Source organism: Aethalodelphis obliquidens, unplaced genomic scaffold, assembly GCF_003676395.1.
Source record: "Aethalodelphis obliquidens isolate GAN/ISIS:26980383/991018 unplaced genomic scaffold, ASM367639v1 scaffold44, whole genome shotgun sequence".
In the NCBI taxonomy this organism is placed as follows: domain Eukaryota; kingdom Metazoa; phylum Chordata; class Mammalia; order Artiodactyla; family Delphinidae; genus Aethalodelphis; species Aethalodelphis obliquidens.
The window spans coordinates 6,367,760-6,432,949 of NW_020837988.1; the positions used below are offsets into that span (position 1 = coordinate 6,367,760).

At 53.2% G+C, this 65,190-nt stretch overlaps 2 protein-coding genes and 2 long non-coding RNA genes across 12 annotated transcripts; 2 read left to right on the top strand and 2 right to left on the bottom strand.

The window, feature by feature from the left end:
* Positions 1-266: 266 nt before the first annotated feature.
* On the bottom strand, positions 267-8,872 carry LOC113606405 (uncharacterized). The gene is made up of 3 exons (XR_003427527.1): positions 8,760-8,872; positions 4,345-4,452; positions 267-2,171 (listed from the first exon to the last, which is right to left on the bottom strand). It is a non-coding gene; the product is annotated as an uncharacterized LOC113606405 (long non-coding RNA).
* GPRC5C (G protein-coupled receptor class C group 5 member C) lies at positions 7,447-24,193 on the top strand. Of its 6 annotated transcripts, none has more exons than XM_027080557.1 (5): positions 7,447-8,692; positions 15,112-16,197; positions 18,950-19,044; positions 21,004-21,153; positions 22,778-24,193. In XM_027080557.1, the coding sequence occupies exons 2-5, from the start codon at positions 15,144-15,146 to the stop codon at positions 22,808-22,810; spliced, it is 1,332 nt and encodes a 443-aa protein (XP_026936358.1). In that variant the 5' UTR covers positions 7,447-8,692; positions 15,112-15,143; the 3' UTR covers positions 22,811-24,193. The 6 variants fall into 6 exon arrangements, 5 of the variants coding, with proteins under 5 accessions (XP_026936358.1, XP_026936359.1, XP_026936356.1 ...); XR_003427526.1 differs by lacking the exons at positions 7,447-8,692; positions 22,778-24,193 and adding exons at positions 8,972-9,078; positions 19,833-20,089 and having other exon boundaries at positions 21,004-21,113; XM_027080555.1 differs by lacking the exon at positions 7,447-8,692 and adding an exon at positions 8,972-9,078.
* A 12,247-nt stretch (positions 24,194-36,440) lies between these two features.
* LOC113606406 (uncharacterized) lies at positions 36,441-38,787 on the bottom strand. 3 transcript variants are annotated; one of them, XR_003427530.1, is made up of 4 exons: positions 38,428-38,785; positions 38,045-38,336; positions 37,068-37,918; positions 36,441-36,661 (listed from the first exon to the last, which is right to left on the bottom strand). It is a non-coding gene; the product is annotated as an uncharacterized LOC113606406 (long non-coding RNA). The 3 variants fall into 3 exon arrangements; XR_003427529.1 differs by having other exon boundaries at positions 37,068-38,336; positions 38,428-38,787; XR_003427528.1 differs by lacking the exon at positions 38,045-38,336 and having other exon boundaries at positions 37,068-37,230; positions 38,428-38,763.
* A 1,964-nt stretch (positions 38,788-40,751) lies between these two features.
* LOC113606407 (CMRF35-like molecule 8) lies at positions 40,752-55,875 on the top strand. 2 transcript variants are annotated; one of them, XM_027080562.1, is made up of 7 exons: positions 40,752-40,910; positions 45,952-46,281; positions 46,962-47,103; positions 49,401-49,495; positions 53,359-53,396; positions 53,844-53,951; positions 54,784-55,875. In XM_027080562.1, the coding sequence occupies exons 1-7, from the start codon at positions 40,850-40,852 to the stop codon at positions 54,916-54,918; spliced, it is 909 nt and encodes a 302-aa protein (XP_026936363.1). In that variant the 5' UTR covers positions 40,752-40,849; the 3' UTR covers positions 54,919-55,875. The 2 variants fall into 2 exon arrangements, with proteins under 2 accessions (XP_026936363.1, XP_026936362.1); XM_027080561.1 differs by lacking the exon at positions 40,752-40,910 and having other exon boundaries at positions 45,517-46,281.
* The last annotated feature ends 9,315 nt before the right edge of the window (positions 55,876-65,190 follow it).

Below are 65,190 nucleotides of genomic sequence, written 5' to 3' on the forward strand. Positions count from 1 at the left end.
GCACCACCAGGGAAGCCCAAAGCAAGAGACTTTAATGGGAAAGGGCGCCCGGATGGAGAGCCAGCGGGGTAAGGGAACCCGGGAGAACTGCTCTGCCACGTGGCTCGCAGTCTCAGGTTTTATGGTGATGGGGTTAGTCTCCCGGTTGGCTGTGGCCAATCACTCTGACGCAGGGTCCTTCCTGGTGGCTCGCGCATGGCTCAGCCAAGATGGATTCCAGCGAGAAGGATTCTGGGAGGTTGGTAGGACATATGCGCTGGCGTCTGCTCTCTCCTTTTGACCTTTCCCAAATCCTTCCAGTTGGTGGTAGCTTGTTAGTTCCATGTTCCTTACCAGGATCTCCTGTTACAAGATAACTCATGCAAGTGATTACTATCTTGCCTGGTCAGGGCAGGTGGCTTCGGCCAGTGGTTCCCCCAACACGCTTATCCTCCAATGGCCCTCATTCCCCAAAAAGCAGGGAAGCTGCCCACCTGGCTGTGACGACACAGAATCCTTCACGGGCCATCCGCGCCAGTTGTGTTTTTCCACCTTCCTCTCCTCATAGGTGACTTGAACAATTCTTGGTTTGACCTTGGTTCTCAAGGGCAGTGTGCATCATTAATAATATTTGGCAGTGGAGAGAGGGGATTTTTACAGACAGCCACTTAGGCTTCTTCTTGGCTAGAGACTCAAATTCCATAGCCCAGAATGGAACCGAGAAATCTGCTTTTTAAACAAACACAACAACGGACCCTGAAGCTGTGCGCTGACGTTTGGAAAAGCCTAAGGACGAGCTTGTTTCCATTTTTGTGAGTTGCTTTCTCCCTACACAGACTGGCAGCGGAGGAAGACGAGCCTGGGACCGGAAGGTCCCAAATCACTGGTCCCTCCAGCCAAGGGTTCTCAGATCCGTGGTTTCATGTAATCTCTGCAGCAATCAACAGGGGAAGAGGGGCAGGGATTATCACCTCATTTTACAGATGAGCAAGTTCTGTGCTCTTTGGACAACTCTGTTGCCCTTTCCAGCTCTAAAAGTCTATGATTTCATGGCAGGAGATCAAAACACCGGGCCTAAGCTTTACGTCCATCACTTGTGACCTTAGGCAGGCTCTCTTCCCAACTTGGCCTCCAGTTCCCACATGAGGATAATAAAACCAGGCATCATCTCAGGGGGCTTCTCTGAGGGCTCTCCCAAAACAGGTTAATCACAGGGGCTTAACTTTGTTGTAAATTGGGTTTGATTATGACCCTAGCCTTTTGTCACCCAAACTCAGTCTTCATACTTGATTGTTTGTACTGCAGAATCAGATCTTCCCATCTCAATTTAAGAAGGAAGGAAGGAAGGGAGGGAGGAAGGGAGGGAGGGAGGGAGGGAGGGAGGGAGAAGGCTCTCAGAGGAAATCCATCATTGGATTTAAATTTCAGGGACTGCACCAGAATGCCAGTGGATGGGTTAATGTGGCAGAGTGGGTATGAGGACAAACTATAAAACTAAAGGAAAATGACTACAGGTTGTGTGGTGTGAGTGACAGCAAGAATGAAGGCTGTTGTAGCCAAGGGCTGAAGTATAGATTGTTTATGGCCAGTCCCCACTTTAGCAAAACCACAACTGCTATTAAGACACTCAGATGCACCATCAGTGGTTCTGAACTTTGTATGATGATTTGAACTCTGCCTTATCATCGGAGGGAAAGCAAACAGCACGTCTACCAAAGGGGCTGAAATTTCAGCTGCTGCCAGGCGTCCCGGAGCTCCATCACAGTCCCAGAATAGCGCAGCTCGGTTCCCAGCAGCCTCGGGCTGCACCGCAGCAGCTGGGCTTCCGGCAACGGAGCTGGAGTCGAGCCTCAAGCAGCGGCCGGAACAGCTGGGACCGAACTCCACCCAGATGCCAGCTGGCTGGCACTGCCCTGCTGGAGGTGCCATGTCTGGTGAGTGCAGGCAATTCTGGCTCTCCTGTGGCACCCTGACTCTCCCCCTGTCCCCTTGGGGTCCTGGCTGAGTTTGAGAGGACCCTCAGGGTGCCCCCAAATCCCAGGCGAAGGGGTGGGGGCAGAGACCGTGTCTTTTGAAGGCTTTGGGTCATCTAGGCTGGTGGCTGGCGAGGCTGATGAAGGGCAGAGCCGTCCTGAAGGTGGGCACAGAGAGGACGTGATCACAGCGGGCTGGCGGCCACCAGGAGAACAGGGCTGAAGAAGGGAGAAAGGGCAGAGAGGGAGACACACAGCCCAGCCACAGGCCAGGCAGCTGCCCAGTGCAGCGCTGTCGTGAGGCTGGCTTCTGAAGGCGATGGGATTGTTGGGAGAAGGGAGAGGGGCTGAGAAGGAAGGCTGCAGACTAGACAGCTGGTCAACTCTGTTTCCAATGTCCTTCTCCTGTACTGGCCCATGCAGAGCCTTCATCTATTTACTCCCTCGCAAATTTTTTTTTTTTTTTTTTTGGCTGCACTGCACGCCATGCGAGATCTTCCCCGACCGGGGATAGAAAGTGTGACCCCTGCATGGAAGTGCGGACCGCCAGGGAAGTCCCCCTGGCAAACACTGATCGAGGCCCTGTCACGGGCAAGGATGGACCAGGTACACATCTTTCCCTCAAAGAGCTTACACCCTGGTTGAAGACATGAGACATGTACATAAACAAACATTCGTAGAGCAGAAAATGAGCTACATAAGAGATACGAAAGCGCTTTGGGACATAGAACAGCGAAGTTAAAACCAGTCCAGCAGAGTTAAAACCAGTGGGTTCTAATCCAGGGCTAGTCCCTTAGCCTTTATGAACCTCAGTTTTTTGGGTTTTTGGGATTTTTTTTGCGGTATGCGGGCCTCTCACCGTTGTGGCCTCTCCCACTGCGGAGCACAGCCTCCGGACGCGCAGGCTTAGCGGCCATGGCTCACGGGCCCAGCCGCTCTGCGGCATGTGGGATCTTCCCGGACCGGGACACGAACCCACGTCCCCTGCATTGGCAGGCGGACTCTCAACCACTGTGCCACCAGGGAAGCCCGAACCTCAGTTTGAAATTGAACTCCTAGGGTTGTCAAGATCAAATATATATAAAAGACACGGAAAGTTGTACAGTGCTACACAGAGGTATAAACTATTATGGGTGTTGTTGCATTATTAGATGAGCCAGTGTTTGTGTGTCTCTGAGCTTCTTGGCCTGGGATTCTGGGAGGCGGGGATCTGAGTGTGGAGCTCAGGACAGCAGCCAGGCCAAGCCTAGACCCGGAGCCCACCCCTTCCCCCTAGAAAAGGCTGACGGCATCCCTCAGGTCCTGGCCCATCATTCCACCCATTTTATTATAGGTACAGAGCAGTATCCTGGGGGCTGCAGGGAAGGCTAGGCATGAAATCTGCTCCTCACTGAGCCTATCATGGAATTACAGAGGCCAGATATCTATGTATAAAATATAATTAACTGTGCAAAGCAGCACAAGATTGGCAAATTCATGCTAGTGGGGAAGCTTTGGGAGGGCAGAGGGAGGAGTTGTATGGGGCGGGGTCACCAGCAAAGGCTTCTGGGAGAAGCAGAGGCTTTAAAGGGGGAACGGTTTAGAGAGGCCGGGAAGGGGCACCCTGGATTGAGAGTGGGGGACATTGTGAGTGAAGCCACAGGAAGGTCAGTCCGGTGGCCAGACCCAGAGCTGACCTCTCAGGCTGCAGTGGCCGTTTCCTGTGGGGAAGAGGAGGGAGAGGAGGTGGCCAGTCCAGGTTGAATGCAGGCTGCAGGGGCCTTAAATGCTGGGCAAGGGAGTTAGATCTTTTACTCAGAGGGAGTGGAAACCAGTGACGATCTTAGGAGCCGAGAATGCCAGGGGGAAGTCAGTGAATGTCCTGCAGCAGAGGGGGTTTGCAGGTGACTGGAGGTGTCAGGGAACGGAAGGAAGACTGCAGGCAGGGTGATTAGGTTGTGTGTGTGTAACCCCAGTGGGAGGGTGCGCCTGCCCTGAAATGTTCTCACAAGGGGGGCGTGGGGGGGTGTGAGGGGAGACTCTTCCTCAAGGAAGGGAAGGGGGACTAAACACTGCTGTGTACACATTTCTTTTCTGTTTTTGGAAGGGGCGGGTTGAGGGGCCTGAATCCCTGGACCCTGGTTCCTAGATTCACTCAGTCTATTGACGGAGGTTCTCCAGACCTGGGCAGCTCAGAAAATGCAGCTCTCTCCTTCTAACAGGGAGCTGGTTAGTGGCCACTGAGCCATGGGCAGGGAAGGGGGGAGAGGGAGAGGCAGGTTTTGTGGTCACCATGGACGGGCTCAGCGTCAGGTGACATTCCAGCAGGTTCTGCCCTAGGCCCGCTTCCGGGTACCCTCCCAGAGGGGCCATCCATGGGCAGCGGGTTGTGGCGAATGGGTGTTTATCTCACCTGCTCCCTGGCCCCTGGCTTCCTGCTTCTTAAGGGGCCACCTTGGTACCTGGGTCCTCTCAAAATGCCAGGTGGTATCAGGCTGCTCCAAGCCGGCAGTCCTAGGAGCTGAAGAGAAGAGGAAACTTAGCCAGACACCGCAGCCTGGGCAGGAACCAGTTAATGCGGAGCCTGGGAGCAAGGAGAGGTCAAACGCAAAATCTGTTTACCAGCTGGTTGGGGGACACCCAGCTGCCGAGTGCAAGATTCCAGGCACCTACCTGTCAGGGGGCCAAGAGCCTCGCCCTCAGCTCAGCGAGGGACTACGTCTGCTCCACGGGGGCCAGCGGGCCAGGCGGCAAGACCAGGGGCACTCAACCCTCTAGGGAGGGAGAGCCGGCCTCCCAGTCCCCGGAGGAGGAAATGCCTCCTGAAAGAGATTCTGCACACTGAACCGGCAATCCAGGACCCCTGCTGCCCAGGCAATAGGGAAGCCCCTCTAGGGCGCAGAACTGACCTCGAGCACCCCCGGGGCCAGCTCACCTGCTCCTCCAGTGCCCCAAGTTGGGTTGCCAAGGCCCCTACCCTGCATTCTAATGCAGGGCGTTGCCGGCCCAGGGGAGGTGGTGTCTGCAGCAGGTACTGGGCTTGCCTGCTTCCCAGGAAGGCCTGTGGCCAGTGGGCAAGGCAGGCACGGCCCTGTTTGCACGGTGTTTGCAGTGGTCCACCCCAGGGTGATGGGGAAGGTCAGCAGGGGGCTGCCCTCCAGGGGCCATGTCTCAACTCTTGCTGCTAGGGTTCAAACCATAGAATAAATGGATCTACCGAGTGTCAGGTTCGGTGCCAGATACCGGGAACACCAAAACGAGTGAGACGTGTCCCTGCTATTGAGAGGACAAGAACTGAGAAGGCTAAGATACACCGAGATAAATGATAAACAAATGCATACTAGGCTGTGGGTAAACAGGGCAGCTCGCCACGGTTCATTCTGGGGAAGGTGAGGAAAGCATGGCAGAGAAAGGGACATTGGAGCTGAGCTTTGAGGCAGAGCAGGTTTTAAAAACCTTTGGTCAGACAGGGAAAGGGGGTTGGGGGAGGAAAGGAATAGCACAGGAGAAGCCCAGAGCATGGCACGGCGAGGCTACTACAAGAGTTTGGATTAAACACTGCTAGAACTTTTTTTTTTTTTTTTTCTGGCCACGATGCATGGCTGCGGGACCTTAGTTCCCTGACCAGGAATTGAACCCGCGCCCCTGGCAGTGGAAGTGTGGAGTCCTAACCTCTGGACCACCAGGGAATTCCCACTGCTAGGCCTTTTTAACTGTAAGGGGACTAAGCCTCAGAAGGGATGGACCAGGAAAGGAGAGGTTGATCACTGAGCATCTGAGTGTCAAGCTTGTGCGAGGCCCACTATAGACATGGCTTCGTTGCAAGGATTGGGGGTGGTGCTATCCTGACCTCTTTATAGTAGAGGAAAGTGGGGCTCAGAGCAGTGAAGTGACTTGTCCAGGCCATACAACCGGCAAGTGGCAAAGTTGCACCCCACCCTGGGCCTTGTCACTAGCTTAGACTCACGCGGCTCAAAAAGGAATTGTTCCAATGAATAAAGGTAGTTTCGATCAGCCGGCGGCCAACAGGAACTCACACACCGTGCTGGGAAGGAGGGGTACAGACGCCATCCACACAATCCATTGATCCAAGATCTATCTGAACAGTGGGAAGGCAGTGTCCCTATGGGACCGCTTCTCAAAGTGTTACCTTTTGGGGAAGATGGGAGTTCATAAAGGCTTACGTGCCGATGTATTATTACATTGGGCGAAGGGTACCTGGGGGCGCAGATGAGTCTGCGGTTGGAGTCTTTGACGCAATGGCGCCTCCCACCAAACTTCTCTCCCGGCCACTGGCCGTGTCCATCGGGACCCACAGCCGTCCAGCTCCCAGGGCTGGGGGTGAGGCTCTCAGGATCTCCACCCTCCAGTGTTCCTGCTATTGACAGGCCCTGGGGGATTAAAGCCAAGGGCACCAGGGATCCTGGAGCCTCAGAAGCCCCAGGTCGTCTGCCCCGAGGGCCTTCCTTTGTCTTGAAGGCGTATCCTGTTCCAGAGTGAGATGTTCCAGAGTGAGATGGGGCGGAAAGGGGGAGAGCAAACCGTTCTCAGAAAACGGCCCTACATTTCCACTGCCCTCAGGGCACAGGGCTGGCTGGGGGCAGAGCTCATTCACTGAGGTGTCCAGGCCTGTTTCCAGACCACCGCCAGTGGGTGGCCAGGCACCGGATACCCCAACCTGGCCCCTGCCTGGGCCCGGAGGGAGGGGTGAGACTTGCTTCATGGGAGAAGTCTCTGGAGGGTGAAGGGGTTCTCCACGATCGAGACAGATCCCGAATTCACCTGTGTCTCCCTGAGGTCACTTGTATCCTGGTCTCCCCACCACTTTCCCCACCCCTTTCCCAGGCTCCTAGATCTGGCTTTAAACATATGCTAATGAGGGACCCCTCCCAGCAAACTTGTTTCAGCGTTGGTTGCCCAGCTGATGAAAACTAGTCAGAGGTTAGAGTGACTGATCTGTTTCGGGAAGGTCTGACCTGCTGCTCCCCCTTTCAGGGTGGGCCCCCCACTGCCTGGCCCTTACACAGGTCTGCACGTGCTCACGTCCGGTGTGTGTGTGCGCGCGGGGTCGTCCCTGAGATGAAGGAGGTGGAGTTATTAGGGGAAGGAGACCAAAGGCACAGCAATGCGCTCTTCCTCTCAACATTGAAAAGAATTGAAACAATTCACTCCTCACGTTTTCCAGGCCAGCCAGAGAGGGCCAGGCGCAGGAAGAGATATAGGGTTCTAGAAAAGCAGGGCCTCACCGCCAGCCCAGGCTGCTAAGCAAACATTCCCTCCAGGAGTCCGAAAACTGGTGTGCGAGGGGAGGAGCCAGCGTGGGGTTTATCGCTCCGGCAGCTCCGGGTGATTCAGGGAGTTTGACTTCTGGTTGTCATAGATAGAAGCACGCAAACAAACAGCCCGGGAGGTCCCCTCCCCTCTGCCTGCGCCCTCCCCCACCTTGCTACCCCCGGCCCAAGACCAGCCGCCTCCCCCCACGATTCCCGCCCTCCTCCCGGGCGCTCCGGGCAGAACCAACACGCCCAGCCGCCCGCCCGGCCACCGGCTGACTCCGACCGCGCGCCGCTGGCGATCCCCCAGGCAACTCGGCGTCACGAGAACCAGCACCCCGGAGACCCGGCGCCCGGCCCTGCCTCCGCGTCCCCTGGGCCCCGGCCAGGCGCAACAAGCACTCCCTTCTCTGTGCGCCGCGGCCCCTCCGGGCCTCCGGCGCTTGCCAACTAGGCCCCGCTGCGTAGCCCACCTCCCGCGGAGCCCGCAGCCCTGGGGGAAGGCAGCGGGAAAATCTCTTGTTTACTGAGCCGGGGTGATCCTAGGTTGGATTCGCTTCCCCATTTCTGCAGTTCCCCTTCTGCTGATTCCTGGGACCGGGGAGGAAAGGGGGACAACCCGCTGACGCACCCCGGGATAGGGAGTGAGGTTGGGGTACGGGGAGGGGGGAACTCGAACTCGTGCAAAAGTCCCCGGGCGGCGGCAGGGGCAGGACTCGGTGGCCAGGCCGATGTGTCACGGAGCTCAGAGACCGCGGGGGCCGGGTTAAACACTGTACTTCGGGGAACTGAACCGTGAAGGCTAATTAGGACAGGTCCGAACAGGGAACGGGGACACGGGGAGGGGAGCGCGCGCTAAGGTGGACCGTGTCCCGGCGATCGCAGGAAACCCAAGCGCCGGGTAGTCGGACCCAGGGCGACTTCTGCCCACGGTCCCGAGTGGTTCTGGGCTCGGCCCACGGCGTTAGGGGCGCGCGCGGTGGCGTTCCCACGCACACTTGGTGAGCCGGGTGCCGGGGAAGGATCGCGCGTGCAAGAGGTGGACGCTCGGTGTGTGGTGTGTCCACGTGTGCAAGCTCGGGGAGGGCAGAAGGCGCGACAAAGACAGACTTTGTATCTGAGTGTGCGCCTCGCTCTAGTCCGGAGCGGCGAACAGTGCCCCGCGTGTGTCTCACGGGAGAGCCAGGACGAAGGTGACAAAGACTAGGTGTCCGCCCCGGAGAGACGCACCAAGGTGGCCCCCGCGCGTGTTTGTGTGCGCGCGCGCTGGGACTCGCGGAGAGGGAGAGCCCGCCCGCGAATTGTGTTGGGCTGCACCCCAAACCGCTTTCCGGAGAGAAAACCGAGTCCCGAAAGTAAGTGCGCGTGAGTGTGCGCGCGCCCGCGTGCGGGGGCGTGGCAGTAAACAGCAGCAGCCCACAAGCCGGCCCGGCCAGAAACTCCGATCTCCCTCCCCTGCCGGAAAGTGCGTCTAGTCGCAGCCTGGAGGTGAGTCGGGGATGGGTGGGGGGAGGGCCGGCCGGGCTTTGTTACTGTGTAAGCGGATTGCACGTACCTGGAGCGCCGCGGGCGCCCGATAAGCTCCTCAATGGAGGTGATGTCACGGTGATGCAGGCGCCGGCCCACCCTCGCTGCGAGAAAGGAGCCGAGCGCGGGCAGAGGCCAGCGCGAGGGCGAGAGACGGAGCGCAGCCAGCTCCGAGTCCCGGGGAGAGGCAGGCCCTGCGCCCCGATCCCCCGCCTGAGCCCCGCCACCTCAGACCAGGGTTGGGCCTGGCCCCGCTCTCTGCGCCGAGTCCCTCCCACCCCCGCTCGCGCCCCGCCTGGACTTGGCCCCAGACGCCGCGCCGGAGCTGGGCCGGCGACGCGTCCCAGGTAAGGGCTGCAGCCTGCTCGCTCCGCCCTCCCCTCGGCCGCCGGGAAGAGTGGGGTTGGGCTGGTGGGGAGTGGGCGAGGGTTGAGGCCCAGTGGTGGCGAACCGGGGGGCGGAGGACACCGCTCCTACTTCGCTCGCTCGCAGAAACTTTCCAAAGCGGAGCAGGCTGGGGACTGGGGGTGTGGGAAGCCCGGCGCTGCGGCTCGGAGTTGGCGGCGAGGGAGAACTCCACGATCGGGGTCTCCAAGGACTACCCCCTGCTCCCTCGCAGCCTCTCTGCGTGACTCCGCGGCCAGTAGTGACTGGGGGGCCGGCCTCCTCTCCGCGGCCCGCTACCGTGGATGGGGAGGGCAGGTTTCTGGGACCTGAGGAAATGGGAGAGAGGTTGGCCCCCTGCTCTTTCTGTTCCGCCATCCAGGGGAGCGTGGGTGTGGACCCCGGTCCCGGCGAGAGGTATAGGGAGGGGAGGGCTCAATCTTCCTGCGGGAAGTTCGGAACTTCGGTCAGTCGTAGGCCCTCTACCTTTGGCGGCGTGGCTTCTAGATCCCTTCTCTTTCCCCGCTCCTCCCTCACGCCCCACGGGGTTTCCTGCGCCCTTCCCAGCCGCGGAGGTGCAGTTGCGCCTCTCCAGCCCCAGACCCACAGTTTCAAATCCAGCAAAACGCAGTCATTGAAAAAAACCCACGCTCTTGATCCTAGAGCTCAGGGACCCGAATATGTTGAAATAGGGTTTTGTGCTCTTGGAGGTTCCCTGCCTGGGCCTTTATCTGTGGCTGGGGAAGGGCGTGCCGCTGGGGGGTGGGGCGCATTCCGGAGTGGCTTTCTAGAGCGGACCCTTGGGTTGAGGACTCACGTGTTTCAGAATGTTCAGGGAACTGGGAGCCGAATATCCACCCTCGGTGTGAAGGTCTAAGCCTGGGGTTCCTGGAAGCCCTCTACCCCACCCCCTAACTTGGGCTCTGAAGCAGCCCCGTACAGGTACAGGCATCTCCGACCCCTCTTCTTATTGGTTGGTTTAAACACCAGAGCCCCCTGAACAGAGGAGTAAGACGGCAGGACCTAACCAGGGGCGGAGAGGAAGGAGGAGATGGATGGGAGAAGGGGAGGATATGGGAAGGCTGCCAGTGGGTCCATCCGTCTCTCTTCATGGGCTGCTGAGTGGCGGCAGACCCGGCAGGAAGGAGGCTCCTCTGTGGCTCTGCTTAGGCGCCTCGGAGAGGGGTCTCTACATGGTCATGGCACCCTTGAAGGTACCTGGCTGTGGGTCTATATCTTACTCTGTCCCTTGGAGCCCAGGAGACAGACCAAGGCCGCAGTGTGAAGCTCGTGTTGCCCTTTTCAGGATGGTTCTCAGGCTTTCGTGTAGATGGTCGGGGAGTGAGGAAAGGTGAGAAGGCCTGGCTGCCTCATCCTTGCTGGGTGAAGCCCATTCAGGGCTGGCTGGGCCTCTGAGCCACCACTCTGCTGAGGTCTCTCTGCCTCCCCTGGGAGAGGGAAAGAGGGAGGAAGGGGATTCTGGAACTGGATTGGGCTGACTCAGACCTGAGCTGGGGACTGAGTGGCTGAGCCTAGGGAAAGGCCGATTTCAGAGGTGATTAAAAATACTTGTATAACTGATTCCAGGGAGGTGAAGCAAAAGGGCCCCTTTGTCCAGAAAATAATCTGCAGCTCGGCTGGGCTGCAGCCATGGCGTGGGGGGAACTCATGGGACTGAAGGAGGTCCCCCTCCTTGGTCCTACTGAGAACCTTTTTTTAAAAAAAATATTTATTTGGCTGTGCCAGGTCTTAGTTGAGGCACGCGGGATCTTTAGTTGCAGCACGCGGACTCTTAGTTGTGGCATGTGGGATCTAGTTCCCTGACCCGGGATCGAACCTGGGCCCCCTGCATTGGGAGCTCGGAGTCTTAACCACTAGACCACCAGGGAAGTCTCCCCTACTGAGAACCTTAAAGCAGGAGACGTGACTCTAAAATGAAGAGGGCGGACTGGGATGGGGAGAAATGGGCACCAAATCCGTTCAGTGAATGCTTTTCAAATGCCTACTGTGTTCAGTGCAAGACTAGATGTTGCAGGGGATGCTAAGAAAAACAAGTCTTGTTCACTCCCCTCAGACCTTACAGCCAGGTAGGGGAGACGCCTACGCACACAATTCTAACGATCGAGGCTCAGAAGACAGCCTGGAAGTGCAGGCTCTAGGGACCCGCAGGAGGGAGAGTCTCAAGGCAGAGCTGGTCTGTTTCATCCAAGTCCTTTCCCCCTTGGCCGCCATCTTCAAACACAGCATCCCTTGGCTGGCTGAATCTGCATTCCTGGATGGGCTGAGCTTTCTTTAAGTCTCCTGCTGGCCTCCAAGGGTCGCTGTCCCAGGCAGTGGACAAGAACCAGGCCCAATGGGTCCGATTTCCCCACTCGAGTTGGTGTCTGCCTGTCCCTCCACTCCCCCACTTTGAAGTTCCCATGTTGGTGGGACCGACAGGCTTGAAGGGTAAGGTCCAGGGCCAACAGCAAAGTGAGAAGGAAATTGGGGTGAGGGCTGTGAAGCTTCTCTGGCCCTGGCCCAAGTTCTTAGGAGGTGTTGGATTCTCGCAAGGTACAGGCAGGTATGGCTCTAAGAGCAAGACAGACCAAGAAGAGGGATTGACGTAGCGGTCGGAGGCTAAGTGGGAGCAGGCTAAGTGGGAGCGGCCTTGGTGCTTTGTAATGACGTGGCTGTTACAAGATTTGAACTTGTAGCGTGGACTTAGCATCCTTTCCCCCACATCCAGCCAGGCCTTAGACTTTATCTGGGAAAAGATCTCCATTAGGCCTTACCTTTGGCCTTGGTCTTTAGCGGGGGATGAATGTGTCCTCAACAAATGGATTGCCTATGCTTTTTTCGCCAGACTTAAATCTTAAAGCACAACGCTGGTTATGCCCTCATCATTTAAAAAACAGCCTTCGGTGGCTCCCCACTGCCTTTATTTATTTATTTTTTAACATCTTTATTGGAGTATAATTGCTTTACAATGATGTGTTAGTTTCTGCTTTATAACAAAGGGAATCAGTTATACATATACATACATATGTTCCCATATCTCCTCTCTCTTGTCTCCCTCCCTCCCACCCTCCCTACCCACTGCCTTTAGAATCAAGCCCTAAACTCCTTCCCTGTAGTGTCTCTAATCTGTAGCCAGCCAGCTGCAACCTCCCTTTACAGACTCAGTTCATATTTGGTGAATTTGATTAGAAACTGAATAAAATGCTGTTGGGAGGTGTTCTTCACTCTGTCCTTTCTGACCCCCTCAGCTGGGAAGAACTTCCTCCTCTGTGTTCCTGTAGCACTTTTCTCTCCCCAGAGGTAAATTCTTTTGTGTGACACTTACCTTATTCTTCTTTGGGTAGTTTTCTTGTAGACCTACCTTTTGCACTGTGTTTGTTCATCTTTGTATTTTCCACTGTGCGTCTAGGGGAACTACTGGGCCCGGTCCCCCTAGACGCACAGTAAATATTTGCTGATTTGGAATATTTGTCTGTTCTGACCTGGGGACCCGGCGTAGGGAGATGGGATGAGCAGCTCTTGAAGATGTGCAGATTGCCGGAGGCTAAGTCTGAGTGACCATTCTCAGGGTTCATACCACATCTCCAGCTTCACCCCAAGGTCTAGCTGTTTTGCTGTGAGCCAGAAATACTCATGAGGGAGTTGAGTGCCTAGGACCCCATAGCACGTTATCCATTAATTATCTCCCGGAGTGGTTCAATATTCCTTATCCATTAGCCCTCTCCGATTCCTCTTTTCTCTTCCCAGCCCTTGTAAATACAGTACAGTTTGTGCTTTATTGATTTACTGTTACACAAAGTCCCCTGCAAGAGCTTATTTAAATCGTGATGTAGGGGAAACATGCTTTTGCATTGGAAGTCGAGAGAAACTAGCTGCGTTACAGTACCATTGATGTAGGAAAACAGTAATAAGTTCACACAGGAGTGTGAATTTATTAAAAGTTAATGGTAAGGCTTCCCTGGTGGCGCAGTGGTTGAGAGTCCGCCTGCCGATGCAGGGGACACGGGTTCGTGCCCCGGTCCAGGAAGATCCCACATGCCGCGGAGCCTGCACATCTGGAGCCTGTGCTCCGCAGTGGGAGAGGCCACAGCAGTGAGAGGCCCGCGTACCGCAAAAAAAAAAAAAAAAAAAAAGTTAATGGTATGTGTTGTTTGGGGAAAAGCAAGCTTAATTGGCAGACGAGGTTGTAGTTGGGAAGGCTGAGACCTAAAATGCTTTCAAGGAGCATATGTAGAGGATATCTTACAGGACTTTGAAAGTTGTTGATCTTTGTTCTGTCAGTTTCACTTAATTTTGAGTTTTATTTCCTCTGACTTAGTAGCAGCGTCCTTCCCTTTCTCAATCATGGAGAGACAGTTCTGTTTGCCTGTTATATATTAACTAACCAGGAATGGTGAAAACATTAAGGGCTTAGCGGTGTGCAAATCTACACTCCACCTCCTAAAGGGAAGAAAGAGAGGTGGTGGTGAAGTTGGATCATGCCATTCCCCTCCCAGCCACTAGTGGTCACTATCAGCCCAGGAAAGCTTGGTTGCTGTCTTTCTGGAAAGTTCCTGGGTCCAAGAGGTGAGAGAGGAAGAGGCAGGGTTACACCTAGTTACTTGAACATAATAAGGGGTGATTTAAATGTGGAGTCCCTGCATTTCATAGAATTTTGGAATTTATGACTTGCTTTTTAGAGCATTTAAATTTTCTGTCCTCCAGATAAATTTAAAGTCTTTGAGTAGAAAACTCACTGATTTGGTCTTTAATTTCTCTTAACCTGCCACACTCTTTACCTCCACTTCACACAGGGAAAATCCAGCTGGTACTGAAAGCAGGGGTTTGGTTTTCTTTGGTGCCAGTCTACAGCATTTAGTAAGGCTGCTGTCCGGGACCGGTCCAGTGAGTCGTTGCAGTAGTAAGTTACCTTCCTGGTGTGAATAAAAGACATCTTTCTTGCCTTCTAGCTACAGTGCCTCAACTGTAGATGTGCCTCTACACATTATAGATTAATTTCTTCCATTATAGATTAATTTCTTTGGGTTTTGCTTTGCCCTTGCCTGGTTCTTGCTTTTAAAATGTTAATGCCTCATAGGAAGATTTTTGCATTAAGTCATTAACTCCCTAGCTGGGAAATTGGTTGATTTTTTTTTTTAATATTTATTTATTTACTTGGTTGCTCTGAGTCTTAGTTGTGGCAGGCGGGCTCCTGAGTTGAGGCACGCGAACTCTCAGTTGCGGCATGCGTGTGGGATCTAGTTTCCTGACCAGGGATTGAACCCAGGCCCCCTGCATTGGGAGCACGGAGTCTTACCCACTGTGCCACCAGGAAAGTCCCAGAAATTCGTTGATTTTATTCTTGAGACTCTAGCAACTGAGCTTCCAAAGAACTTTGGATTCTGAGGAGAAGCGTTGGCACTAAAAGCCGTAAAATGAAGGGCAGTGGTAGGGAGGCGTCAGGGGAAAAGTGTTGATACATACAACTTTTCCATCATCTCTTCACTTTCTCTGGTTGCAGTTTGCACCTGTTACGGGTGCTTGTGAAATACTCACTGAATGAATGAATGAGTGGCTGATTTGCCGTAGACTCAGGCGTCACAGGGACAGAGTGGAGGGGCGTGGTGTCTGGCCATTTGAACTCTGGAAGTCCCGGGACAGAGAGGAACTGAGAGCTGAGTGAACTTGCTCACAAACCTCAGCCCCCAGCCCACCTGCAAGAGCTCAGGGAGTATCTGGGCCCAGGTTATGATTTGGGGGAGGGGGAGGGGCCTGAAAATTCAGCAGAGTTTCCTCCTTTTCCATGACCGGGAACAGGGATCACGCTTGGGTTTCATCTCATTTACCTCTCTGGTCACTTGGTACAAGGCCCAGGAGTTCTGTGTTAAGAACGATTCTGAAGCCCAGAGGCACAGACAAGGTCAGTGTGCCGTGGTTCAGGATGGGGGCGACGGCACCTCGTGTGTCAGAGTCTGCCCTGGAGGACTGATTGTGCCTTTTCTCCCCTCCGTCTCTAGGGACCCAGCTGGGGCCTGGCCTGGGAGCCAGGATGGCCATCCAGGAAGCGGTGCTGATATGCCTGGGACTGCCTCTCTTCCTCCTCCCAGGGGCCCGGGCCCAGAACCACGCCCCAGCTGGCTGCAGCCCGGACCTCAACCCCCTCTATTACAACCTGTGTGACCGCTCTGGGGCTTGGGGCATCATCTTGGAGGCAGTGGCGGGGGCAGGCATCGTCACCACTTTTGTCCTCACCATCTTCCTCGTGGCCAGCCTCCCCTTCGTGCAGGACACCAAGAAGCGGAGCCTGCTGGGGACCCAGGTGTTCTTCCTGCTGGGGACCCTGGGCCTCTTCTGCCTCGTCTTCGCCTGCGTGGTGAAGCCTGACTTCTCCACCTGCGCCTCTCGGCGCTTCCTCTTTGGGGTCCTGTTCGCCATCTGCTTCTCCTGCCTGGTGGCCCACATGTTGGCCCTCAACTTCCTGGTCCGGAAGAACCACGGGCCCCGGGGCTGGGTGGTCTTCATCGTGGCCCTGCTGCTGAGCCTCGTGGAGGTGATCATCAACACGGAGTGGCTGGTCATCACGCTGGTGCGGGCAGGTGGCGGCGAGGGTGGCCCTCCGGCCAACGGCAGTGCCAGCTGGGCCACCGCCTCCCCCTGTGCCATCGCCAACGTGGACTTCGTCATGGCGCTGATCTATGTCATGCTGCTGCTGCTCTGCGCCTTTACGGGGGCCTGGCCCACCCTGTGCGGCCGCTTCAAGCGCTGGCGGAAGCACGGGGTCTTCGTGCTGCTCACCACGGCCACCTCCATCGCCATCTGGGTGGTTTGGATTGTCATGTACACCTACGGCAACCGGCAGCGCAACAGCCCCACGTGGGATGACCCCACGTTGGCCATCACCCTCGCCGCCAATGCCTGGGCCTTCGTGCTCTTCTACGTCATCCCTGAGGTCTCCCAGGTGACCAAGCCCAGCCCGGAGCAGAGCTACCAGGGGGACCTGTACCCCACCCGGGGCGTGGGCTACGAGACCATCCTGAAAGAGCAGAAGGGCCAGAGCATGTTTGTGGAAAACAAGGCGTTTTCCATGGACGAGCCAGCCTCAGGTGGGTCATGGGACATCCTCCCCAGGTGCCCTTTTATTTTATTTTTTTAGTTTTTAAAAATTGTTGGCCACACCCTGCAGCCTGTGGGACCTCAGTTCCCCAGCCAGGGATTGAACCTGGGCCGCCGCAGTGAAGGTGCCTAGTCCTAACCACTGGACCACCAGGGAACTCCCCCCAGGTCCCCTCTTATTCCAGGTGGTTTACTGCAGGACAGGGGGCTGGTCTCCGGAGCAAAATGGGAGGTTCCTGAGATTATCCAGAGTTTTCTGCCTTAAAGTCACTAAATTCCATATTTAAAAAAAAATTCTTTATTTCTTTTTGGCTGCGTTGGGTCTCTGCTGCTGCGCGCGGGCTTTCTCTGGTTCCAGCGAGCGGGGGCTACTCTTCATTGCAGTGCGCGGGCTTCTCACTGCGGTGGCTTCTCTTGTTACGGAGCACGGGCTCTAGGCACACAGGCTTCAGTAGTTGCAGCACGTGGGCTCGGTAGTTGCAGCACGCAGGCTCTAGTAGTTGTGACGCATAGGCTCAGTAGTTGTGGCTCTAGAGTGTGGGCTCAGTAGTTGTGGTGCACAGGCTTAGTTGCTCCGAGGCATGTGGGATCTTCCCGGACCAGGGACTGAACCCATGTCCCCTGCGTTGGCAGGTGGATTCTTAACCACTGCGCCACCAGGGAAGTCCCCTAAATTCCATTTTTTTAAGGATTTTTTTCCTATACTCGCACAATTCATGAATACATTTTCATTGTAAAATTTTACACATTACAGGTAAAATTTCCCTCCACTGTCAGTTCTACCCCATTCCCTCCTGTTCTGTCCCCAGAACTGATCACTGTTGGCTGATAGTTTCCTGCCTCAGTTTCCTCATCTGTAAAATGGGGATAATAATGGTTCCTGTTTCATAGGATTCTTTTGAGGATTCAATTAATGCATCTTCTGGCGCTTGGAAGATACTCTAGAAGTATTAGCTATTAGCTCTGTCAATATTATTATCCTTCCAGAGCTTGTTTTTCCATTATGTACATATCCATAGTCTTAGTTTCCTCTTACAGTCTTTTCAGTTCAAACTTTTTTCTTTTTAATAAAATCGCGTGTGCCACATGCTGATCTAAGCAGCACCCGGTATCCAATAGCCAGCTTGTCCCCGAGCTCCTGCCCCGGCTCTGTTAATGGGATGGGGCTCTCCTGAGGTGCTAGGCAGCCCCAGAGCCTTGGTGGTTGGAGCCGAGGGCACCTCGGAGGTGGAAGCAGCAAGAAGGCAAGAGAAGCCCCTGCAGCCTGGGCCGAGCCCCCGTCGGAAAAAGCTTGGGAGGCAGGAGGGGGTGGCCATTCTCCAGGAGACTTGGTCAGACGTGCTCCCAGCTCCCTAAGGAAGGAGCCTCTTTCTGGCATTTGTTCATTGTAAGGACCACTAGCGTTTATTGAGCACACACTGAGTGCCAGGCATTGAGCCTTTCCGGATGTGCCCTGTGGCATGCGTCTCACGTGCTTTCTTAGCCGGCTGGATACAGCCCCTTCGTCTGCTGTGACCCGGAAAGCCTGGACGCTGACCCCCTACTCTGCTGATCGAGGTGTTGGGGGCTTAAGACTTGACCTGCCTGATTGTTGAGCACTACCTCTGGGACCTCTGCCAGGGGTCAGAGGCAGAGGCAGAGAGGCAGGGGAGGTTTCAGAATCGGAACTCTCTGCCTTTTTTTTTCTCTACAAGCTGCGATCCCTGTAATCTCCGCCTTGGGGAAAGGGGTGATCCTCACCCTGCCAGGCACTGACCTTTGACCTGCCCAGTGGCGTGGCCCCTGGCATCCGCACAGCCTGGTGCCAAGTGAGGGGGGGAAGGTGCAGTTGGTGAGGCTTGGGGACGAATGTTGGGAGGAGCCTCGGCGGCCCCCACCTTTGCTGTCACCCGCTGGCCAGAGAGCCTTTGTCCTCAAGGCAAACACTTCTGGGGCTGTAAGGGGTTTTTTTCCTTTTATTTTATTTTTTCTAAATGGAAAAATCAATTGAGTGAGCCCAGCACTTAGGAAGCCCTATAGAGCTGTGGTCCCTTTAGAACCGCAGGGCTATCAGCCGGCAGGAGACGGGCATCCGCTGCCCCGGCCCTCGCGGCTCAGCCCTCTCCCCGGCCCCCAGAATTGGTCAGCAGCTTTCCTCCGACCCAGCGCCCAGCAGCGTAGGACAGATCGGGAAATCGACACCCCGGAAGGCACAGGGAAGTGTTCCCAGAGCTGAAAATAGTTCTGGAAACTTGCCAGGGGGCCACAGGACCGGATGTGCCTGCAGTCCCCCCGGTGGCGCTCTGGGTCCTGGGCAAACAGCACCCAGCCCTGCCCCATGCAGACTCTTGGGCAGTGGGGTCTCTGCTTATTTATTTACCCTGGCGCCTGGCAGCTGGCCCACAGCAGGAGAGGCCAGAGCTGGAGGCTGGCCATCTTGGAAGGCGGCCGAAGGTCCATGTGCCCCTCTTGGCCTCTGGCCCCAGAGGGCGGAAGGGGATGTGAAGGTTGCTGACGGGACGTTTTTTCGGTGGGAGGGGGTCTCATGCTGCAGGGAAAGCCCCAGGGGAAGGCGAGCATTGTGCTCTCTGTGCATCTAAACAAAGTGATGCTGGGCTCCACGGGGTGGGGTACACCCGCAGCCTCACCCCCAGGGCTGGCCTAGCCCCCTTTTCCCTCTCCCTGCCTCCTGGGGAGCCTTGCCTGAGAGCAGGAAAGGGAGCTTAAAGCCCAGCCCGGAACAGCTGCTATGTTTCCTTGCAGCTAAGAGACCAGTGTCACCGTACAGCGGGTACAACGGGCAGCTGCTGACCAGTGTGTACCAGCCCACTGAGATGACCCTGATACACAAAGCCCCGGTGAGTGGGGTGCCCGGGTGTGCAGGGTGGGTGGCAGCGGGAGGGAGAAGGCAGGCTCTGCATCCGATGCGTCAGCCTTCGGGAGCCCGGGACCCCAGCTCCCGAAGCCTTCCTCCTGGGGTTGATGCTCCTACTGCCTTTCGCGACACTGTGGCGGGACCTGTCTGCCCCATGTCATCGGGGTGTCAAACACCCACTGAGGACAGCTGCTCAGAACAGTCTCTCTCTGAGCTGGTGGGAGCTGCCAGCTTTCCCCTAAGCAGCTTAGGGAGGGACAAGGGGAGGCCTCAGCCAGGTAGGTACCATTCGTGGTGGACCGAGGACCACAGGGCAGGTCTGGGTAGGTATTAGCTGCTCCACCACAGCTGTCCCAAGAGGCTCTCCTGCTCCCTTCCCCCCACCAGCAGGCAGCAGCTCTCGACCTTACACCTCCCCTGGGCTCTGGAAACCAGATGCTCCATTAGCCAAGGGAGGGCGGGTGGGAACAGGAAGCCAGTGGGTTAGAGTCTCACTCCTATACGTGCCTCCTCCCCGCTGGCTGACAGTTGCTCTTGGGGAGACCCCTCGCTCTCTGGAGCCTGAACCTGCAGCTAGGTCCCAGGAGAGGGAGGCTGCGGCCAGGAGCCAGGATAGGCCGAGGAATGAATCTCTGAAGGGCACAAGCACAGTTTGCCGGCCCCCAGACCCCCAGGGTGCCCCACCTGGCCACCCCTCACCTGTGTGCATGGAGTCGTGCTTCTTCAGGAAGGAGCTGAACTAATCGATATTTTCTCTCACGATGGCTCCAGAAACATGGTCCCTCGACCCCCAGCGTTACCATCCCCCGGGAGCTTGCTAAAAAGGCACAAGGGCCAGCGGTGTGGTGGAGCGAACAGTTAGCATCTCTTCAGTGATGTCGCCTCGATAACTTGGCGTTATCCAAGCCATGATGGGAAGAACCGCCCACAGAGATCTGCCAACATTACAGATCAGGGTCGTGAAACATTCACCAGCTCACCGCGGGGTGGGGCCCCCTAGGCATGGCTGTGGCTTCATAAACAGTCAGGTGATTCTGACGCACAGCCAGGTTGGAGAACCCGTCCTCGATCTAGATGTTCCAGGAGCTACATGGGGAGGGGGAATTGGAGATGGTAAATGGGTTGGGAGGACCACCCGGGTCTGAGTGGGTTCAGAAGGCAGCTTGGGGCCCTGGAGCTGCGGGGGTTTGGTGGCAGCTGTGTGCCTAGGGATGAGGCAGGTGAGGCCTGGAGCTCACCTTCCCTCCAGGGTGGGACCTGGGACCCATGCCCCAGCCTCACCCACACAGGAACAGAACCAACCCAGCTCCGACCAGGATCCAGGCAGAGAGTTTGGATTTTAAGTCTCCAAAACTTAAAACTCTCAAACCCCAAACCATTCGGGGTTTAAGTCTCTAAATCAGACTGCTGGAAGAGAAACGTGTGACATGCCTGGGGCCTGACAGAAGGGTGTTCTGGGCCCGGCACACCAGCCAGTGATGCCGTTGGGGGGGTGTAATGCCACCGGGGGTACTCAGCTAAGAGTCTTGGAGGAAGGGGGCCTGGGAGCGTAGCCGGGCGGGTCACAGAAGCCCTGTGTGTTTCACTCTCTGTTGGGCCCCAAGGTTTAGGGAGTGGGACAGGGCTTGAGAGGAAGATCCTTTTGGAAAGAGCCGTCCACTGTGTGAAGCCCCAGGACCATCGGAGGTGACTGGGAGCCTCATTTCCATGCCCAGAGGGTGGCCCTCTGCAGGGTGAGATAAGGGGCTGGAGGGCAGAGGTCAGCTCCTCCATTTCCAGACTCGGAGTCATCCATCCCAGGCCCGGCTGGAAGGGGGCGGAGGGGGAGGGCAGGGAGGGAAGGGGGAGCTGGCAGGCGCAGCCCTGCAGGAAGCGGAGTGGGAGTGTGTGTGCATCCGCCCGGGCAGAACCCAGCTGTGACACCGCCTGTTCTTCCTTCCAGTCGGAAGGAGCTTACGACGTCATCCTCCCGCGGGCCACTGCTAACAGCCAGGTGATGGGCAGTGCCAACTCCACCCTGCGGGCCGAAGACATCTACGCAGCCCAGAGCCACCAGGAGGCCACCCTGCCGAAGGAAGGCAAGAACTCCCAGGTCTTTAGAAACCCCTACGTGTGGGACTGAGGCGGCACCAGGAGGAGGCGGGAAGATCTGGGGACCTGACCCGGGCGAGGGTCTTCCTGGGAGCCCGTGCTCTCCCCTCCCCCTCCCCCTCGCTGGCTCAGGACAGGTCAGGGCCTCAGCCGGGAGGCCCTCCCCATCTGCCAGTGTTCGGCTGGGCGTCCCTGGGCCCCTCACCCACTCCTCAGTGTCTGTGGAGTCCAGGAGCCAACTCCGGCTTCGTGTCAGGGTCACCTGGCTTCGTGTCAAGGTCACCTGCGGCGGCCACGCTCCAGCCAAATCGTGTTCTTCCTGGGGTGGCGGCCAGTCAGCACCTACGTTCTCTGGAGTCTTCAGAGAGATTCCTGCAACCTTGAGAGATGTCTCAGGCGCTTCTGTCCCGGGTCTTGCTCCTCTGTGAGGGGCAAGGGTGCCTAATAAACACGTTTCTGCTTTATTAACCCTTCTTCTGGGACTGTCGTGTCTGAGCTGGGCTCTGGTGTCTGATCCGCCCCTCCACCCTGGCCTGTGGGTGTTTCCTCTTTCTCCTCCCCCACTCTGAATCCAGCTCCCAGGAAGCCGCTGCTGGGTTTTCCTTCTGTGCAACGAAGCAGCTGACACCTCTCCCCAGGGAAGGGTTCTTCAGCTAAGCCTGGGTCCGTGTCCTGTGCGATCAGCATGGACCTCTGGGCCCGGCTCTTGTCTCGGGTCTCGTGCAGCATCTGGGCTTATGTGAAACGAGGCAGCTTTCCTCTGGGATCCCCTCCACTGGGGTCAGGGCCGGGGGAGTTCTGTGGAGGGTATTTGAAGGGAAGATGGGCTGGCTTCAGCCCCTTTAGTGGGAAGGGTAGTGCAGATCCGGCAGTGGATGGGGTGCAGGGCCACTGCTCCGTCTCTCAGATCACACTGTGTGTGTGTGTGTGTGTGTGTGTGTGTGTGTGTGTGGCTGGGAGTGATTCGCAGAGGACCAGGACCTGTTTTCAAAGGTGGGAAGGGGTGGGCCAGGTTCTGGTAGGTTTCACTCCTGGGCAGGAACTTAAATGCCCATTTGCTCAGTCCTTTATGGTAAAACCTTTCCACAGTGGCTCATTTGAATCCTCGGGGCTGCCCCTGAAAGATGGGTAGGACAGTAAGTACTTTCTCTCCCTTTTCCAGAGTCAAAATCCCAGAACCAGACCATTTTAGGGTTAGACAGGGCCCTGGGGGTAAGTGATCAAAGTAGCTCTCTCACCGCCTCTGACAGGTAAGCAGACTGACCCAGAGAGGCCACAGAGCCTCTGGAAGTGGCCATGCTGAGACTGGCCAGGCTTTCCCAAGACTCTGGCTTGCAGCGGGTCCCGGTGGCCTGGGTTCAGACGTGCAGTGGTGCTCTGACCCTTTGCAAGGAGCTGGCCAAGTCGGCTCCTCCCAGGTTTGGGAATGTTCCTCCCCAACTCTCCAGAAGCTATTTTCTGACACCGGTTGTAGGGAAAAGATGTTTCTGTTGGAAGAGGGGAGAAAGGTTGCTGGAAGAAAAAAAAATCAAACTTCTCCTTCGATGTCAGATTGCACCAACTCCCCTGGAGACTCAAACCCTTTTATTAGTTGTTGAAACACTTGTTCTTTCTGGTTACTTTAGGCTCAGTCCCCGAAAAATAACACAAGATGGTAGACGCCCTCTTCCCTGGACCGCATGTCGTTCTGCTGTCCTCATTCCTGTGTCCAGGCTGGGCAGGGCCCTTGTCACTGGAGCGGGAAGGGCCCGGAGGCCACCGATCTGGAACAGTGGAGTCAGGGGCCGTGTGAAACCCTGGGGCATGTGGCTGGGGCTGTGGTCCACCCCCCCTCCCCGCCCCCGCAATTCCTGCCCAGCCCGGCCTCTCCTGGTCCCCAAGTGACCTGAGACCACAGGAGCCGTCTGCAGATACCCAGCCTCCCTCTGGATGCCCTCCCCCGACATCACAGCCCCTGTGCCCCCTGCTGTGGGTGTCCAGATGGTCATCCTTCCTGGCCATCTTTCGGTTCCAGCCTCAGCCAGTCCCGCCCTGCTCCAAGGCGAAGTCAAACCGCGGCGAAGGTGGCCCTTGCCCTTCTCACCTGCACCTCCTGCCACCACCTGGACCGTGGAAGGCCGCTGAGCTGGGCAAAGCTCACTCGAGACCCGGACAGATCGTGCCTCTCTTCCTGGCCTGCAGGTCCTGGATCTGAGCCCCTCTGCATCACCACCTGATACCTTCATTGAACTAGGTCCCATAAAGACACAAGGTAGGGGCTAGGGCGGCATTCTCAGGGGTCGACTGAGAGTCCTGGGCCAGATGAACCGGGGTCTAGGCCTCTCCCAGGACTGAGACTTGTGGGACTGGGCGCAGCCCCTTAGGTACGAGGTGTCCAGGACTGAAGACTGTGCCATTTCCTGGCGGGCAGATGGCTAGGCTTCTGCCTCACCTTGGGCACCTCGACAGCGCTGGTGCTGTCGTCACCCATGACAGGCTCCACCAGGTCCTGATGGCCACCAAGGGAAGTGGGGGCGTCCTGGCGACCTGCATGATGCTGGCACTGGCAAAGATGTGCTCACAGCTCCAGACTCGTGGGAACGAGATCTCTGCAGTGTCTCCTTGGCCTCCTGCCCTCGGGTACCAGAGCTGGCTCCTCCAAGGGGCTCAAGCCAGGTGTGTCCCCAGAGCTCACCTCTGCCTGCTGAGACGAGGCAGGATGAGCACAACGCAGGTGCTGACCCCATAGGCGGTCCCACAGCCCTCACCCCCACCCCAGCGCCACCCTCTTGCCCCCAGCACCTGCACCTTTGTCACCAGCGTGTTTCTCCAGGGCTAAGTTGGGTGAACAGGCCCTGCAGAGAGCAGGGCTGTACCCCGGAGTGTGACGACCCCCTCCCCATCCACTGACCCTTGTCCTGGACTGTCCAGTTCCATGAATGGAGTATTAGTTACTCTGATGGAAGGGGAGGGGGGAGCTCTGAGCACCCCCGACTCCTTGTGATCTAGGTTAGTAGCCCCAAATCCCTCACGGTGAATAAAGGCTCTATCTCGCTTTTCGAGCTGATAGTCTCGAGTGAGTCCTGGCAGTGCCAAGGGGCCACGGGGAGCAGCCTGCAGTGAATGTGGGTTTGTTCAGAGTCTGAGTCCCCTGGAGGCCTGCGGGCGAGGCCGGGGAGGGATGGGCTCCTGAAAGATGCAAACCTGCCCAGATTCAAGAACACCCCGTGGCCCTGCTTCCTCCAGTCTATGGCCAAGTGAAGAAGACAGAAGTGTTCCAGCTGCATCACAAGCCTTGAATGGAAAAAACCAGAATAGGCCAGAACATGTTGCAGGTGACGTCAGGCCAACACCTTGGTAAACGGCACCCCCATTTCTGTCAAACCTTGTAGCTCGGGGCGGAGTAGTTTGGACTTAATCACTGCTCAGGATTACATGACCTTATTTTCTGTGAGGAATTACTACCACAGAATCCCTGTGTGTTCATTAAGAATTTGTCTGGGATTTATTAATATATATTTTTAAATCCAGCTCCTTGCCTTCTAGACCAACAAAGGCTGTCTGATTCCAACTAAATTTTTTTCTTGGTTGGGGATTTGTTCTAAGGGGAAACCAGGCCTCCCAAACAGGCCAAGCCCAAGGTCACTGTCTCCCCACACACCCCCTCTCCCCCCAAACACAAGGCCTGGTGATGCAGGCATGGGGCAAGAGAGGGGACCCACCTTTATCATAATCTTGCTGCTGCCTGGTGGGCTGGTGGGGAGGGAGGTGGGAGCACCGTTGGGTAAACTTCTGGGCTCATGGGAAGGTGGGTGGGAGCCAGGTATAACTAATACCTCCCTTGAGTCAGGAGGACCTGCCAGATGCCACGCCCAGCATTCAGTTTACACATGTGGTTCCTGAACTCCTCCAGGGTACCTCACAGTTCCTGTAAGAGCGAGAAACAGGTTAAGTGACTTGCCCACAGTCACGCAGCTAGTTAGAGTCCGTCAGCCCTCCAATCCGTTCTCACCAGGTCCAGCACTTCTATCTCCAGGGGGACCCGCGGTGCTCAGGCACAAGTGCGAGTGACCTGACTTTGTTTCCTGTCTGCCGTCTGCACTCTGGGCCCTCTTAGATGCTGCAGCAGCCGCATGAATTATTTTGCATGTGCACCAGCCCGGTAATGCTCTGACCTCATCCCCCTAGGGCTCAGGGCGGGGCACTGACCTCGGTCTCCTTGAGGAAAGACTGCTGAAGGGCGGAGGCTGGGACGTGGGTCCCTGTGGGATGTGGGTGACCGAGGGGACATCGGTACCCTCAGGGAAGTGGGTGGGGGCCAGAGCCCAACTGCCCTTGTAGCCGGAGGCAACTCTGCAGAGGGGAGAACGCACCCCAGGAATCAGATGGCCACGGGTGCGGATCCAGCCTCTGGCTTACTAACTTTGTGACTCTGGGCAGCCCTCTTGACTCTCCCTCAGTTTCCTCATCTGTAAAATGGAAGAGCTAACACTCTGAGTTCGTATTTAGTGCTGAGCTTCTCAAGGTCACTCCGTGGAAGTGAGTGCCAAGGGTACGCATCCAGGAGCTAGCTGCCGCCTGTCTCCTGCCCAGGCAGGCTGCCCTCCAGGCCACATTTCACCACCTTCTGCCCTCTGGAGGTGCCACGTCTTCTCTTTCCTCTGCTGTCCCTCACGGGTGCCCAATGGGCGGGACAGCAGGTTGCTGGGATTGGAGGGAGACCCCAAGGAGAGGGACAGACCCTTGTGGCAGAGCCCTGACCAGCAGGGGTCGGCAGCCAAGGTGTTAAGAGGGTCACCTGGGCACAAGAATTCAAGAAGAGCTAAGGCTGAACTGCTTTCAGTTCGTAAGCAAATGCTTACTAAGCCCCTACTCCGGGGACCTAGCAAGAGCGGATCTCCGCCCGCTGGGGGCTCCCAGCATAACTCCTCCTTCCCCAGGTCAGACCCAGGGGCTGAAGTGGACGCGGTGATGGTGGGTTCCATCCCGGATCCAAGCTGGCACACTTCCGCCGGGCCCCTCCCGCCCCTGTCCCTCCGAGTGGCCCTTCTGCTGTCAACAGGGCTCCTCGGGTGCGACCCGGTTCTTACTAACTCCCGGACTTTGGACAGCTTCCCTCACCCTGCCCGGGTTTCCTCATTTGTAAAATAGACCCCAGCCTCCAGCTCTGCCTAAGCCCTGGATCTGGGGGCCCCAGCAGTTGATTGAGAGGGGCCCCGAAACCATAGGGCTGTGCTGAGGGTGACCCCAGGGGCCTCGACTCCGGGTCTGGAGGAGAGCAGGGCGGACGCGGGGCCACCGCCCCCTGGCGGTGCCTGGAGCACAGGCACTGGGGGCGGGGGGCCGAGGGGTGGGGACGGGGAGTGGCGAATCCCAGGCAGCTCTCTGCTCCTTGCCCCGCCTCTCCGGCCCTGCCCTGAGGAGGGGGGCGGGGGGGGAGCGGGCCCCCGAACGCCGCAGACGCCCCACTGTCTCCCACGCACCTGGGGTGGCAGGAGGTGGGGCTGAGGACCGAGCCCCGGGCGCCCGGACGTCACTCTCCAGCGAGGACCCGCCCCCCAGCCCCCAGCCAACCTGGGTCCGCCTGCTGCTCCCCACCCCCGGCCCCGCCCCCGACACCCCTGCAACCTGATCCCCGCCGCCGGGGCAGCCGGCCCGGACCGGTTGTCTCCACTTGTATAGCCGTCTGGGCTGCGGCCTGCCCGGGGCCGCCGAGTCCTGGCCCTTCTCCGCCTTCAGGGCCCGACCCGGCCAAGACCCGGTCCTTCCACTCAGCTTCCCCTCTGGGGACCTTTTTTCCGCCCCCTCCCAGGCTGCGAGCCCCGGACCCGGGCCGATTCCTGCAGCGTTCATCCTTGTATCTCTGGGCCCAGCACAGAGCGGGGGCCAGGGAAGCGGGTCCCTGTTCCCTTGAGAAGAAATCCCCTCTGGGAGGCTCGCTGAGCTCATGAAGCTTGGATGGGTGGGTGTGATGGGGCCCGGGGAGCCCCACTGCCTCCTGCCTGCCTTGCCTCTAGGGCGGGATTCCTCAGACTGGCGCTACTGACGTTTGGACCCAGATCTTTCTCCGTGGTGTGGGCCGTCCTATGCAGTGTAGGGCAGTGCGCAGCGTCTCTGGCCTCCACCTTCTAGATGCCAGTAGCGCCGCCACCATCCCCCTAGCTGCGACAGCCAAAAATGTCTCCGAACATTGCCCGGTGGCCCCTGGGGGCAAACTCCTGTATTGAGAACCACTCCTGGGGGTATTGCCGTGGGCGTCCAGCCGAGGCACACAGGGCCCTGGGTCTGGGTCTGGAGCTGGAGGCACAACCCCCCCTCCCCACTCCGCTCCAAGTCCAGGACTCTGACTCTGACGGGCTTCCCCTCCCCGAGCTGGTTTGCAGGAGCCTCATGCCAGCCTGGAGACTATGACCCCTCAGCCTGACGACATTCAGGCAGCATGTGACCAGCCAGCTCCCCTCACTGTGCAAACCCCTTCTCAGCTCCTCCCCCAGGTGGGTACTAAGCAGGGCCCTGGGGCCGGGGATGCGGGAGACTCAGATGTTTCTGTCACCAACAGTCAGTGTAGTTGGGGCACCAGAAGGGCAGCCTCCGGTTCACAGAGAGGAGCTGGGGGAGGGGCCTTGGTGGGCTGAGGCCACCCACTGAGCCCGGGGGCTGTCAGGATGGAGGGTCAAGGGAGCTTCTCCATCAGCGGGGGCTTAGCTGTGGACCCCAATCCTTGGGGCCAACCAGACGTGACAGGGCTCAGCCTCTGTTCTCTTTCCATAGGGGAGGCAAAAAATAGGGCAGCCTCTTACACACGAGCGTGCACACACACACGCATACACATCACACATACACAGACGTACACACCTGGAGGTAGAGGGCAGGGGAATGGGGTTTTTGGAGCACAAAAAACTATAGGTCCCGGCTGGGGAAGATTCAGTTCGGCCCCTGAACCAGGCCCACTTGGGGCTGGCCCTCACAGCCAGGTCGGGCGGGCGTAGAGAGAGGGTGGGGTACCTGCCCCTCCAGATGCAAAGCAGAATTTTCAAAAGGATCCAATCCCAGCGGGAAGTGGGGAGGTTTTACTAGTCCCTTCTTTCCCCATATTCATATTTTCCAGTATCTGCATAAAGAGACAAAAGACATCATAACAGGTTAAAGAGGAGGGGACGGGTCCCCAGGACCAGGCAGATGAGGGACAAGATTTTTCACTGTCTCCCACCCCCACCTTTCCCTCCTTGCTTCCTTCCTCTCATTCCTTCCTTCTCCACAAAAACAAATGACATATCTTTGGGACCTCCCTGGCGGTCCAGTGGTTAAGGCTCCACCCTTCCAGTGTAAGGGACTCGGGTCCGATCCCTGGTCAGGAAATTAAGATCCCACGTGCCTTGCAGTTCAGCTTAAAAAACAAAAAAAATACGTATTTAAAAACAACTGATCTGAAAGAAAGAAAAGGTGCCCGTAAAGTGAACTCACCCTGTAGCAGCCCCCTTCCCACGGGCCTGTGTGGTCACTGCCCTGCCCTTTGCAGAGGCCGGACGCAGCGATCCTCGGCCACACCTCTCACTCCTCGTCCCCTAAGAAAGATAGGCAGCTCTCACCCCGCCAAGTCTGTCCAGTGCCTTCTCCCCTGGGGAGGTTTTTGAGGCAGCTGAGGATGGGGGCCTGGAGAAAGCAGAGTGTGTTCATTGCATGTAGGGGCATGGGAATCCCACACCCACCCCACCCCTACCTTGCTAAATAATTGCAATTCTGAGGACTCTGAATGAGATATTCAGGCCGCAGGTTGGCGTGCTCCTGCAGTTTTCAGTTTTTCTGCATGTAGCTCATCCTTATAAAGCATGCCATGTCCCGCAGGGCAGACAGTTCAGACCTGGGAATAACATTTCGCTCGTTCATTTCATTCATTCTTTACTTCTTCATCAATATTTATTAAAGGCTGTTCCCTACCATGATGCTCACTGACATCAGTTTCCACACGGAACTCTGTCAGGCACACAATTTTCCTCGCGCCGCAAATCTGTGACCTCCATCTCTGCGTGTCACTTCAGCCACATGTCAGCTGTCTCTGGGAGTTACCACCCACCGTCTGTGTGATTTCTACAGCTACCTTACCGTATCGAGGAGGTGCTGCTATACCCTTGGGCTGCAAGGACAGAGTCACCCATAAGTGTACCTGTGTTGGGGGTGAGGGCTGACCTGGAAGAGCTTGTCAGATTAGAAAGTGGAGCCCATGACCCCTGGGCAGGGGTAAGTGAGTCTCTCCCTCGGTCAGAATCACAAAGGCCACCAGGGGAGTTTGTGAGTCATCAGAAGGTCCATTCTCCATGGGGACCAATGAGTAGAGAATCTGGTATATTCGTTTGCTACTTTGCCATCTGCCAAGGTACCACAGACTGGGAAACTTAAACGACAGAAGTGCATCATCTCACGTTTCTGGAGGCTGGAAGTCCAAACTCAAGGTGTCGGCAGGGTTGGTTCCTTCTGAATCTGTGAGGGAAGGGTCTGTTCCAGGCTCTCTCCTTGGCGGGCGGATGGCCATCTTCTCCCTGTGTCTCTTCACATCATTTCCTCTGTGCATGTCTATGAGTCCAAATGTCCCCTTTTCATAAGAACTCCTGTCATACTGGATTGGGGATCACCCTCATGATCTCATTTTAACTTGATTATTCCTATAAAGACCCTCTCTCCAAATCATTCTCATTCTGAGGTACTAGGGCTTCCCCATATGAATCTGGGTAGGGGGGATGAAACTCTCCCATAACCCCTGGGCTAGTCTTGGGCAAGGTTGAGGTGAGTGGGCAGTCCCCTGGGGTGGCCCCAGGAAAGGACCGCCTTGAGAAGTGCCGTCTTGCAGGCATGGCTGTGGTTGTGTGTCAAGCAGCCCCATGCAGGCTTCGTGTGATTCTCTCTGGGATGCAATACCCCTGCACGGGGGCTGAGACTCCCTGGCACCACGAGGCTGAGATTTTTTTTTCTCCTCCAGGAAAGCAGGTGGCATTAATAAATAAACGGAGACAATTATCTCCCTTGTCCATAAGCCAAGAATGTTGACCTCCTTGTGCCCCTTCCCAGATAAGGGCTGCAGATCTGGGTCAAGGGAGGACCGGCACTGAGCAACCCCACATGTAAAGTCCCTCTGTTTAGAAAGCATGCCTCCTTGTCTTTCATGTGTCAATAAAAGGATAGGGAAGGAGCTGCCCCCGCCCCACAGCATCCCAAGTGAGGTGAGAGAGCTGTGATTGGCTATCACAGTGAGCCCACAGTTGCCCCGGAGGAAAGCCAGAAAAGCCATGGGCATCTCCCCATCTTGGGTCCAGAGCACCACCATAAGTGTCGGCCACCCCAGGAGTGAGCTCCGCCCACTAGCTCTGATCCCCAGGGCCACCTGGGCAGGTGGTTAAAGAATCCATCTTCCAAGGAACAGAAGCTGCAGGTAACACCCGAACACAGTGGTGTATTCCAACTGGAGGGCACAAAGGACCACAGTCCTCTTGGCCAGTTTCGGACTCACTGAGATTACAAAGGAAGTTCAGCCTTGCCCAGTAGGAGGGAAAGCCCCTACCCTGGCATTCCCGGGGTGCAAGGCGCTGAGGAAGGGTCTTTTCAGATGGCCATCCTGCCCCTGCTGTCCTAGTGGTGACCAGGGGAAAGTTTTCTGGCCACCCTTGGACGGGGCAGCAGGGAAGGGGGACTCCAGGGACAGAGTCAGGACCTCCTGGAGGAATCTTGTTTAGTTTGATGCTGACCTTGGAAGTTCCAGGTTTTCTCTTTCTAAGGATCGTTCTCTACAAACTCTTTCTTCTTCCAAGTTTCAAATCCTGAAATCCTTTCAGCTGCCATAACCTCTTTACCCTCCACCTTCCCTCCCACCCTTTCCTTGGACTTACTTCCCCTCACTGGGGTTCCCCATCTCCCAGCCCCCTCCTTCCTCCAAATCCACCAGGACCCAGTCTTCCAAGCGCCCCTGGGCGAGCTCATCCTGGCAGTACAGTCTGTAAATGAGGATGCTGCTGGTCACAACCTCACCAGTGACCAAAATGTGGTCTGAGCCACCTTACCCTGCCCCTGTTAGTCTTTTTTTTTTTTTTTTGGCTGTGTTGGGTCTTCGTTGCTGCACGCGGGCTTTCTCTTGTTGCGCTGAGCGGGGGCTACTCTTCGTTGCGGTGCGCGGGCTTCTTATTGCGGTGGCTTCTCTTGTCACAGAACACAGGCTTTAGCTGCGCGGGCTTCAGTAGTTGTGGCCCTCAGGCTCAGTAGTTGTGGCTCTCGGGGTCTAGAGCTCAGGCTCAGTAGTTACGGCACACGGGCTTAGTTGCTCCGTGGCATGTGGGATCTTCCCGGACCAGGGCTCGAACCTGTGTCCCCTGCACTGGCAGGCGGATTCTTAACCCCTGCGCCACCAGGGAAGTCCTGTTAGTCTAATCTTAACACAGCTTTGGGAGAATCTGGGTCACCACAGGCACAGTTATCTTTCTGTTGCTTGTGCAACGCTTTAACAAATATTTCTGATGCTCAGGGATGCAGAGGCATGTGAGTGCGGTGGCATTAAACTCTACTAGGACTCTAGGGCCCTCCGTCACTCACCCTAATGCCCCAGACCTCTGGGAACCCAATGGGAATCCTGACACTGTCTGAGGAATGCTGGGGAGCTGCTGATCTCCATTCCCCTGTGCAGGTACCAGAGAGCTCTTTAAGCCACTCCCACTGATTTCATTTCATTCAATAAATATCTATTGAGTTGGCCACCATGTGTAAGGCACAGTCCTATCCTGTCCTATCCTCTCTGCCACCTCTGAGCACAAGTAGAGTCCCAGGTATCCCACGAATCCTGCACAGTAATTTCCTAAACTTATCTGATTGTAGGCATCTTCTGGGGGGTCTTGTGAAAAATGAAAGATACAGGAATTCCCTGGCGGTGCAGTGGTCAGGACTTGGTGTTTTCACTGCCGTGACCCGGGTTCAAGCCCTGGTTGGGGAACTAAGATACCACAAGCCGTGGTGAGGCCAAAAAAACACCCCCAAAATAAAAAAGACAGATTCCCGGTCCCCAGCCCTGGAGAACCCTGATGCAGGAGGTCTGAGGCGGGCCCGGGATCTGTGTTCACAGCCGGCTGGGAACAGGACAAACATCCTTCTGGAATTTTCAAGGGCTCTGTCCATCCACATCCCAGAATATCTCCAGGAGGGCAGAGATCCAGTGGGACTGAGAAGGAGGGTGCGGGGCCCTGGGCCGCCTGTCTGTGCTGATCGCTGTGTCGGATCTGTGACCCCTCCTCCACGCAGGCCACTTGGATTTCTGCCTTGACCTCAGAATCACTTCTACCTTTTAAGGGTAATCTTTTGTGTTTTCCTGTCTTTGTTTCCGTGTTTCCCCCTGAACCACAAACTCCTGGAAAGGAGAATTGTTGTATTTTTATCTTCATGTTCCTGTCTTTGGGCCCAGTTCTTGGTACAGCCCAGATATCCATTAAATATTTGTCAAATAAATGAATAAATGGTGCCTGGGCATAGTGTGCCCCCTGGTGGAGCCAGAGAGTATGGCAGGATCTTGGATCTTGGCTGGAACAGTCGACCTGGAGGGACGTGTCCTGGCCCTCGGGTTCAGGGCAGCCCGTCCAAGTGTGACGTCACGTGGGGCTGGGGTAGAGGTAGGGGTCCATGGACAAAGTCTGAGGGGAAGGGGTGGGCTGCGCCTTTGAAAGATGTGGCTTTCCTAGGATAGGCAGGGCTGGCCAGACAGTGAGACCCAGAGTCTACACTCTTAATCACTCTCAGCATCTATCTATCCATCCATCCATCCATCCATCCATCCATTCATTTTCAGAGCCACCTTTATGGATCTGACCCTGTGGAAGGACTGGGGATGGGACACCAAATCCCCCAGTCACGTCAAGTCCCCCGTTTGAGCCCTCTCCTTCTCAGGAGAGTTTTGGTGGTCTAGGGGTTAGAGAGTGGCTCCCTGAATTGAGTTCCCCGGCAGACTTCTGTGCTTCCTCCACCTGCTCCTGGATGTGTCCAGGGTTTGTCTGAAACCTCTTTTCTCCCCCTGTAGCATTCTCTCTCCTCCCTCTCCCTCAGAGCATGACGCCATGCCAGGGCTCCACCCAGACCCGCTGAGTGTGAATCTCCAGGTGCAGTTGGGTAGGGAAAAGGGGGAGGGAGATGGAGGAAGGACTTAGGCAAGGATGTTTTAAGAAAGCTCCCCAAGGGACTTCCCTGGTGGCGCAGTGGTTCACAATCTGCCTGCCAATGCAGGGGACATGGGTTCGAGCCCTGGTCCGGGAAGATCTCACATGCTTTGGAGCAAGTAAGCCCATGTGCCACAACTACTGAGCTCTCATGACACAACTACCGAAGTCCGCGCACCTAGAGCCTGTGCTCTGCAACAAGAGAAGCCACTGCGATGAGAAACCCACACACCGCAAAGAAGAGTAGCCCCCGCTCGCCACAACTAGAGAAAGCCCGCGCCGCGCACAGCAACGAAGACCCAACACAGCCAAAAATAAATAAATTGGTTAATTTTTTTAAAAAAGCTTGAGGTATAATTGACATAGAACATTATAAAAAAATTTAAAAAGCTCCCCGAGAGATTCTAATATGCATCCAGGGTTAAGACCCCTGCCAGCTTCTGTGTAAACAAATGTGGTGAGCGGAATTGGTAAGCCGTACCAGGATCATGCCTCTTCTGCTTCACCCCACCAGGCCCCCGCAGTGCTGTGCTATGTCTCCTACCCTCTCCCCCACGTACATACAAACATGCACTCTGCCCATGACAAGAGCTGAGCCTCCTGTTATCTAGACCTGGAAACCTCAGCAGCATTTAAGCTTTCATCCTTGAGTCCCTGTGGCCTGAATACATCCTCAGAAAGGGCTTCCTGTCAGCAGGGAGCCTTGGGGTGGTGCAGCCCTGAACCCACATCCTTGCAGTGGAGGACATTACCGGCAGGGGAGGGCGGGGGTGTGTGAGACCCACTTCCCTGTCTCTGCTTCCCAACCGGAGGTGAGGCTGCTCCTCCCCCACACCTGCAGCCTCAGCCCCACCCCTCCTCTAGAACATTCCAAAGGAGGCAGGAATTGGATCAACAGCGTGCCCACATTAATGGGGCAGCTGGACCGTCCCAGGCTGGCCTGAGAGCTGGTGGTCTAGTTGGGCATCTGAGCCCCTCCTGGTCTCACTGGCTGCGAACCAGGAGCCCGAGAGACCCCGGAGCCTGAGCTCTGGCATCTGCCATCCCTCCTGGCCTGCGAGCTGGGCACCGCCCCGTTTCCTTCTCCATCCCTTCCACCCCTTCTGCTTTCATCCCCTCCTTCTCCACCACGGAGGGCCAGCCTGCCTCTCTGAAGGCCCTACATCTTCTTTCTAAGGGACTGGAGCCTTCCTCTTGTTCCTGGTCTACTGGCTGGGGGATCTGGAAGGATCAGTGCCACACACCTGGATACCCGGACAGAAGCCTCTCTACTTCCTGACTTCCAGAGACGGGAACCAAGTTACCTGCCCCAGAAAGCCGGCAGTTCTGGCAATCACCGACAGATGGCGACAGGGGCTGCCCATGGCTGGCCAGTTGCGTCCTTGCCGAGGTTCTAAGGAAAGCAACTTCTCTAGTCCCTGCTGCACTGCTTCTTGGCTGACTGACTGGTATTCCCTGGTTCCGGCCACCTTGGAAATTAGGACCAGGCCTGTTGGACCTCCCAGCACTGCCCCATAACCTGCCTGTTCCAAGGCTAGGTTTGGTCATCTGGTCCACCCCAGTTCCACTGCCCCTACTCACTCCCCTCCCCGTCACCCTGAGTCTCCGGGGGCCCTCGTGTGTCCCCTTGGGGCCAACCAGAGATGGGACAGACAAGCAGAGATGGAGCCAGGTGGGCAGACAGGAGTTGAAACACAGAAGGCACTGGAATTCAGAGTGTGATGGAGCGGGTAGGCATGGTTTGGGCGCAGGGAGGGTGGAGGCCCGGCCAAGGCAGTAAGTAGATCTTGCCTGCAGCTCTACCGACGAACAGCAACCACACCCCTGCACTTAATTCCTGGCTCCCCAGGGAGCGCGAGGTACGGACACTCATCCCCTCTGTTGAAAGTTTTTTGATGACTTCATCTCTGGCACCTTGACAGCCTCTCCTGTTCCCTTTCAGTTTTGCAAGAAGGAGGCAATCAGCTCTTTGATGTTGAACCATTTGATCAGGAAGTGGGGGAGGGGCAGATGAGGGGGGGGGGAACCCAAGGAGAAAGGCAGGCCGGGGTCAAGACGATGGATGGGGTCGGGGTGGGGTAGAGAGAGGACCTTCTGGTTCCCTTCAACTTTGCTTTTTAAAAATTTAGGTAGAACTTACCTTCCATCAAGTTTACTCCTTTTAAATGTATAATTCAATAATTTCTAGTCCATTTACAGAGTTATACAACCATTGCCAGAACCCAATTTCAGAACATTTCCTCAAACTTAATATTGACATTATTTTCAGTGAATTTCTCCTTAAAGGCCCAGAATTTATGGGACTTCCCCTTCTGGGAAGGAGAGAAGGTACCTTTCTCATAACTTGACACCGGGGTCCCGTGACCAGCCCACACCATGAATTAATATTTTTATAAATCTTGCAGCTGTCTAAAGAATAGTCCAATTTCTTGCTCTGTGTGTGTGTGTGTGTGTGTGTGTGTGTGTGTGTCGCATATCAAAAGCGTTGATTTGTTAAATGCTGTCATTTTCATTAATCCTTTTTTGGAATCTCTTCTTTGGGTAGAGTACTAAGAGACTCAGAAAACAGAAGTGGGCTAGACCTCTCGGGTCTCAGGGCAGCACAGGAAAACAGAACGATGAAGGGAACACACAGGACTCAGGGCAAGGTGAATCAGCACTTCTGCTCTCTCTTTCCTAACAGGCAGCACGTATAATACTCGACCTGCTGCCTTGGAACACGAATGCAGAGACGGGCTTTTCTATAGTTAGTGCTCCCCTATAATGAAGTGCTGTTAACGCTTGGCCTGCCTGCAGTGGTCCTTTGAAACACACACATTCTACCAGCTTCTGGAAATGTCTGCGAGAAGGTCGCTGTGGTGTGAGACAGATGAGCAGTGGGGTCAGGATGGTTACAGGGGTGCTGGGGGTGGGAAGGAAGCTTCTGACCTTCCTGAGGCCTTGGGAGCTGGGGTCCTCTTCCGCGTGAAACTCACACGTTCAAGCCCAAGGCCAAGCGTGACCCTCAAGGTCAAATATTAGAAGTTTTTTAATGGACCACCTGCTGTTTCAAGCCCCCCTACTCTTCCTCAGCACAGGGGCAAGGGCCGCCAGGGACAGTTTTGTTTTTGCCTGGGGCGGCCCTTGGGAAGAAGGAGGAAGCAGAAGGTGGTGGTGGTGATGGGGAGGCAGGAGGGGGATGGGTACTCCCTGGCAAGGTCATCAGTTTGGTTCCCGTGGCCTCATCATCCTGTTCACCATTATGCTCCTGGGTCAGCAGTTTGGGCAGCTTCCACTGCCTTCTCGAAGCCATTCTTTCCCTGTCCTGCCCTGCCCTGTGCAGTCACCACCCTTTGAGTCATGGGTCATGGTCTGGTGGACAGAAGTTTGGGGATTACTATGGACAGACGTGGGTTCTTACAAGTAAGTTATCTCATCTTTCTGGGTTGTGAGGAGTAGAAGTGAACACATGTGCATGACGTGTGTTGAGGAAACAGGAGAGTAAGTGATGGACCAGCCCGTTCACGTCTCTGATCTCATTTTAAGCCTACCGTGAAGGGGGCAGGGCGAGGAGTAGTGTTCCCATTTCACAGAAGGGGAAACTGACTGAACAGGGATACCCAAAAAGCCAGAATGCAGCTCAGGGCCGGGACACAAAGGCTGGACCGTCCCCACTGTCCTGTCCCCATTGTCACAGTCAGGGGTCCCCCGGAGGCCGGCTCCCCTCACCCACCCCACACTTTCAGTCCTGCTCCCTGGAGAGATCTCAGATTATTACCTGTGATTCAGCAGAGACGCTGGAAGCCAGCGCTGAGAGAAGGCTGCCCCCTTAGACCCCTGTCCCTCTGTGCATCCCTGGGCAGCTGGGAGGGGGCTGTTTGTCCATGGCGCTGCTGGTGCTTTTCCTTCCAGATGTGCAGACCACTGGCCTCTGCTTGAACCTAGTTTGAGAGGTGACTTAGGTGAAGTGCACGTCTTACATGCTCGGTTGGATGGATTTAACACGCTCGCACCATTTTAAGTTCTATCCCTTTCTTCTCCCTGGGGGTGGAGTTTGGCAAGAGGATGAGAGAGAGACATTGGTGCCCTGGCCTTCTCTGGATTGATCTCCAGTCCGGTTTCCCTTCCCCAGGACGTGCGGTGGGCATGTGAGCATGGGGCGATGGGGGCCCCGTGTGGTCCCTGCTTTCATGAGGTCTCACAGTCTTTCCATGAAAAGGAGGGCACGCGGTGACACCTGGTCATAGGTGATCAAATACAGAAAGAGACATTGCAGGGCACGGAGGTGAAGGAGGGGGCTCAGAGAGGCCAGAGGAAGGAGGGGGTCTTCTGAGAAGATGGCTGAGTATGGCTGTGAAAGGGTGAGTGGCAGGCATGGCGGAGGCTGAGGATGAAGGAATGGCCTTGGGGAGCCGTCCACGCCCCTGCCGCTGTGGGCGCCCCATCCCTGTGATGACCCTGAGGACCTCATGACCATCTCTTCTGCAGCGGAGCCGGGGGCAGCCCCAGGGGGACGCCACCCCACCCCCCGACCACGGCTGCCCGGTGAGCTCTGCAGGTCCCCGGTGCACCGGCTCTCGACCCCGGCTCCTCCTCGAGGGTGGAGACATTCCCTCCAGGTCCAGGTACCTGCGAGGAAGGACAGGGTCTGTGTAGAGCAGGGGCTCTGTGGACAGGAAACCTGGAGGATCCCTCCAAGGGGGGATCAGTGAGGGGTCTCAGGCCCCTGGCTGGCACTGCCAGCCCTCTGCTCACCCACAGCTTCCTCTTCCTCTCCGTCTCAACCACTGCACGTCCAGACCCAAGCAGAACAGCATGGTACGGCCGTCACGCTGGCTGTGGATGGTAGCCCTGGGACTGTGGGATGCCCCGGAACATGGGCTGCTCAAGCCACTTTGGCCCCCAGAGGGTCAGGCCACACTGGGGTAGTTTCCCTAGAGAAGGGCAGGAGGGCGAGGCATGGGCGGTCCCGGGGAGCCCCCCAGAGAGGCAGGTCAGGCCAGGCGGGAGCTTCGGGGTCAGGCCGCGGACGCTGGACTCACCCAGGCTGTGGCGGAAGGGAAACTAGATGCCCCCAATCCTCCATCCGTCCCTCCCCGCTGCCCCGCCCCTGACTGCTTCTCATTTGGAGTCCATACCTTTGCCCTATGCATCTTGCAGTGATGAAACTCCGAGCGGGTGTGTTCCACCACCATGCAAGCACTTGGAGAGTAGCAGGTGCTCAGCGGACACGGCGGGCCCCTCCCGCCATCGCCCACTAGCCCAGCTGTCAGGCTCCCCTTCTCACCACCAGCCACAGGCACCCGCTTCATCCTGCTTCTCAGCCCAGCCTCTTGGCCACAGTCGACCCACTGCAGCGGGTAAGACACTGTGGGTGAGACACTCCCTCCCTGAAGCCCCCCTGGCTTTCCTTCAAGCTCAGGAGGAAGAAGAGGCAGAGCTGACGGGGAGCTGCTGACCTTCCTGGGGCGGCGGCTCTTAGATCGTGCTGCTGCGCGAGGGAGGTTCCGCTGAGCAGCCCCACCCCTCAATCTTTTCTGGCGCCTCCTTACCGTTCTCGGGGCTCAATGCTGCTGCCGCCAGTCTGCCCAGGGAGCCCCCATCCATCACCACGTCACCCTTGCCCGCTGGTCTCTGAGCATGTTCATCCACACGGGGAACAGGACCCCAAGCTTGGTGAGAGGCTCTGTGGTTGCAGGGCCTCCCTCCCCCCACCCCGAGAAAGAGGGTTCAAGCCCGCAGCTGGCAGGTTTCATCTTCCCCCACCTCGTGTGCACTAATGGTCACCAGGGAGCAGTGCGGCAAGTGCCACTTTCTTAATTTTCTGATGTCATGCGGTAAATTTACATCATTCTATTTCTTGCTGGGGCTCGTGGACAGGTTAGGGCGACCAGGAGGCTGTGGCGGGGATCAATTCCTCTGGCCCTTTCCTCTTTGCCGTAGTTCAAGTGTTTCTCTATCTTTTCTTTCTAAAGACAAGTGCACCCCGTGGACTCTTTGTAAAGCATATGTCTCCCTAACAAATCCTATTTTCCTATCGCCTTTCATTGGAGGACAGACTTATTCCGTCGGGAAAAAAACCTGGCTTGAGGATACCATTACCCCATATTCAGGTATTTTTATAATTATGATACTATTTACTCCCTCAAATTAGCTATTATTATTATTTTTAAAAATAAGTTTATTTATTTCATTTATTTATTTTTGGCTGCACTGGGTCTTCGTTGCTGCACGCAGGCTTTCTCTAGCTGCAGCGAGCCGGGGCTACTCTTCGTTGCGGTGTGCGGGCTTCTCAATGCGGCGGCTTCTCTTGTTGCAGAGCACGGGCTCTAGGCGCATGGGCTTCAGTAGTTGTGGCTCACAGACTCTAGAGCGCAGGCTCAGTAGTTGTGGCGAACGGGCTTAGTTGCTCCGCGGCATGTGGGATCTTCCCGGACCGGGGCGCGAACCCGTGTCCCTGCATTGGCAGGCGGATTCTTAACCGCTGCGCCACCAGGGAAGCCCCTAGCTATTATTATTAACATTTTACAGGAGTCACAGGTTTTGGTCAAGGTCACGCCAGCGGTACGTGGACAAGCCACAGCCTAGCTTCCTGCTTCTTCTCAGTCCGGTGCATCTGCCCCTTAACCTTGACATTCAAGACCTTGGCAATGACTTTGGTGGTTGAACTGAAAGATATACATTTCTGGAAACTTTGGAGCCAGAGCAGGAAGGGAAGGGCATTCTAGGGACTCCGGACTGCGGCATTCGGAGTTGCTATCTGCAAGCCCTCAGGTGACACATTAGCCCTCCTCACGCGTTAGGACTAGTTTCCTACGCTCGTGTGGCCATTCTGTGCGAGCTGGGGGCACTTGTCACGAGGAATATGTGTGTGTATATTTAGAGTCTGAGATCCCCGAAGGAGGGGTCCCTGCAGGCTTGCTGAGACCTGCTCTGTACTCAGCCCTGAGCTGGGTCCAGTGGGAACTGCATGGGAAGGAAGGTCACAGCCCTAGTACCTTCAGGCCAAGTGGAGGACATGTGTCCAAGACGAGCAATCATTCAGGGACTCTGGGGTCATCGTGCCAACTTGGAGGTCCAGGCCTTGAGCCGGGGGTGTTCCTGGAAGTGCTGGTCCCCAGGGCAGTCGCTCTGTGGGTGCTGTCCAGGGCCCTTGCTCCTCCCCCAGGGCGCTCACCCTGACCACCCCAACTACGGGGAAACTGAGGGAGTTACTGGCTGGATTAGGAGGGACCTTGACACTGTGGTTTGGGGGGTGGGAGGGAAGAGGAGGTGAGCTGTGGGACTGGGGAGGGTCTCCTTACCGGAAATACGTACAGAACCTGTAACACGGCCGGGGTGTCTCAGGCCCCGGCGGTCGCCTTGCTCCCTCAGCGAAGACCTCCATCTTTTCAGAGCTCCGGGAACAGAACTGAAAAGAAGCTGAACGAGGAAGCAGCGAAGCACGAAGAAAAGCAGAAGTGGGAACCTGGAGGCCTGACACTCCTCCTCGAGGGGGGACTGAAGCCTTGGGGCCAGCTGTGGCCTGGCGCTGTTGCACACGACATCTGTGCTGGAGAGATGGCCTGGTGGTCCCAGGCCACGTGGCTGACCCCGGCTCTGCTGCTTCTCTGGGTCCCAGGTGAGGGGCTGCAGTGGGGTGGGAGGCGGGCAGCGGGAGGAGGGAGGGTGCGAGGGCGAGAGCTGCAGGAGAGGGGTCAGGAGACTCAGGATGGGACGCCCTCTGTCCACCGCATAAGACACGGAGGGGTAGGGCTGAGGGTCTGTCTCCCCTTCTGCAACCATCTGGCCTTAGATGAGCCACAGTGGGGCAAAGATGTGGGCCCGGAGGAGAGGCTTTGCAGGAGGTTTGGGGATGAATTATTACACACCAGAGTGAGTGGCAGAGTGACCACCAAGCGCACCCAGGGACGTGTTTATTGTCAGGAGGCGCCCTGTGGTTCACGGGTCCCAGGGGGTGGAGGAAGTTTGGGGACCGGGCAGGGGCAGGCCTTGGTCTCAGGGTCATGGAGGTGAATGACTGTCCAGGGCGGCTCGAGGGGCAGGGGCCTGAGGACTAGGGGGCCGTGGTCTCCAAGGAAGGGAGATGGGACTCCCATCCCATGGGGAGAGTGGGGCAGAGCAGCTGTGGGACAGAAGGGAGAGGTTTGCTCCGGGCAGAAGAGGGTGTCCTTGCACTTATTCCTCTCCTAAGCCTCCAGGAGCTCTCAGGGCTCTCCTCAGGTTGCTCCTGCAGTCTTGCTAGGTTTATTCCCGGCATTTTTAATTTGGGGGTCGTTTTGCTTATAAATTGATGTTTTCTTCAATTCTATTTGCCAACTAGTTGTCGATAGGAAAGCTGTGAGTTTTTGTGTATTAATTTTGAAACTGGTCATCCTCTCACCACTCATTTTTTTAAAATATTTATTTATTTGGTTGTGCTGTGTCTTAGTTGCGGCTGGTGGGCTCCTTAGTTGCGGTGACCGGCTCCTTAGTTGCGGCACGCAAACTCTTAGTTGCGACACGCAAACTCTTAGCTGCGACATACATGTGGGATCTAGTTCCCTGATCAGGGATCAAACCTGGGCCCTCTGCATTGGGAGTGGGGAGTCTTAACTTCCCCACCAGGGAAGTCCCACCACTCATTCTTCTACTGACCCTCTAAGGTGTTCACGGGATCTGCCTGCATGGAGGGTTCGCTGTTTCTCTGGTTTCCTCTCTCATTGATCACGGGCTGGTTTGGCCAGAATGATGCCCAGGAGAGAGGCAGCAGCAGTCATGCCTGCCTTGTCCCTGACTGGGCTGGTGTCCAGAGTTTCCGTTAAGTGTAAAGAAGGCATCCCCTGTGTTCTTAAAAACAGCAGCATCAGGTGTCGCTCGCCTTTCCATTTTCTATAGAGATGACGACAGGCCACGCCTTATCGTGCTCCATCGATACCGCGGGGGTCTTCTGGTTTGTTTTGGCGTGTTTATTTGTATTATTTTTACAAATTGAATGTTTGTGGCAAAACCTGCATCAAGCAAGTCTATTGGCTCCATTTTTCCAACAGCTTTCGCCCACTACGTGTCTCTGTCCCATTTTGGTAATTCTTGCAATATTTCAAACCCTCCACCAGCAAAAAAGATGACAAGTCACTGAAGGCTCAGATAATGGGGAGCATTTTTTAGCGAAGTATTTCTTAATTAAGGCATGTACATTGTTTTTTTTGTTTTTTTTTTGCAGTACGCGGGCCTCTCAGTGCTGTGGCCTCTCCCGTTGCGGAGCACAGGCTCCGGACGCGCAGGCTCAGCGGCCATGGCTCACGGGCCCAGCCGCTCCACGGCACGTGGGATCTTCCCGGACCGGGGCACGAACCCACGTCCCGCGCATCGGCGGGCGGACTCTCAACCACTGCGCCACCAGGGAAGCCCTGTACATTGTTTTTTTAAGACATAATATTATTGCACACTAACTAGACCATAGTATAGTGTAAACATAACTTTTATAAACCAAAAACTTCACGTGACTTGTTTTATTGTGATACTCACTTTACTATGGTGGTCTGGAACCAAACCTGCAATATTGTCTAAGTATGCCTGTACTTTTTTCTCCTTTGAACTATTCAAGCGGCGAATTATATTAAGATATTTGGCTGGATTTTAGTCTTGATGTATTATACGGACTTCATGATAAGAATTAGGGAGGTTTCCCTGTTTCTTTATCCTCTGCAAATGTTTAAATAAAATTGAGATTGTTTGGTCCTTGAAGGTTTTGAGAGAACTAACTTGTGAAACTGTCTGGGTTTCGCTCCTCTTTTTTTGGAAAGGAAAGAAAAAGGAACTTCTTTTTTTTTTCTTTCCCCCCAGCTTTACTGAGGTATAATTAACAAATAAAGCTTGTGTATATTTATGGTGTATAATCACGGTGATGTTTTGATACCCATATACACTGTGAAATAATTACATCACCTCACATAGTTATCATTGGGAAAGGACCCCTTGATAACACTTACCAGTATTGGTCTACATTAAAAATAATCTTTTCTGGGCTAATACTGGTGATTTATACTTTCCTAGAAAATCACCAGTTTTGCCCAAGTTTACAAGTGTTTTTGTAGAGACTTGCAAATTACCCCGGGCTATTTTCTTTTTAATTGTGTATGCGTGACTTCTCCTTTTTTTTTGATCTAGCTACTCACAAGAATGTCTATTTTGTTGTTTGTTTCTCCCAAACGAAAAATCAGCTTTTCAGTGTACGTACTGGTTCCATGGTTTTCCTCTTCCTAATTCACTAACTTCTGCTCTGGCTTTACTCTTTTCTCCTGGGTTGTGTGCGTAGGCATGTGTTCCTCTCTCGACTTCTTGCGCCGGATGATTCACTCGTTTATCTGGGATCTAGTGGGATGAGACTTTGCACTTCTAAAGTAAAACATTAGGACAAAAAGGAGCATCCTGTTAGAAGAGATAGAGACAGATAGACAGACAGACAGAGAGGGACAGACAGATAGGGAGAGAGAGACAATGAGAGACAGAGACAGAGACCCACAGAGAGACAGAGAAACAGACAGAGACAGAAAAAAAGAGACAGTGAGAGAGACAGATGGAGAGAGAGGAGGACAGACAGAGAGACAGAGACACAGGGAGAGAAACAAAGAGAGACGGAGAGGTAGAGCAAAGGGAAAGTAGACCCTGGAGACAGAGGGTTGGGTACTGTGGGTGGGGGTGATGGGGTGACCCAGACCAGGGAGGGGAGCTGAGAGCCAGGCAGAGAAAGGTGACAATTTACAGTCAAGGAGAGGCAGGGAATCAAGTCTGGATGTGGGGCCAGAGGCAGCATCTTACGTGAAGGAAGGGCTGGGAGAGACATTTATCTTTTAAGCACTTGGTATGTGTCAGTTTTACTGATTTTTGTTTCTCTAGAAAATCACACATTCATCCAGATTTACACATTTATCTGTAGAGAATTTCTGCAAAGGACCGTCTCTGATTCTTTTAATTTTCTCTGTCTCTGTGATTATTTTATCTTTTCGTGTCTTCCTTCAGCTGGACAGAGGATTATCTATTTTTATTAGATTGAATTTTCTGAAATTCCTTTTTTCTTCGTCAAAAATAGTAGAATGTCAGCAATTTCATATGGTTCAACCTAATATTATTTGCCAGGCATTTTACACCCATTATCTCATTCAACACCCCCAAATGTCACGTGAGGCTTACCGATCATCCCCACATAGCAGATTAGGCATCTGAAGCTCAGAGAGGTTAAGTTACTTGCCACCAGAACACACAGCAGATATGTCATAGTACCGACAAAACCCAGGTTCTTCTGCTGCCCTTTCCACTTCACCGTGGCCATGGCTGCAGAAAATCTCAGGAAACGTCACACCTGTGACGGGGCTAGGAAAGGTTTCTCTGAAGGGCGTCTGCCACCCAGGCCAAGAGAGGACGTCCTGATGGGCACCCGGGAGTGGGAGGATGGGAGTTTGCAGTCAGCTTTGGACACCTGTGGACTGAGAGCTGCATGGGGTGGGAGAGGTGCTCACACCCAAGTGTTTGTTGAGGGCCTACTATGTGTCGGGCACTCGTAGACATTGAAGATATAAGAAGGAGGCCCCTGGAGTTTACATTCCAGCGTCTTCATGTGATTTAAGAACCTGAAAAAGCAAGTGAAATTAAAGAGTTCTAACTCTAGCGAAAGAGAGCAAGCCACCCCTCCCCCACCACTCTGGGGGCCTGATCACAGAATTACAGGGGTGTGAGGAGTGGTACCCAGAAGCATCAGGGAGGGGGGCGTGTCCTCGGCTTGGTGGCTAGCATTAACGTCACGTGCATCGTCTTCGTCCCCCAACTCCCCTTAGCTGAGGACTCTCTGGGAAAATGGCAGACATAAAATCTTACAAACAAACCATGAGGTTCCAAAAAAAAGAACAAACGAACACTAGCTTCCCTTGAAAATTAAGTCTACAGGAGCTGCGCAAACGGAAGTAAGACCCAGGATGAAATGAAGGCTTTCATCAGTAAACTTTCTGTGTGTGTGAAGGATTTTTTTTTTTTTTTTTTTTTTGCGGTACGCGGGCCTCACTGTTGCGGCCTCTCCCGCTGCGGGCCACAGGCTCCGGACGCGCAGGCTCAGCGGCCATGGCTCACGGGCCCAGCCGCTCCGCGGCATGTGGGATCCTCCCGGACTGGGGCACGAACCCGCGTCCCCTGCATCGGCAGGCGGACTCTCAACCACTGCGCCACCAGGGAAACCCGGTGTTTTTTTTAATCCACAAAGTTTACCAAGTGTATCCAGTCTTCTTTTGTGAAATATTTAGCAGCCCTTTCTTGGCCTTGGTATATATTCCCTCGGTGGGAACAGATTGCTGTGAGCGCTTCCTCAGGTTACCGAGCTGCTCAGGCCTCAGGGCGAGATGCTGTCCCTCAGGAAGAGCCGGGTGCTTGCAGGCGAGCTCTTATTGTCCAGATAAGTTCGGAAGTGGGAGGTGTCTGGTTGGTGAGGGGTGGGAAGGGCAGAGGAAAGGAGATTGGGATCTGGAGGAAGGAGCTGCTGTGATCAAATCTTAGGGGTGACAGCGTGGACGGGGGAGGACTCTCTGGCTGGTGGGAGGTGGCTGGCATGAGATGGGGGAACACTGGGGGTGACCCCAGCGCGCCCCTGACCCAAGCCCACCTAGTGAACAGCCAGACTCGGTTGTGTTTTCCAGGCTGTTTGTCCCTGTGGGGCCCCAGCAGAGTGACAGGCGTCGTGGGGGGATCCCTGAGCGTGGAGTGTCGGTACACGGAGCAATACAAAGACAATAGCAAATACTGGTGCAAAGCCCCATGTTTGTTACCGTGGAAGACTGTGGAGACCAAAGAGCCAGAGAGAGAAGTGGTGCGGGGCCACGTGTCCATCAGGGACCATCCTGCAAACCTCACCTTCACAGTGACCTTGGAGAGCCTCAGAGAGGACCAAGCAGGAAAGTACGAGTGTGGGATCACGGTCCCATTTTCATTTGATCCCACCGTCCAGGTTGTGGTGTCTGTGTTGCCAGGTGAGCCGTGCACACCCCTTCCCCCTGTACCAGCAACAGGGTTACCTGAAGAGTGTCAGGTCGGATTCGCCAAGGCAGAAATCTGATCAGAGACAAAACTGTGTGTGTGTGTGTGTGTGTGTGTGTGTGTGTGAGAGAGAGAGAGAGAGACACGGAGAGAGTCAGGGCGCTGGCCCCTCTCCTCAGTCTTGAGCGATGGGAAGGTGCCTGTCAGGGAAAGGGGAGGCTGAGAGAGTGAGTGTGCAAAGGAGAGAGGAGGGCGTGCTGGGGGCAGCCCCACAGAAGGTGGGGAGCTGAGTGGAGAGGGGGTGGTGGCCGGGTGCCCAGTGCAGTGGGGGTGCTAACAAGATCTGCAGTCCAAACAGCCGTCTCTGGCAGGCAGCGTGTGGCTGTGACTTGGGGTGGGGGGAGAACGAGCCTGGGAGTGGGAGTGACTGTGGGCCCTCCAGAGGACCCTGACCTCATCAGCAGGATGGAATCGGGGCTGTTGGGGACCTGTGTCCTGTTAGGAAATGCTCACTCAGCCCCGGGAGGGTCCTGGCGAGACTTTGGCTGCAGGGTCCTCCATCCTGCCCTCTTCCTGAGTGAGCATTTCGTGTGAAATCAAACAAAGAAGGTATTGGCGAGTGGTGGGAGAGTCAGAGAGCATTCCCTGGGTCTAATTTGTGTTTCTGCACCAGCATCAGTGCCAACCCACCCTACTGCTGTGGCCAAGTCCTCGACAATCACAATCAGTATTTCAACAATGTCATTCACCGCCCTGGCCATGGCGAGTCCCACCTACAGTGCCAGCAACGAGGAGGAAGCCATGCAGGGGTGGGGGTAAGGCACCTGAGTCCCCATGTCTTGGAGGTGGGCTTCCTCTTGTCCATCTGGGGCCGGGAACCCCATCGCTTTGGCTGGGGACCTCTGGCTCTCTTTGCATCCAGGCTGGAAGCCGGTCTGCATCTCTAGCTTGGGTTGTAGGGGTCAGGGTGAACCTGCCTTGGGCTCTGAGAGAGGGCTCAGGCCGGGCAGAAGCTGGGGGGTGGCTGGAGGGAAAGTAAATTTTTTTTTTTTTTTTTGCGGTACGCGGGCCTCTCACTGTTGTGGCCTCTCCCGTTGCGGAGCACAGGCTCCGGACGCGCAGGCTCAGCGGCCATGGCTCACGGGCCCAGCCGCTCCGCGGCATGTGGGATCCTCCCGGACCGGGGCACGAACCCGTGTCCCCTGCAACGGCAGGCGGACTCCCAACCACTGCGCCACCAGGGAAGCCCGGAAAGTAAATTTAATGAGAGCTGATGATATCCTACCAGGCACGTACTGAATGCCTCACATGAATGTTCTCATTTGTTACTCACAACCTTTACCATTATTACCCTCATTGTACAGACCAGTACACCAAGGCTCTGAGAGGTTAAGTGATTGGCTGGGTCCTGCAGCCACAGAGGCAGGCTAGGCTCCCAAGCCAAGTTTGTGAGATTCCAAAGTCTTAGATTCTTTCTTCTAAATTCGTGATTCTCGATCCTTTTTTTTGGGGGGGGGGAGGCCAAAAACCCCAGGAGAATCTGACAACATTTATAGATTCTCTCCCCAGAAAATACATACTGTCAGAAACCATTTCTGGGGTTCACAGACTCTCTATTCTGACACCACCTGGTGCCCTGCAAGGTGATTCCGGCACTGACCACCTGGAATTAGCACAGACCCCAGCGTCCCATGAGACTCCCTAGGCTCAGTGCCATAAGACGGCCTGACCTCACAAATGCCGGAGCACTTTGGGGATTCCCCAGGTCATCACATTTCTGATCAATTGGATACAAATTTGGGGGTTCCCCTGGGAAGTGCTGTACTTACAGTTTTATCATAAAGGGTAAATGTCAGGACCAGCCAATGGAGAGACACCCAGGGCGAGGTCTGGGAGGATCCGGAATGCCGAGTTTCCGTGCCCTTTCCCAGTGGAGTCAGGGGGCATCACCCTCCCAGGACACTGATGTGTTCACCAGCCAGGAAGTTCCTCCATGCCTTCGTGTTCATCGTTTTTATTTGGGTTTCATGACACAGGCCTGACTGATTGAATCATTTTCCACATGACTGACCTAGATCCCCAGCCCCCCTTCACTTCCCTGAAGGTCAGGCTGGCTCCGAGCCCCAAATCTCTGATTACGTGGTGACCAGCTTCCATCCTGGGTCATGCCATCTCTCAGCAAGAACTCAGGCAGATCTAAGGGGCTCGTGAATAACAAATGTACTCCTATTACTAGGAAAATCCCAAGGATTTAGAGTCTTCCTTCCAGGAGCCAGGGGCAAAGGCCAGTCAGGTTCTTTATTACATGACACCCCCAAGGCCCCTCCACTGGCTTCCTGACAACCCAAGTGACAATCCTAATAACAGGCGAGGTGAAATTCAGCCCCCAAATATGCCACTTCCAGAAGCTGGCTCTGCAGATGCACGCCTGGGGGACAGAGCTGGGTTTTGTATGGCTGAAGCCTATGCAATTTACAGGGGGCAGGGAAGTGCATCTTTAAGAAAAAGACTAGAACGTTACGGATGCAAACTAGACATTAAAGAAGGGGCCCGAGCAAGTGAGGGACCAGAAACCCCAAGTTATGTCAGCGTCCCAGGAACTCAGCTGCTGCTTGGCCAAGTGTGAAATGGTATAGTTACAAGGTGAGTTTTTGCAGCCATGTTTGTAATTGCAATAGACTGGGAGAAATGCCCATAGAGAGGGAAGAGTTAAATAATTTATGGTCCGTCCATGCAATGGAATACTATGCAGCTGTAAAAAAAACAAAACAAAACAAATCAAACACCCTGAAGGACTTCTTCATGTACTGACATGGAAAGCTCTCCAAGATGCATTGTTAAGTAAAAAAACTAGTGTTTATACCCTGCCTCTTTTGTGTGAAAAAAGGACATATATAAAAATAATGTACATTCGTATTTTCTTGTATCTGAATAAAGGGCCTCTGGAAGGTTCTTAGGTATACCGTGTGTGTGTTGGGGGGGGGGATTTAGGTAGATGAGGGATGTGTAGAAAGGAGACCTTATACCATCTACATTTTTTCAATGGGACCTTATCTATCTATTGAACAAGAGCGGGAAGGCGTGATGCCCACCTCACCCTCTCTCCCCTCAGGCTGCAAGTGCTGCTGGCCTTGTTGGCACTTCTGCTGCTTCTGTTGGGGGGCATCTCACTGCTGGCCTGGAGAATGGTTCAGAGACAGATCAAATGTGAGTGAGTTCCTTACACCTGCCGCCCCGGGGTAGGCAGGACCCACCCACAGCCTCTGGTCTCTGAGGCTCTGTGTCCTGGTTCCCAGAATGGTCCTCAGATGCATCCCCTGAGACCATATATCCCGGGTGACCCTAGAGGGCAGACCCCAGAGGCGGTGTCCTGGCAGATCCAGGCTGTGGGAGACGGCTCCCCGAAAAGAGGCGTTTCCCACAGCGGGGCCTGGGGTGCGTGCTTGTGAAGCAGGGTCCCTCTTCTGTCTAAACCCTTCTGTGACCTCCCACACTCTCCAAAGTCCAGGTCCCCACAGGACACTGAAGGCCCTCTGCAACCTGCCCATCCTTACACTCTGGAAGGCAGCTGTTTCCCAACTTCTTCTGCGTTTGCTCTGGGCGCCTGGGGTGCCCCCCTGCCTCTCTGTGGCTCACTCCTGCTGGGCCCTAAGCACTGCTCTCAGATTTCCTTTCCTCTGGGACTTTTCTTGGCCCCCCAAGAGCAGCTTAGGGGCCCTTTCCGGGTGGACCTCGGTTCTTCCACCACGATAGCCCTTTTCACACCAGATTGTCACACCTGCTTCCATGCCTGCCTGCCCACCAGCCCGTGCGACTCCTTAAGATCAGGGACCCTGACTCGAGAAAGTACAGTATTTGTTGAATGAATGTATTATTTAATATCGTCACGTTGGGCACCCCAGGAAGCTCCAGGCATCTTGTGGTCCAGTCACTCTTCTCTGAGCTCAGATTAAAAGAGAGAACGTAGGGGGCACCCAGCATCCTGTCCAGCGCTCAGTAAGTAGGTGCTCAATAAACAGCTGAGCAAATTTAAATAAACAGAAGAACAGAGGAACCAGTGAAGCTGTGGTCTTGTTGCTGGCTGGAGCCCCAACTGCCACCTGGAGGACAGCCAGTTTCTGCCTGAGACGGAATGTGAGCCCTAAGTTTGCTTACTGTGTTGAGAGTTCTTGACTCCATGCGCACAGGGTTCTGGGGGGATGTTCGTGCGTAGTTACCAATGCTGAGCCTTTCAAGCTTGCTCTGCTCCATAGCTGCAGTGCTAACTGGGAGTTGGTACTTTCTGGGGGCCGGGTGGAGGGGACCCTGCATTACTCTCTCACTTCCAGCATCCCCGTGGGGTTCAGCCTCTCCCCCCAGCACAGCTCAGGCCTTTAGGAGAGAAATCAGCGGATGGAAAGAAAACCACTTCCTCTTCCCCATCTGCTGCTTGCATATCATTTTTGGGAACCCTTCCCCTAAACTTCAACCCATACTGCTTACCACATGGGGATTTTCCCAGCCTGGATTGCCTCAGATCTGTGGGTCCCAGCCATCTCCACGGTGCCCTTTCACCTAAAAAGCACCGCCCCACCCCCACCCCCCCGCTTAAAAAAGGGATGTGTGATCACTGTAGAAAACTGGAAAAGTAAGTAAAGCACAAAGAAGGAAATAAATTCACCCTAATAAATAAAAATGGAAGCTCGCACCACCTAGAGAAAACCAACCACGGGCATTTGAGTCACGTCCTTGCAGTCCCTTTTGCACATCTGACTTCTTAAAATGTTTGCATCATACTGTAGTTCCACTTTTAAACCTTAACATATTGTATGATTTTCCCTGCTAACAATGTTCTTCCGAAAATCCCTGACTCAGAGTTGACTTGTGCGGATGGATCACACCTTGTTACGTGATCTTTGTTTAACAGGAGAAAGGTTTTCTGTTCAAGTAGCCTGACTGTCCCTCCCCTGCTTTGCGTCTCAGCTCCTGTCTCCTGGCTGCATCTGGGGTTGTCTACCCAGTGTCCTTGCCCCTCCCGCCTCAGCCTGATGCCTGCCCTACCGCCCACTCATGGTTTTTCCCCTCAGCCCACTCTTGTTCATTCATTCATTCACTCACACAGCAAAGCTGTTTTGAGGACCTATTGTGCACGAGGGCCTGTACCGGGCTCTTGGGGACACTGTCATGACCAGGGTAGACTGGCTCCACCTTCAGGGTGCTTCCCGTCCAGCTGGCTGCCACCCAACTCTTTCAATGCCAGCTTCCCTCCCCCGGAATGGACTCCCATCCCTTCCTCACCAGCCCCCTTCCTCCTTATCATCAAATCACCCATCTCAGCTGAAGGGACGGAGGGTAGTGGGGCACCCGCCTGCAGCATTTGGAACAAAATGTGTTCATATCTCAGAGCGCCTGGTTGCATGTTCTGCTGAGTCAATTGATGGGGCTTAGCAAACACTTCTGTCATACGTGCCCTTGTGTCTCCTGAAGGTGGGTATCTCACCTTTGACTTTGGGGCTCCCTCCCTGAGGCTGGACAGTGTCTCCCCGCAGCGTTCAGTGGACTGGGCTCTGGAGTTGCCTGGCGGTGCACCTAGACCTATAGGGCATTCTGGCTGTGTGTGCATCACCTGTCCCCATCGGCTCCTGCGGCTCCAGGTTGAAAGGGCCAGGGGTGCACAGGGTTTTGCTCGGAGGCAGGACACCTGCAGAGCCACGCTGCAGGAGCCAGAAACAAAAGGTTGTGTGACCTGAGCTGCGATCCCTCAGAGCTGACAGGGCCTCGTGTCTGGGAGGGACGGACGCCCAGGCCAGGGGTCAGAGCAGATGACCCTTGTGACTTTGTGTAGTTTGATGTGGCTCTAGGTCTCCACAAGAACACTGCCTTTTTCCGTTGCGGAGCGCAGGCTCCGGACGCGCAGGCTCAGTGGCCATGGCTCACGGGCCCAGCCGCTCCGCGGCATGTGGGAACTTCCAGGACTGGGGCACGAACCCGCATCCCCTACATCGGCAGGCGGACTCTCAACCTCTGCGCCACCAGGGAAGCCCAAGGACACTGCCTTTTACTTTATTATTTTATTTAAACAAATTTAGGGCTTTGTTAAAACACAGATAGCTGGACTTCATCCTCAACGTAGATAATTTAGTACATCAGCAGTGGGGCCTGCAGATCTGCATTTTTTTTAATTGCGGTAAAAAAATACGTACCATAATTTTTTTTTTTTTTTTTGGCTGAGTTGGGTATTCGTTGCTGTGTGCGGGCTTTCTCTCGTTGCGGTGAACCGGGGCTACTCTTCTTTGCGGTGCGCCAGCTTCTCACTGCGGTGGCTTCTCTTGCTGCGGAGCACGGGCTCTACGTGTGCAGGCTTCATTAGTTGTGGCTCACGGGCTCTAGTGTGCAGGCTCAGTAGTTGTGGTGCACGGGCTTAGTTACTCCGTGGCATGTGGGATCTTCCCCGACCAGGGCTCGAACCCAGTCCCCTGCATTGGCAGGTGGATTCTTAACCACTGCACCACCAGGGAAGCCCCCTACCATAAAATTTGCCATCTTAACCATTTCTAAGTTTACAGTTCAGCAGTGTTATGTATATTTACATTGTTGCAAAAGAGACTTCTAGAACTTTTTCATCATACAGACACTTCCTTTTAAATGAGTGTCCTTCCTTTCTTGCCTCTCCTACCTGGGAACTTTTTTTGTTTGTTTTTGGCCATGCTACACAGCGTGTGGGATCTTAGTTCCCTAACCGGGGATCGAACCCATGCCACCTGCATTGGAAGCGTGGAGTCCTAACCAGGGGACTGCAGGGGAAGTCCCTGGGGAACATTTTTATGCGTGACTGTTTGGAGAACTACCTTTGTTTGGCCCCTCTCCCCAAGCTGGATCCTTCCTGCTCATTTGTTTATTCATTCATGTCCTCATTGACTAATTCACCCATTCAACAAACCCTTGAGTTCCTACCATGCTACCGGCCTGAAGCAGTAGGTCCCCAGGGCTGAAGTCTCTAGGGAAAGGCCTTCCTCCGGTTGGACCGTAGGGATCCCCATCACTACCTTGCGCTGGGATTCGACCTCCTTTCTCTTCTCTTGTCTCTTTAGCTGGCGAGAATCCAGAACCTCCCCAGAACCCCAGTCAGGTAAGAAAGGCTACTGCAGGAGGAGTGTCTGGGTAGCTGCGGGGAGCGCAGAGGATGTTGGAGGCCTGAACTGTCCCATCAGCCAGTGGAGGTCTGTGTGGATCACACATGGGTGGAGTGAGGTGCTCACCCCAAACAGGAAGAACAACGCCTGGGAGATCTGGTCATTGGGTCATCATGAACTCTAGCCAGTCTCTTCCCACCGCAGGGGAAAGTGGAGTGAGGGAGGGTCCTCCCAGCCCAGCTGTTGACCTGACCATTCACATTCTCCCCTGAGAGGACCAGCGTGTGGGAAGGGGGAGGCCGAGTGGGAAGACTGGGACGCTCAGAGCAGAGAGGGAAAGGGGAGATGATTGCAGAGAAGGAGGGACAGAAGGCCCTCTGGGCTGGACCATGCAGGGGCTCTGTGGACACCCACCAAGCCCTCACACCTCCTGCCCACCCTAGGCTGCTGAGCTGAGCGAACCCTGCTATGAGAATCTAGAGCTGCCGATGTGGCCCCTTCTGGAACAGCCCGTGCGACCCACACAGGAGGAGGTGGAGTACAGCAACTTAGTGAGTGCAAGGGCCCAGCTCCCGTCACAGGGACCCCGGGCGACGATAGAGGCATCACCTAGGGGGGTGGCAGCAAGCAGAGAGGGGAGTGAGGGGATCCACGCTGTTTCTCTAGGACAAGGACACGTAGGACACGGGGCAAGTGTAGATTTTGCCAAAGGTGGTTGTCCTTGTAGCTGGGGGTGAGGGGGTGGGGTGGAGATGAAGGAGCTATTGAAATGGCCGGGGATAATCAATATTCAATAAAGTACAGCATTTATCAGGCACTGACCATGTACCATACACCCAATGTCAAAGACTGCGATTTCGCACTGCTTTGGTCCTATGATCTCTTTGGGATGAACTCTGCTTTTCAGATTTTTATCGATGACCCCCTGTGGGTCAGCCCACAGCCATTGTAAAGTAGAATAATGGAAGAGGTTGCCTCCCAACCCCACCCGGCCCAGGGTCGTAAGCCACCCATTAGTGGAACAGTTTAGGCAGAGCCTGAGGGATCGGTTGTTAGAGAAGTTGAGGGGGAGATTTAAGCATCAGACACGTGGCCCCGAGACTAACAACATCCTTGTTTTTCTAACTTGGTGACTAATGACCTCAAAGTAGACCCCAGGGAATCCCCCGGCTCTGAGGCCTGGGACTTTGTGCTGTGTCTTGACCAGGTCGGGTGGAGCAGGTGGGTGGACAGGATTTTGGAGACCAGCCCTTGCAAGAGAAAGAGGCCAGGACAGTGGGGGAGGGTGGGGCCATCGCCCCCCAGTGGAACCTCTCTAAGGCCCTAAGCTGGGGGTTCCTGCTTCCCCTGCCTCTCCTGAGCCTCTGGTCTCTGTCTCTGCAGGGGCTCCCCAGGGAAAACCTTCACTACACCTCAGTGGTATTTGATTCCCAAAGCCAGGATTCTAAGACGGACGGAATTCCCTCCCAGAAGCCCCAGACGCAGCAGCCAGTGTACAGCGTGGTTAAGAAGACATAAGCTTGTGTCTCCAGCCTTGCCAACTGGAGGGCTGTGTGGGTCACAGGAGGCCCAGGGCTCAGCCCCCACCCACGTCTGCCTCCACCTGCTCCCCTTGATGGTGACCGACAAGGCAGCTGGGCTCCCCAGGACTGTCCCTCTTGTGCCATCAGCCAGGCTGGCTTCATTGAGGATGACCAGGAATGGGGCTCTGGATGGACCTGTGGGAAACCTTCCATCCTACTGGCTCTCAATGCATCCTTCCTGTCTTAGCTCTGTGTGTGGACGGCAGGAGGTCAGCCCCACGTGACTCCAGGAAAAGATGTGGCTCATGTAGGGTGGTACCTTCGAATAGCTTTGTAAATCGCAGCCCCATGGAAATGTCTGGGATTGCTGGCGAGTGGGGAGAACGGATGCAGAGCCAGAAGCATATAAAGGCGCTGCAGGCTGGGTCCCCCTCATCTTACAGACAAGGAGACTAAGACCCAGAGAGAAGAGAGTCTTGCCCGTGGCTCCCGAACTAGTGGCACGTTTCTCTGGACTCTTAGGTTTACTGTTAATATAAGAGATATTAATAAAGTTTAAAGTATCTTAAGAGAGAAGAAAAATTTAAAAGAAAAATCCTTTCTTTTGAAGGCTGAATAGTATTCCATTTATGTATATATCACGTTATGCTTGTCCGTTCATCTGTCAGTAGATACTTGGGGTGCTTCTATGTTTTAGCTCTCGTGAAAAATGCTGTTATGAACATGGTGTACGAGTATCTCTTCGAGACCCTGCTTTCAATTCTTTTGGAAGTGAAATTGCTAAATCATATGATAATCTATTTTTAATTTCTGAGGAACTGCAATACTGTTATCTGCCGCAGATGTACCGTCTTACATTCTCACCAACAGTGCACAAGGGTTTCCAATTTCTCCACATCCTTTTCAACACTTGGTTTTTATTCCTGTTTTTGGTTTGTTTGTTTTTTTAATAGTAGCTATCCTAATGGATGTGAGGTGGTATCTCGTTGCAATTTTGATTTGCATTTCCCGAGTGATTAATGATGTTGAGCACTTTTCATGTGCTTATTGGCCATTTGTATATCTTCTTTGAAGACATGTCTATTCAAGCCTTTTGCCCATTTTCAAATTGATTTTTTTGTAGTTGTTGAGTTTTTGTTGTCTGTGTATCCTGGATGTTAATCCTTGTCAGATACATGATTTGCAAATATTTTCTCTCATTCTGTGGGTTGCCTTTTTACTCTGGTGATGGTGTCTTTAGAGCACAAAACTTTTAAATTTTCATGAAGTCCAATTTGTCCATTTTTTCTTTTGTTGCCTGTGCTTTTTGGGTAATATTCAAGAAATCATTGCCACAGCCATGGTTGTGAAGACTTTGTCACACATTTTCTCCTAAGAGTTTAATGGTTTTAGGCCTGACATTGAGGTCTTTGATCATTTTGAGTCAATTTTGTATATGCTGTTACGTAAGGGACCAACTTAATTCTTTTTTTTTTTTTTTTTTGGTGGTATGCGGGCCTCTCACTGCTGTGGCCTCTCCCGCTGCAGAGCACAGGCTCTGGACGCGCAGGCTCAGCGGCCATGGCTCATGGGCCCAGCCGCTCCGCAGCATGTGTGATCTTCCCGGACCGGGGCACGAACCCGCGTCCCCTGCATCGGCAGGTGGACTCTCAACCACTGCGCCACCAGGGAAGCCCCAACTTAATTCTTTTGCATGTAGATATCCAGTTTTTCCAACACCATTTGTTGAAAAGACTGTCCTTTCTCCATTGAATGGTCTTGACCCCCAAGTCAAAAATCATTTGACTATATATGTGAGGGTTTATTTCTGGACTCTATTTTATTCCATTGGTCTATGTGTTTGACTTTATGCCAGGATCACTCTCTTTTTGAAAATCTATTTATTTATTTATTTATTTTTGGCTGCATAGGGTCTTCGTTGCTGTGCACAGGCTTTCTCTAGTTACAGCGAGTGGGGGCTACTCTTTGCTGCGGTGCGTGGCCTTCCCATTGCAGTGGCTTCTTTTGTTGTGGAGCACGGGCTGTAGGTGCATGGGCTTCAGTAGTTGTGGCACGTGGGCTCAGTAGTTGTGGCTCGCGGGCCCTAGAGCATAGGCTCAGTAGTTGTGGCACACGGGCTTAGTTGCTCCGCGGCATGTGGGATCTTCCCAGACCAGGGCTCGAACCCGTGTTGCCTGCATTGGCAGGCGGATTCTTAACCACTGCACCACCAGGGAGGTCCCCAGGATCACTCTCTTTTAGTTACTGTGGCTTTACAGTGAGTTTGAAACCAGGAAGTGTGAGTCTTTTAATGTTGTTCTTCGTTTTCAAGATTGTATTGGTTATTGGAGGTCCCATGAGATTCCATACGAATTTTAGGATGGGTTTTTCTATTTCTGCAAAAAATGTCATTGGAATTTCGATAGGAATTGCATTGACTCTATAGATCACTTTAGGTAGTATTTTTATCTTAACAACATTAAGTCTTCCAATCCATGAACATGGGATGTGTTTTCATTTATTTACGTCTTCTTTAATTTCTTTCAGCAATGTTTTGTAGTTTTCATTGTACAAGTCTTTCACCTCCTTGCTTAAGTTAATTCCCAAGTATTTTGTTCTTTTTGATGCTATTGTCAATGGAATTGTTTTCATAATTTCCCTTTCAGATTGTTAACTGATAATGTATAGAAATGCAACTGATTTTTGTGTGTTGATTTTGTACCCTGCTACTTTGCCAAATTCATTTATTCATTCTAACAGGGTTTTTTTTTTTTTGTGGAATCTTTTTGGGTTTTCTACATATAAGATCATATCATCAGCAAACAGATAATTTTACTTCTTTCTTCCCAATTTAGATGCCTTCTATTTCTTTTTCTTGCATAATTGCTCTGGCTGGGATTTCCAGCACCATGTTGAATAGAAGAAGCCAAGTGGGCATCCTTAGCTTCTTCTTAATCTTAGAGGAAAAGCCGTCATTCTTTCACAGTTGAGTATGATGTCCACTGTGGGTTTTCTATATATGGCTTTTATAATGTTGAAGTAGTTTCCTTCTATTCCTAGTTTGTTGAGTGTCTTTATCATAAAAGGATGTTGAATTTTGCTAAATGCTTTTTCTGCATCAATTGAAATGATCACATGGGCTTTTCCCTTCACTGTGTTAATATAGTGTACTACGTTGATCAATTTTTATGTTGAATCATCCTTGCATTCCAGGAATAAATCTCACTTGGTCATGGTGTATAATTCTTTTAGTATTTTGCTGAATTCTGCTTGTTAGTATTTTGTTGAGAATTTTTGCATCAGTGTTCATAAGGGAAATTGGTCTTTAGTTTTCTTTTCTTATAGTGTCTGGCTTTGATATCAGAGTGATACTGGCCTCATATAGTGATTCTGGAAGAGTTCCTTTTTTTTCTATTTTTTTGGAAGAGTTTAAGAAGGACTGGTATTAGCGCTTCTTTAAATGTTTGGTGGGATTCACCTGGGAATCCATCTGGTTCTGGGCTTTTCTTTGTGGGGAGGTCTTTGATTACTGATTCAGTCTCCTTATTTTGTTATTAGTCTGTTCAGGCTTTCTATTTCTTCTTGATTCAATCTTGGTAAGTTCTAGAAATTTGCCCATTTTATCTAGGCTGTCTAGTTTGTTGGTGTACAGTTGTTCGTAGTACTCTCATAAACGTTTTTGTTTCTGTGGAATTGGTAGAGATGTCCCCACTTTCCTTTCGAACTTTGGTAATTTCAGTCTTCTGTTTTTCTTAGTCCATCTAGGGAAAGTTTTGTTGATTTTGTTGATCTTTCAAAGAACAAACTTTTGGTTTCGTTGATTTTCTCTCTTTTCCTCTATTCTCTATTTTGTTTAGCTCTGCTCTAATATTTATTATTTCCATCCTTCTGCTAGTTTTGGGTTTATCCTTCTTTTTCCAGTTCCTAAAGTTGTAAAGTTAGGTTTTTTATTTGAGATCTTTGCCCCCCCCCCGTTAATGTAAGCATTTAAATTTCCCACTTAGCACTGCTTTTGTTGTGCCCCATAAGTTTTGGTAGGTTGTGTTTATGTTTTCATTTATCTTTAAGTGTTTTCTAATTCCATTTATGATTTCTTCTTTGATCCATTGGTTGTGTAAGAGTGTGCTGTTTAGTTTCCACAAGTTTGTGAATTTTCCAGTTTTACTTTTTTCCCTTTTCAAGTGTTTATTGAAAGATAAATAAACATAAATTGGTTGGTTATGTGTCAGTGTCAATTCGTTTTTTGAATTCTGTCTCATAATACTGTGTAATCTCTTATAAGAAAAAAAATTTTTTTGAGCATTAAGTAATGCCCTTGCAGTATGATTTGGGCCAACCATCAGATGTGGCTCCTCTCCTGTCTCAATATGAATAAAATGCAGTTAAAAAACAATGAAGAGGGAGGGAGGGAGGCGCAAGAGGGAAGACATATGGGAACATATGTTTATGTATGACTGATTCACTTTGTTATAAAGCAGAAACTAACACACCATTGTAAAGCAATTATACCCCAATAAAGATGTTAAAAAAAAAAAAAAAACAATGAAGAGGGACTTCGCTGGTGGCGCAGTGGGTAAGACTCTGTGCTCCCAATGCAGGGGGCCTGGGTTCGATCCCTGGCCAGGGAACTAGATCCCGCATGTGTACTGCAAATAAAAGTTTAAAAAAAAAAAAAATGAAGAGAATCCAGTTTCACATTTGTTATTTATTTCTAATTTCATCCTGTTGTGGTCAGAGAAGAAACTTTGTGTATCTGTCTTTTTAAACCTATTAAGAGTAAGTTTGTGGCCTCATATATGGTCTATCCTGGAAAATGTCCCATGTGCACTTGAGAAGAATAAGCATATTGTTTTTGGGTAGAGTGTTCTGTATGTATCTGTTAGATCTAGTTGATTTATTGAGTTAAGTTCTCTATTTTCTTACTGATCTTCTGTCTGGTCGTTCTATCCATTATTGAGAGTCGGGTAATGAAGTCTCCAACTACTATTGTAGAACTGTCTATGTCTTCCTTCAATTCTGTCTGCTTTTGCTTCACATATTTTGATGGTCTGTTGTTAGGTCCATAATTATGTATAATTGTTGTATCTTCTTGATCTTATTACCTGTCCACATTTATGTTGTATGAGACAAATAAACCTGAACGTCTTTACGTAACTGTTGGTTGGAGTTTCTGCTGTTTACAGGAAACTACATTCCAAATTGAGGCAGAGCTCTAACCCAGAATCTCTTCCTATTTTGTCAGAGATGTTTGTTAAAACTTCACCATCCACCCAGATGGAGGAGACATCTGTTTGGAGTTCCCCCAGTATGTTCTAATCAAGTCTGTATTCATTCGTTTGCTCATTCACTCATCCATCTACCTAGTCATTGGTTCAACAAAAATTATTTGAACACTCAAAGGTACTATTAAATGCAGCAGTGAAACTATAGCAGCAAATACAGTAGTGAAAAAGATACACCATACCTGTTTTCAGAGAGCTTGCTGTCTAGTGGGAGCAATATTAGATTACAAAATGAAAACAACCAGAGGAATAGCCAGGTGGCCTCATGCATCTGTGAAGCCTGACCATGACACAACGGTAGGTGGAACCCTTCACATACAACACGGTGTTGAGTGGTGTTCCCTGATGCCGTGCAACATGGACTCCTGGCAATGAGGATTTGAAAGGTGGATGTGAAGAGTGTTGAGCGACCCCATAATGTGGACAGGGGCTTAGTCATGTACCTGTGCAGAGTAAGCGCTCAAAAACATTTGTTGACATGAACTGAATTCAGTCCAGTCACATTCCAAGCTTGACCTAAAACGGCCCTTAGAGGTATCCCATTTCTAATCAGAGAGTGACCGCTGCAGGGTGGTTTAAAACATAGAAGGACATGGTAGAAGATAGAATCTAAGACCTAAAAGGTTCTTTGCAGGACTCTGTCTCCTCAAATGGAGTGAATTTTAAGATATTTATTTAGTCTGAATTTTCACGAATTAGAAAGAAATCCTCTGTAAAATGCAAATATCTAGAGTATCAGTCAGGGGAATTGATGTTAGCTGCTGTAACAACCACAACCATGAAACTGGTTGGCATGGCACTGGGGGCCAGATCAAGATGGTATTTCTGTCATAGCTGCATACTGTCCCTACCCACCCGTCCCATGAATCTCTAAGGCATGGCGTAGGGATGTTTCCCAGTGTAAACTGCCCAGCATGGTTGCTACCCCTTGGGAGTCCTTAATGTCACTTCCTGACAGTGGGTCTCAGTTGAGACCATCCCACTTCTCCAGAGGAGGTCTACCAGAGAAAGTGGAGCTGGCTCTCCATCTTCTTTTTGCAGAAGTCTTGTTGCCTTAATCTATACAGATTTGCCCAATTTCCTTTCAGGAAGCTCTGCACACCAAAGGACATTGGGAAAGGCAATCTTTGCAAGCCAGATAGTTTTTTAAGTTCTTCTATAGCTTTCCTCCAGGGCTCCCGGGGGAAGTGTATCGTAACTGCCTCAGGAAGAGCGGCAACCTGGTGACTCTTCCCTGAACAAATATCTGCTCTAGGGTGATTTGTTGAGATGCCTCAACTTACCTTCGACTGGATTTCATATTTTAAGTTGTATTTATTAAAAATTAGGCACCGTATTACCCAATTGAAAACTCAAAATTTATAGGAGAATGTACAGTGAAAATCAGTGCCCTTATTCTTGTCCCTAGTCATCCAGAGATAATGTTAATATTTCTTATGTTTCTTCCCTTTTAATCATATAGCATATATCTATACAGCATATATCTCTAGCTACCTACCTATCTATATATCTATCATCTATTTATCTATGATGTATATGATATATATAGATATATAGTATATATGGTTTGATACATGATATATGACATATATGTGTCTGACCTTCAGTTTTCTTATCTGTAAAATGGGGGAAATAACACTATAAATCTTTGTATGCTTGCAATGAGGATAAAATGATATAGCAGGGTACTTAAATCACATAACACAGTAATAATAAATGCAGCTGATATAAAATACTACCCCTGCCCACAGGGAGTTTACAGCCTGTCCCCCGGCACCTTTCCCTCCCTGGTCCTCCAAGCCAAACCATCATTCCCTAAACTGGCCTCTGCTAATCCTTCTCACATTCAAGCAAGAGATGCTGAAGATGCTGAAAGATCGGAGCCTTGACCTGAAAAGAGGAATCTGTTGACCCTGAATTATCGCCTCCTGGTGGAATTGGAAGAGTTTTGGGGGAAATCCTTTTTCTACTAGGGAGCTGCCCACTGCTCTCCCCACCCCCTGCACCCCACAACACAGAAAACAAAATTAAAGGAAAAAAATACTTTGCTGTATGAAAATAGTTTTGATTCAGTTTTGTAGTTCCTGGTAGTTCCTCCTAATCCATTCAGTCCACTGGGTTTACTGCCCTCACCGTTCAGGGAAGCCAGGGTACCGCAGAAAGCAGCGGATAAAGGTTGCTTGTCTTTGTAGTTCCAAAACTGTCAAGGCTTTGTTGGAAGAGGAAGAAATGTGCACTGACCATAGATTTGAGGGACAAGTGAGGAGCGAGAGAAAGCTTTCCAGCCTCAGACCAGAAAAGAGTAGCCTGGATGGGGGCTGGGGCTGGACCCCAGCTTGGAGCTGCCCAGAGAACCAGCGCTTCTGCTGTTCACACTAAGGCAGCCATGGGACACAGGTGGGTAGTAGCTCTTGAAATGAGCTAGTTCTCAAATAAGATGGGCTGAGTCCAAGAAGACAATGAAAATAAGAGGATTTAGAATATCTCATCAATAATTGAACACAATGATTACCTATTGAAATGATAATATTTTGGATATATTGTAAATAAAATATATTACTAAAATCAATTTCACTTGCTTCTTTCTTTCTTCCTTCCTTCCTTCCTTCTTTCTTTCCTTCCTTCCTTCCTTCCTTCTTTCTTTCTTTCTTTCTTTCTTTCTTTCTTTCTTCCTTCCTTCCTTCCTTCCTTCCTTCCTTCCTTCTTTCTCTTTCTTTCTTTCTTTCTTTCTTTCTTTCTTTCTAGGGGAAGGGGTGAGCTGAGGTTTATTCATACAGTGGAACACTCTACAGCAGTGAAAACAAATTGGATTCTTTGTTTTACAGAAGAAGAGAAACAGGCCAGAGAGGTTACCTGAAACAACCAAAGCCACTCAGATGGGTAACAGAAAATCTGAATCTTGTGTCCAGGACTCCTGGGATCTTAGTGTTTAAAAACCAAATCCATGGGCTTCCCTGGTGGCGCAGTGGTTGAGAGTCCGCCTGCCGATGCAGGGGACACGGGTTCGTGCCCCGGTCCAGGAAGATCCCACGTGCCGTGGAGCGGCTGGGCCCGTGAGCCATGGCTGCTGAGCCTGCGCGTCTGGAGCCTGTGCTCCGCAACGGAAGAGGCCACAACAGTGAGAGGCCCGCGTATTGAAAAAAAAAAAAAAAAACCCAAAGCCTTTTATTATTTTAAAACAATTTCAAATATACAGAAAAATTCTGAAAACAGTAAAAAGCACTCCCATATATCCTTTATCCAGATTCACCTTTTTTAAAAAAACATTTTGCCACATTTGTTTTGTTATTCTGTTTATATCTAAACATAATTTTTTTCTGAGTCATCTATGAATAGATTGCTTATACTGTCTCTATTGGACTAAGCCTGCTACACTTAGATGCCCTCCTGGTGTGTCTTCCAGTGGTGTCTGATAAAGTCCTCCCTGAGTTGTGTCTTTTTTTTTTTTTTTCGGCTGTGCCGGGTCTTAGTTGCAGTACACGGGCTCTTCGTTGCGGCATGTGGGATCTAGTTTCCCAACCAGGGATGGAACCCAGGCCCCCTGCCTTGGGAGTGCGACCACCCACCAGGGAAGTCCCTCCCCCAGGTGTGTCTTGCCTTTGTTTTACAGTCCAGATGCCCTCTCAAAATACAGCACTGTGTTTGCACAGGGCGCCAGCATGATAAATATTTACAGTATTAAATAATGTTAGGTTAATCATGTATTCACAACTGGTCTAAGGAATTGGAAGGTATTTCTAAATTAGCCCGAGTCCTTTAGAAAAATGACCCCGGGCTGCCTTACTCAGGGTTAAGAAAATGACTACAAAACTATGTTTGTTTTTAAACCTTACTACCCAGCAAATGCACTGTTGGGTAAACCGTCAATAAGGCTCAGCCTTGGAACAAGACATAGGGATTGACAACCATGTGTCTCCACCTTGTGGCCATGTCTGTAATCACACACCCTGGATCCCAAGCCCATCTCAGTTGCTCCAGCTGGTCTGTCAATGCAGAAGGAATTCTGTATTTTCCGGGTCAGTGCAGCTGAGAAGGGGAAGGGCCTGAAACAGGGGAAAGGACAGGAAAACTCTGCTCAGCTTTTCAATTCCCCCGTTGCAATTCCCACCCCTTGGCTGTCATTGTGCTGAAAGAAAAAATTCCTCCTCAACCTTGACTTCACTTGTTTGGTGCCCAACTACCTTTTTCCAATTCCTGGATTTTCCCAGCCCGACTTCAGCAGGTCAATGGGAAGGGCAGTCATACCACCTGTGACTGATGTAATGGATTTGGGGTCAGACAGAGCAGGTCCTAAATCTCACCTCTGCCCTTACCAGATCCAGGGTCTGGGGCTGTCATCTGAGGCCACTGAGTCTCTGTTTTCTCATCTAGCGACCACTAGTGGCCCCTCCGTGTTTTCCACCTCGCCAGACTCAGAACCAAGCTCTTCGTAAAAGGCCCTTTCCACTCTGCGCCCCCTGCCGTCCACGCTGTTTGTTGCCTCTGAGATTCCTTCCAGGGGCCCTTGACCTGAATTCTTGGTGTCCGCAAGTTATCTGTTGCCAATTCTCTGATGTAACACTCTTCCCAGATCTTTTGAATCTGACCCTCAGGACTCTTCCCCTTTCCTTATGGGCTGCAAATCTGGGCCACCTGGGGCAAATGAACCCACAACACTTCCCAAAACCCTGGCCAAGGGCAAACCCTGGGTTCCCATGTGTCTGGGGGAAAAGCGTAAGAAGGGCATGACGGTGCTTTCAGGATTGTTGAGAGCCATGGGGATGCACCGAATAGAGGCCTTGAATCAAAAAATATTCTCCGTATATGTGGTGCTTCCCTGCTGGCGCAGTGGTTGAGAGTCCGCCTGCCGATGCAGGGGACGCGGGTCCGTGCCCCGGTCCGGGAGGATCCCACATGCCGCGGAGCGGCAGGGCCCGTGAGCCATGGCCGCTGAGCCTGCACGTCCGGAGCCTGTGCTCCGCAACGGGAGAGGCCACAACAGTGAGAGGCCCTCGTACCGCAAAAAA

Bases quoted from the DNA above. Each gene is read 5' to 3' on its own strand.
- LOC113606407 (XM_027080561.1), top strand. From the start codon at position 45,864: ATGAGATGGGGGAACACTGGGGGTGACCCCAGCGCGCCCCTGACCCAA. The intron at 49,496-53,358 runs GTGAGTGAGTTC...TTGTCTCTTTAG, and splicing joins GGTTCAGAGACAGATCAAAT to CTGGCGAGAATCCAGAACCT. The intron at 53,952-54,783 runs GTGAGTGCAAGG...CTGTCTCTGCAG, and splicing joins AGGTGGAGTACAGCAACTTA to GGGCTCCCCAGGGAAAACCT.
- GPRC5C (XM_027080557.1), top strand. From the start codon at position 15,144: ATGGCCATCCAGGAAGCGGTGCTGATATGCCTGGGACTGCCTCTCTTC. The intron at 16,198-18,949 runs GTGGGTCATGGG...GTTTCCTTGCAG, and splicing joins CATGGACGAGCCAGCCTCAG to CTAAGAGACCAGTGTCACCG. The intron at 21,154-22,777 runs GTCTTTAGAAAC...TGGTTACTTTAG, and splicing joins AGGAAGGCAAGAACTCCCAG to GCTCAGTCCCCGAAAAATAA.